Genomic DNA, 72089 nt, shown 5'->3' with positions numbered 1-72089 from the left:
ATCCAAAAACAACAGAATACTCTTTCTTCTGAAGTGCTCATGAACATTCTCCAGGATAGACCATACCTTGGGTCACAAATCAAGCCTTGGTAAATTTAAGAAAATTGAAATCACATCAAGTATCTTTTCCGACCACAACGCTATGAGACTAGATATCAATTACAGGAAAAAGACTGTAAAAAATACAAACACATGGAGGCTACACTACTAAATAACCAAGAGATCACTGAAGAAATCAAAGAGGAAATCAAAAAACACCTAGAAACAAATGACAATGAAAACATGAGCACACAAAACCTGTGGGATGCAGCAAAAGCAGTTCTAAGAGGGAAGTTTATAGCAATACAATCCTACCTCAAGAAACAAGAAACATCTCAAATAAACAACCTAACCTTACACCTAAAGCAATTAGAGAAAGAAGAACAAAAAAACCCCAAAGGTAGCAGAAGGAAAGAAATCATAATGATTAGATCAGAAATAAAGGAAAAAGAAATGAAGGAAACAATTGCAAAGATCAGTAAAACTAAAAGCTGGTTCTTTGAGAAGATAAACAAAATTGATAAACCATTAGTGAGACTCATCAAGAAAAAAACGGAGAAGACTCAAATCAACAGAATTAGAAATTAGAAATGAAAAAGGAGAAGTAACAACGGACACTGCAGAAATACAAAGGATCATGAGAGATTACTACAAGCAACTATATGCCAATAAAATGGACAACCTGGAAGAAATGGATAAATTCTTAGAAAAGCACAACCTTCAGAGACTGAACCAGGAAGAAATAGAAAATATAAACAGACCAATCACAAGCACTGAAATTGACACTGTGATTAAAAATCTTCCAACAAACAAAATCCCAGGACCAGATGGCTTCACAGGTGAATTCTATCAAACATTTAGAGAAGAGCTGACACCCATCCTTCTCAAACTCTTCCAAAATATAGCAGAGGGAGGAACACTCCCCAACTCATTCTATGAGGCCACCATCACCCTGATACCAAAACCAGACAAAGATGTCACAAAAAAAGAAAACTACAGGCCAATATCAGTGATGAACATAGATGCAAAAATCCTCAAGAAAATACTAGCAAACAGTATCCAACAGCACAATAAAAGGATAATACACCATGATCAAGTGGGGTTTATCCCAGGAATGCAAGGTTTCTTCAAAATATGCAAATCAATCAATGTGATACCCCATATTAACAGACTGAAGGATAAAAACCATATGATTATCTCAATAGATGCAGAAAAAGCTTTTGACAAAATTCAACACCCATTTATGATAAAAACTCTCCAGAAGTAGGCATAGAGAGAACTTATCTCAACATAATAAAGGCCATATATGACAAACCCACAGTCAACATGATTCTCAGTGGTGAAAACCTGAAACCATTTCCTCTAAGATCAGGAACAACACAAGGTTGTCCAGTCTCACCACTATTATTCAACAAAGTTTTAGAAGTTTTAGCCACATCAATCAGAGAAGAAAAAGAAATAAAAGGAATCCAAATAGGAAAAGAAGAAGTAAAACTGTCACTTTTTGCAGAGGACATCATCATACTATACCTTTAGAATTCTCAATTTGCTACCAGAAAACTACTAGAGCTATTCAATGAATTTGGTAGAGTAGCAGGATACAAAATTAATGTAAGGAAATCTCTTGCATTCCTATACACTAATGATGAAAAATCTGAAAGAGAAATAAGGAAAACACTCCCATTTACTATGCAACAAAACAAATAAAATACCTAGGAATAAACCTACCTAAGGAAACAAAAGACCTGTATGCAGAAAACTATAAGACACTCATGAAAGAAATTAAAGACAATACAAACAGATGGAGAGATATAGTATGTTCTTGGATTGGAAGAATCAACATTGTGAAGATGAGTATACTACCTGAAGCAATCTACAGATTCAATGCAATCCCTATCAAACTACCAATGGCATTTTTCACAGAACTAGAACAAAAAATTTCACAATTTGTATGGAAAAACAAAAGACCTTGAATAGCCAAAGCAATCTTGAGAAAGAAAAACGGAGCTGGAGGAATCAGGCTCCCTGACTTCAGACTATACTACAAAGCTACAGTAATCAAGACAGTATGGTACTGGCACAAAAACAGAAATATAGATCAATGGAACAGGATAGAAAGCCCAGAGATAAACCCATGCACATATGGTCACGTTATCTTTGATAAAGGAGGCAAGAGTATACAATGGAGAAAAGACAGCCTCTTTAATAAGTGGAGTTGGGAAAACTGGACAGCTACATGTGAAGGAATGAAATTAGAACACTCCCTAACACAATACACAGAAATAATCCCAAAATGGATTAAAGACCTGAATATAAGGCCAGACACTATAAAACTCTTAGAGGAAAACATAGGCAGAACACTCTATGACATATATCACAGCAAGATCCTTTTTGACCCACGTCCTAAAGAAATGGAAATAAAACCAAAAATAAACAAATGGGATCTAATGAAACTTAAGAGCTTTTGCACAGCAAAGGAAACCATAAACAAGATGAAAAGACAACCCTCAGAATGGGAGAAAATATTTGCAAATGAAGCAACTGACAAAGGATTAATCTCCAAAATATACAAGCAGCTCATGCAGCTGAATATCAAAAAAACAAACAACCCAATCCAAAAATGGGCAGAAGACCTAAATAGACATTTCTCCAAAGAAGATATACAGATTGCCAACAAACACATGAAAGGATGCTGAACATCACTAATCATTAGAGAAATGCAAATCAAAACTACAATGAGGTATCCCCTCACACCAGTCAGAATAACCATCATCAAAAAATCTACAAACAATAAATGCTGGAGAGGGTGTGGAGAAAAGGGAACCCTCTTGCACTGTTGGTGGGAATGTAAATTGATACAGCCACTATGGAGAACAGTATGGAGGTTCCTTAAAAAACTAAAAACAGAACTACCATATGACCCAGCAATCCCACTACTGGGCATATACCCTGAGAAAACTACAATTCAAAAAGAGACACGTACCCCAATGTTCATTGCAGCACTATTTACAATAGCCAGGATATGGAAGCCACCTATGTGTCCATTGACAGATGAATGGATAAAGAAGATGTGGCACATATATGTAATGGAATATTACTCAGCCATAAAAATAAATGAAATTGAGTTATTTGTAGTGAGGTGGATGGACCTAGAGTCTGTCATACAGAGTGAAGTAAGTCAGAAAGAGAAAAACGAATACCATATGCTAGCACATATATATGGAATCTAAAAAAAAAAAAAGGTTCTGAGGAACCTAGGGGCAGGACAGGAATAAAGACACAGATGTAGAGAATGGACTTGAGGACACGGGGAGGGGGAAGTGTAAGATGGGACAAAGTGAGAGAGTAACACTGTCATATACACACTACCAAATGTAAAATGGATAGCTGGTGGGAAGCAGCTGCATGGCACAGGGAGATCAGCTTGGTGCTTTGTGACCACCTAGAGGGGTGGGATAAGGAGGGTGGGAGGGAGATGCAAGAAGGAGGGGATATGGGGATATACTATGCATATAGCTGATTCACTTTGTTATACAGCAGAAACTAACACAACATTATAAAGCAATTATACTCCAATAAAGATGTTTAAAAAAAAAGTTCCCCTTAAAGTTCTGTAGTATAATTAAACTAAAAGCAAAATCATTTAGATTTTGTGTACTTTGTATTTTATATTTTGTATATTTTATTTTTTGAATTAATTTAATTTTATTTTATAAATTTTATTTATTTATTTACTTTTGGCTGTGTTGGATCTTCACTGTGGTGCATGGTGTTCTCATTGCGGCTTCTCTTGTTGCGGAGCACGGGCCCTAGGCATGCGGGCTTAAGTAGCTGTGGCACGTGACCTCAGTAGTTGTGGCGCATGGGCTTAGTTGCTCCGCAGCATGTGGGATCTTCCCAGATCGGGGTTCGAACCTGTGTCCCCTGCATTGGCAGGTGGATTCTTAACCACTGCGCCCCCAGGGAAGCCCTGAATTAATTTTATTTTAAATTTCCAATTGTTTTGAATAGTTTTTTGAACAGTTTTTGAATAGACTCCCATCCATTGAACACAGTTCAAAAGGCACTGAAAAGTAACTATACGTCTAACTCCTGTCCTCTGGCCACCTTTGTTCCCAGAAATAAATATCTTTATTTATTCTTAGTGTAGTCATTCAAAGACATTTTATGCACAAATATATACTCATAAATTACAACATTAAATTGTATTCAGACATTTTATGCACAAATATATACTCATAAATTACAACATTAAATTGTATTTCACATCGTTTTTTCACTTAAGACTTTATCTTGTAGACTATTTTAATGTATGTATAGAGCTACCTCATTCTTTTTAAAGCTGTATATTTCATTGTAAAGAAATACGATAATTTATTTAACTAATCCCCTATAGATACACCTCTAGTTATTTATAATCCTTTGACATTGCAAACAGTTCTCCAATAACCTTGCAAATACATTATCTTATCCATGTGACTGTATTTTAGTAAGAGAAATACCCAGATGTGCATTTGCTGGGATTAAAGATACTTGATTTTAAATTCTGATAGATCTTGACAAATTGCTCTTCACAGAGATTGTATCAAGCTTTGATGTTTGGAGAACTATGTTCCACATGCTCCTATCAGCATAGTTTTACCAAATTGTTTGATATTTGACCATACTGAAAAATTGCTTATTGGCATTTCTCTGTTTTATGAGTGCGGTTAAGCATTGCTTCGTATCTTTGAGTAATTTGTATTTCTTTTTTTGGTGATCTGTCTTTTTAAATCCTTTTTCCATGTTTCTATTGGATTGTTAGTCTTATTGATTTGCAGGTATTCTTTACATATTAAGGACATTAGACCTTTGTGATATGAGTCAAAATATTTTTCTCACATTTTTATTTTTTAACTTTTGACTTTTTAATGATATTTGCTATTTTCTTTGAAGTCTTAAAAAATATTTTGCCATACAGAAACTTCTGAGTTTTATATAGTTAAATTTATCATTTTTTTCTTTTACAGGTTGAGAATTCTGTGTATACTTAAAAATGCTGCTCACTTTAATAGTACTTAAAATAATTTTCCATGTTTATTTCTAGAAATTAAAAAAAATTTTCACTATAAATATTTAACACATATGAAATTTAAATTGGTATAGGCATAATAACAACTTTTAGATAGTTTCATACCTATAATTTTCTCTACAGTTTCCTTTATTTATTTATTTATTTATTTATTTATTTATTTATGACTGTGCCACGCAGCTTGCAGTTCGACCCCTGACCAGGGATCAAACCCAGGCCCCTGGCAGTGTACAGTTTCTTTTAATTCTTTGTTCATTTCTATATTATTTCATTTGGCTTTTTTCAGATCTTTGACCCCATATTTCTTAGTGTGTTTTCAGAAATGTCTATTCTCATTTATATTCCTTTGAAGTTAGCTTTTTTTTATGTGATTATTTTGTTTTTCCTATTTCTTGGGGTCTGCCTGTCCATGTTTTATTTTATTTTTCCTATCTAGCCATATCTTCTCTAATTTTTAGTATATATCATTTATGTTCTCATGTTGTATACAGTTTTTAAAAATTTCCTGTTGATCTGTTCAGTCAAAATTGTCATATATTCACAGCAGTGTCTAGTGTGTTTTATTCATTTGCTATTTGTTTTTCCCATTACTGTCTTCATTTTATACTCACAGTGTATTTGTATAATTCTTATGCTTGCTCATTTTTGGTTATTACTTATTTTTGAATCAGGTATATTTACTGGAGGTTCATGTGGTGGGAAGAATAAAAATTACATTCTAGGTCACAAGGAAACCATTTTAAAAAGTGGGGTAGGGGCTTCCCTGGTGGCGCAGTGGTTGAGAATCTGCCTGCCAATGCAGAGGACACGGGTTCGAGCCCTGGTCTGGGAAGATCCCACATGCCGCAGAGCAACTGGGCCTGTGAGCCACAATTACTGAGCCTGCGCATCTGGAGCCTGTGCTCTGCAACAAGAGAGGCCGCGATAGTGAGAGGCCTGCACACCGTGATGAAGAGTGGCCCCCACTTGCCGCAACTAGAGAAAGCCCTAGCACAGAAACGAAGACCCAACACAGCCAAAAATAAATAATTAAAAAATTAAAAAAAAAATTTTTTTTTAATTCCTTATAAAAAAAAAAAAAGAAGTGGGGTGTTGTGAGAATGAACAATTTCTTTTAGCCTTTACTTTTCCCAACCATGCTTGACACTGCAGAACTACTCACAATGCCAAATTTTTCTTCTTCTCTAGCCTCACAAACAGAATGTGTCCTGCAAATATGACTGGCCAGTGTGTTTCTTGAGACTTAGTGTTACTTTTGCTCCAGGAAAATTATTGTCACCTCATTGTTCCAGACAGGGGACTTCTGGTTTCACCTCTCTGTTTAGGCCAATAATTTTGGAGCTCTGTTTCTTGAGGTTCTCTCTGGGATCTGAGAACATAGGCATCCTCTTCCTGTAGTGCCCTCTTGAACCTTCTGTTTATTCGTTAGCCCTGCCTTGAATTTGTGATTTTGGGGTATAGATGGCTCCAAAATTTGGCAAGGATGAATTTGAGTTTTTGTTTCTCCAATCTCTTGTTGCTGTTGGATAGTTTTGAAGAGGAGAAAGCTAAAATAACCATCTTTAATCAGCTATTTAAATATTGGATTCAAAGATTGTGTTCTTGGCTACAAGAAACTCTTTCAAAGATACATAGTTGTGAGTGTTTAGCCTGAGGGTATTTTAAGGACATTATTCATACACTGTATTTGTCAAGGTTCTCCAGAGAAACAGAATCAAAAGATCTCGCTCTCTCTCAATGGATGGATGGATGGAAAGATAGGTAGATAGATAAATTTATTATAAGAAATTGGCTCATGTGATTATGGAAACTGAGAAGTCCCATGATCTGCTAACTACAAGCTGACAACCTAGGAGAACCAGTGGTTTAGTTCTAATCCAAGACTGAAGGCCTGAGAACCAGGACAGCTGATGGTGTTAAGTTCCAGTCTGAGTGTAGGAGAATTCTAATGGCTCAGTTCAAAGTCAGTCAAAGAGAAAAAATTCTCCCTTTCTCTGCCTTTTTGTTTTATTCAGCACTCACCAGGTGGGATGATGGCCACCCACATTGAGAATGGCAATCTGTTTCACTCAATCTACTGATTCAAATGATAAACTCATTCAGAAACACCCTCACAAACACACCTAGAGTAATGTTTAACCAAATATCTGGGCATCCTGTGGCCGTGTCAAGTTGACACATAAAATTAACCATCGCATGTGCCAACTTTTTTGTTATAACCCAAGGATTAGTATATAGGAAGCCTGCGTCAAAGATGGTCTGAAAGTCATTGCCACCAAGTCCAGCTTTCTGACACGAGAGATTTCTCCCAATAATTTATTAGACTTACACCTGCCAATACTATCCTTATGGGCCAACACAGTATCTCTATTCTTGTTCATATGACATATATACCCACTCCTTATCTTCACCCTTATCTCCTCACCTTGCAAGGGAAGAGGATCTACTATTTACAGATAACCCTTTATATTTTGTCTTAAGTTATTTTGGGGGTGAGTTAGTGTTTGGTCAACAAACCACTAATAATACCTTAAGGGTTTTGGTATTCCCAAAAAAATAGTGAAACCAGGTATACTGTTTTGACAAGACTGCCAAACCTTACTTAAAACAGTGATAATAACCATATACATAAAGGAACCAAGAAAGGTGCTTTCATAACCACAAGGCTGAAGGAATGATAGGAGTGGGTATAAGTAATTGAAGATAAATTCTTGATACTTGCGTACACTGAAGCCAGTTTAGAAATAAGCTAACAACTCTTGTCTGTTCTTTCTGTCCTGGAAGATTCTTAAGATGCGACAGTGTGATGGCAGCTTTGTCAGAAGGAGGAAAAAATGGACGACTATAGATTCCTCCCCAAGTGTCTAAAAAGAGTGCTCAGGTTTCCACCCATCAACCTGAGGAGATGAACAACTGAAATCACATTATCCCTGTATTTTCTGAAGTGAAAACTGTCAACATTACTGTCATTGACAATGTTCTGACTGAGCTGGAAGGAGAGTTTTGGCAGTTCACACTCTGTTAGCTTGTATTTCCACAGCTCTGGGGAAATGGCCTCTATACTTCAAGACCCAATACCTGGATCATCAGGGAGAAATCAGGGTCAGCGGTAGAGCCACTGATCCAGTACTTTCAAAGTTCTAGAAGAAAGACACAGCACACGATGTCACCAGATCTGGTCAAGATAAAGGAACAGATCTGATTGAGATAAAATTGTAACTCGCATTACATGCAGAGAGTATATTTTTTAACTCACATTACATGCAGAGAGTATATTTTTTACATGGACAACTGTTCAATGTTCATTTAATTGATGTCTCTTTATTAAACACGATTCCACGCACTATTCTAGATGTTGTAAATGTAACAGTGAACAAGCACATACCCTATTCTTTAGGAATTTACACTCATGTTTTGTGTAGTGTGGGGACAGGAATAGGGGAGATGATATGGACTCATAACGCACAAGGAAAAGATAAACAAATTTCAGTTTGTAATAGGGGCTAAAAGCAATAAAATAGATTTAGCACAGAGAGTGATTAGTGAGATAATGGTTCTTTAGAAAGAAAATAGGCACGTCCCCTCTGAAGAGGTGGCATTTGAACTCTGACATATGTCACTGCACATGCACTTACACACGTATGTGTATAAGCCTTTAGGGATCTTATCATAATGACTCGGCCAGTGATAAGCTCGATGTGCCAGGCAGCTGAAGCCGGCTATTTTATTTGAGGAACTGAGGGCTGAAGCAGTCATTTCTTTGATCTTACTTCTGGTTTTATGAATATTTTATATATGTACCCAGGGAAGTACTTAATGACCATCTTTTAAATATGAACATAGGGAATTTTGTGACATGTTTTTTTACATGTAGAGATGATTTTTTTTTTACATGTAGGATTTAGAGACCAAGCTTTACACCTGTACATAAAGACCTATGTTTTTTGTGTCTCTACATAATATAGAAAACATCCATAAAACTAAAAATATAGTGGACTTGAGTCTACAAAGCAGACACATGCATTGTCTCAGCAAACACTTATAGCACAAGACCTCACAGTGCCCGTGGGTAGGCATTACTATTATCTTAGTTTCACAGAGAGAAAAGCAAAGCACAGATAGATACATTAAATCTGCTCCAGAGTTGGGAGAGGAGTCATCCAAAATGTTCGACTTAAATTTGTCTTCCTTCCCACCAAACATGCTGCTTTGTGTGGGTACCACTTGAGCATACTAGGAGAAGAACTCTTCATTGAAACATATTCAGGCTTATATATAAAGAGTTATATGATATAGATATGTAGTAGTAAGGTAACAAACAAAATCTAAATTTCAGAAATGTTTTGTTTTTCATTTGGCAATAAGTTTATTTCATAGTGTGATGAGGCTTAAGCTCAGATAAACATTAGCAGAATATTGCTGAGATTTTCATTGTAAAGTTTGCAATCTAAATGAATAAACAATCTGCCTGAGTATTAATACTGAGCAAAAGATTAGTCACTAAATTGCCAACACATTAAAAATACAATCTATTTTTAATGGGAAAATCAATCAATCTATCTATCTATCTATCTATCACATTCTTTTCTTTCTCCAGGGACTCAAAATGCTTCAGGAACTTTCCCTCTGACATTCTCAAAATAATGCACGTTTAAATTGAGATTATGCATAGCACATTTGTTAAAAAATACCGACAAGGACTTAATTTGCAAAATATACAAACAGCTCATGCAACTAAATAACAACAACAACAAAACCCCAAACAACCCAGTCAAAAAATGGACAGAAGATGTACATAGACATTACTCCAAAGAAAACACACAGATGGTCAATAGACACGTGAAAAGATGCTCAACATTGCTAACTATTAGAGAAATGTAAATCAAAACTACAATGAGGTATAACCTCACACCAGTCAGAATGGCCATCACTTAAAAGTCTACAAATAAATGCTGTAGAGAGTGTGGAGAAAAGGGAGCCCTCCTACACTGTTGGTGGGAATGTAAATTGGTGCAGCCACTATGGAAAACAGTATGGAGTTTCCTTAAAAATCTAAAAATAAAGTTGCCATATGATCTAGCAATCCCACTCCTAGGAATATAACCAGAGAAAACTCTAATTCGAAAAGATACATACACCCCTATGTTCATAGCAGCATTACTGACAATAGCCAAGACACAGAAACAACCTAAGTGTCCATCGACAGAGGAATGGATAAAGAAGATGCAGTACACATATATACAATGGAATACTACTCAGCCATGAAAAAGAATGAAATAATGCCATTTGTAGCAACATGGATGGACCTAGAGATTATCATACTAAGTGCAGTAAGTCAGACAAAGACAAATATCCTATGATATCACTTATATGTGGAATCTAAAAAATGATACAAATGAAATTATATACAAAACAGAAACAGACCCACAGACATAGAAAACAAACTTATGGTTACCAAAGATGGAAAGGGGTGGGGAAGGGATAAATTAGGAGTTTGGGATTAGCAGATATAAACTACTATATATAAAGTAGATAAACAATAAGAACCAACTGTATAGCACAGGGAACTATATTCAATATCCTGTAATAAACCATAATGGAAAAGAACACACACACACAAACACACACACACACACATATATATGTGTATGCATATGTATAACTGAATCACTTTGCTGTACACCAGAAACTAACTCAACATTGTAAGTCAGCTATACTTCAATTAAAAAAAATACTCCATCTGTTGCCTCTAAGTAGGCCTGCTGCAAGGTACAGTGATGAAGTGCTCGAAGTAATTGTTTACTGCACTCAGATTTCTGGGTTAAAATTCCTTTTCCCTTGAGTAACTTTTTGTCCTCATACTTTCAGGAATTTAGTGACTGGGTGCTTCCTCTTCTCTGCCTGACTTATCAAAACATATTCTCAGGACAGACTCTGACATTCATTAATCCTAAGGTACAAATGACAGAAAACAGCTTAAAGTATTTATTCCCCGATGGACATTTATGTTTTAATAAGGACCATTTTTGGCCCTTGTTTTTACAAACTTAATCAATAGAATTTCAGATACCGTGGGTAGTTTTATAATCTACTTTTTCCTGAGGTCAGCTGCTTCTGTGCAACTGAAAACAAGACTCTGTAAAATGTCAGAGAAACTTAACTACCCTTATCTTTTAATGATGAACAAAATAAAATGTATATCTGCTAGATTTTCCACAGCATTAGCCTTCTCCTCTACCTCATGGCCATGCAAGTTCTGACATGCACAGAAGTAATTAAATGCCATGAAGCATCCTCAAATTTTCTTTATGCTCAGCCAAACTCATATCTTCTTCCACACCTCTTAGTAAGTGTGGAGCCAGAGCCTGAAGGAAGATTGCACACATTAGTCTCTTCAGAAACGATGAGCTAGCCGCCATCAAAGTAATGTTCCTACCTGCACGGGGCAATCTCCACAGTCATAGTCTATGTGGGGACTTCTCCCTGTCCATGTTATCCTAGTGAGTTTTGGTTAAAACAAACGCCAAAGGAAGCATAACAGGAGACACAGTGTTGAGCATTTCATTCTCCATATCTCACAGAACCCTCACAGTGAACCTGTGAGGTAGGTGGTGTCATACAGGAAATGGAGACACGGGGCAGGGATGCCACTTGCCCCAGATCACATAGGTAGGCAGCAGACAAAGAGACTGTGATCCAGGTGTGGCTGACTCCAAAGTCCTTTTCCTCAGCCTCTTCCTGGGTGCTGAAGAAGTGAGCATCGGCAGAAGGAGAGAATATTTTTGCCAGGTGTTTCCAAATGGGTGCTTGCTCTCACGACCCCAGATACAGCTTTCTATTTTGATTGCTTCCTTAATTTCTTAATGAAGATCTTCTTAGCATCTTGCTTATATTTTTTGGTTAGCAGTTGTCATAATACATAGTCCCTTATCATTAGACTATGAACTCACTGAGAGCAAGGACCAAAATTTTATTCCCTTTCTTCCTTCTTTCTTTCCTTTCTCTTATTTTTTCCATTCCCACTCACCTTTGTTCTTTCCTCTCATCCTTCCTTCCTTTCGTCTACTATGGAATATGAATATATGGTGGGAACAGAACTCCAGAGCCAATGGGTTTTTAGTGGTAATCTTGAACTGAAATTTCACGGTTTACACTGCACTCTTTTATCCTTTTTGTTCCTGGAAAAGGTCCCTCAATAACTTCATGATGGTTAATATGCCACCCGCTGACCTCTCTTGCCTTTGGCCTTAAATATTTTATAGATTCATACTATGATTTGATAGAATTGGGATGCTTTGCTTTTCTTGTATTTGATATGAAAGATATATGTAATTTAATGAATATTAAGGGTTAATATTGTGGAAGAAGATGGCTCAGAATATTCCTGGGGCCAAGTTACTGGGATGGTTTTGACCCTGAAGGGAGCTTTCAGGTGTTGATTTGTTGGTGATGCACACCAATGCACAGGAAGGACCTATAGGAGAAGATGAGATCACTAGACAAGTATGATGAGTTCAGACATCTCCAAGTTATTCCTCCAATTAATGGTCCCCACTGCTCATAATTGGAAAGATGTCATTATGGTGATGGGGGTAACAATATTGCAAAACAGAGGAGTTTGACCTATTAAAAACTCTGAAAGCCTATTCTTATGAGATGTATGAGAGGTGACTTGTTACCTAGTCCCATGACTCTAGTGGGAACCTTCACCACATTTTCCTGATTACCACAGGGAGGTCAAAAGCACTTGGGGTATAGATGTGATGAGAGAATGGTGTTATGGTTCCATCTGTACTTATACAGTCATTCACTTAAAGGAAGTAATAGGAATTACAATACAGGATGATCTGTAAGGATAAGTAAAGGGTTCAACATACACACATAGGATGGACACATAATTCACTTGTGTTGAGTTAAGGAAGGCTTCTGGAAGAGATGACATTTAAGCTAAGTTCCGAGGATAATGTAGGAATTCAGCAGGTGAAGGAAGAGGAATAGGGCTCAGAAAGGTGTACCAGGCTTTGAAAGGGAGTAACTGAGAGTTTAAAATAGTCCCGAGAGTCAAGTGATAACAAAGAATGAAATGAGTCCTCTGGATTTGTCAACAAATACTTTGTAATGATCTTGGGAAGGTATTCTCATTAGAAATAAGGAGGTGGAAGACATAAGACAATGGTTAAAGACTAAATGGCAGATGAAAGAGTGGAGGCGAATTTCTGAAAGTTTACTTATGAAGTGAATGATAGTGTTAAGAAGGTAATGTTTTTGAGGGAGTTAAAATTTTTTTTCAGCATACTTTCGTTTCATATATATTTTGTTTCATGTGTATTGGGAGGACGTAAAGACTGGGGGATTTGGACTATTTTGAAGAGTATCATGGAGGCAGTGGATCATGGGGGTTGGGCTGGAGAGAGATGGAAGTGCAGAGAGAGAGCAGAGATGGGAGAGAGTGAAGGGCTCCGAAGATGACAAATCTCAGTAAGGTCTAAATATCTGTGGTGAGTGACTGAGAAGCCTGGAGAGATAGAAGGGGGTGGTAGCATGTTTGAAACAGTGATTTCTGTTGTAGAACAGTCTTGAAAAGGTCCAAGGTGTGGTCCTGGGTGTTGGGGACTAAAGCAGGGCTGAATGGGTATGGTGAAGATGAAGCTCACTGGAATTGAGGAAGTCAAGGAAGAATTGCAATATTAAGTTGTTAAAAGGTGGGTTCTCCATCGGGAAACTGAAGACACACTGGGTATTGAGAGGAGTTGAGAATGGAGAGGAAGACTGTGAGGTCAAATCTTAACTAAATGTGGGAAGTGGCTATGAGTTTTGCAGATGACTTTGAAAGAAGAGAAGTGGGCGTTACAGCTGGATGACACAAAGTGCAGAAGAACAAGATTTTTAAATGAGGGTGGAAGAATAACGTTCGAGAAGTTGTCTTTCTGTGTTTGAGCTTATCTAGCACAATTTCTGGCAATTTCTGGTCACCAGCAAACGTTTGTAGAAGTGAATTAAGAAGAAGGAGTAAAAAGGTGAAAGAAACCTCAAGTGATCTGAGGAGAAGAAAGTCATAATGGAGGAAAGACCGAAATCAGTGTCAGACTAAATTAGAGAACAGATAAAAGGACAATCCATTCGTTAATAATTTCCTCCTGATTCTGGTTTATTGCCTTTTACTGCTTTTAGAAGAGAGATTAGAGAGTGCAAAGGTATTCCTTTCACATCACTGCCAAGTCTTGGAAAGAAACAGGTCTTATCAGTCTCTTATAAACCTGGGGCCTGATCTTATTAAGGACACAACAACTAACATACATAGCATCAGGCACTGATCTGAGTGCTTTATGCTTTTAACCCATTTAAAATCTCCTCAGGAATGATCTGAAGCCATTCAGTTCAGGAACTGATGTGGTAAAATCAAGGAAGATACGTTTTCCTGTGGATATGAGGGCTTCAGTTCTTTTCAACCATGACACATGGGATGTTGTTAAGTGAAACACACTCTCATGCTAAAATTTTGAAAGAAAGTTCAGAGAAGGAAAAAACTCACACTACACTTCAAGTAGCTTCTCCAAAGTGCTTGCATGGATAGCAGAGGAGGGGTGGAGTGGGGAGCTGTTTTCAATGACTTCCTGGTTACCTGTGGGTCCACCTCTTTCACGCTTACTCCAGAAAGCTGAGATGTATATGAGGAAGATGGGTGTTACTTTAGGAATGCCTTTGAACTTTGTCAGACTCATAACAAACAAATGAACTATTTACAGATGTTGGTACATTAACTCTTATTAGAAACATCATTCATAGATTTACCATATGATCCAGCAATCCCACTCCTGGGCATATATCTGGAAAAGACAAAAACTCTAATTCGAAAAGATACATGTATCCCTATGTTCGCAGCAGCACTATTTACAATAGCCAAGATATGGAAGCAACCTAAATGTCCATCAACAGAGGAATGGATAAAGAAGATGTGGTGTGTGTATATATATATATATATATATATATATATATATATATATATATAAAATGGAATATTTCTCAGCCATAGAAAGAATGAAATAATGCCATTTGCACAACAGGGATAGACCCAGAGATTATCATCCTAAGTGAAGTAAGCCAGACAAAGACAAATATCATATGATATCACTTATATGTGAAATCTAAAAAATGATACAAATGAACTTATACACAAACAGAAATAGACTCACAGACATAGAAAACAAACTTATGGTTACCAAAGTGGAAGGGTGGAAAGGGATAAATTAGGAGTTTGTGATTAACATAGACACACACTACTATATATAAACTAGATAACCAACAAGGACCTACTGTATAGCACAGGGAACTATATTCAATATCTTGTAATAATCTAAAATGGAAAAGAATCTGAAAAAGAATATACATACATATACACACACACATATGTATAGCTTAATCACTTTGTTGTACACCTGAAACTAACACAACACTGTAAAATCAACTATACTTCAATAAAAAAATTAAAAAAAAAAGAAGCATCACTCCCACATAGTCACCCCTTCTCCCCCAACCAACTGCATCTCAACCACGTGTCTGTCACATGTTGGGGTCATGTTAGGAACATCTGCCTTAGATCATCAATACACAATCCTTCTGTTTGTGCATACCTTTTCTGAACTTTTTTTTTCTTCAAAAGGATAGGAATAGAGCAGGCATATGAAAACACTCTTCTCATGTTCTTTGAGGCATTCAGCTACAGCACTCTCACTCTTGTTCTCTCTCCATAAAAATAATTAAGTATATGGCAGTTGAAGATAATAGGTGGAAAACTCCATGCAAAATTAGACCTTCTTGTGCATTTTCCTATGAAAATAAACTACTTTTCCAACTGTACCCCTGTCAGATTCCAAAACCTACCCTGTTTTCCGTGTTCTGGCTGCTTTCTCAGACATCTTTGCACTGGCCAAGAAGGTTTATTAGTCTTTTTCTTAATATCGGGTTATAATGGTGAGGTTGTAGGGGGGCCACAGGAGCTGTGGCAGGGACCAGAGGGAGGAATGGGGACTTGGGGCATTATGCCCGTAAAACGCCTGCCTTACTCTTTGCCTCTGATGGGGACTGTGTGTACAACAACAAAATATCAGAAAGAGAAATTAAGGAAGCAACCCTGTTTACCATCACATCAAAAAGCATAAAATACCTAGGAATAAACCTACCTAAGGAGTCAAAAGACCTGTACTCTGAAAACTATAAGACACTGATGAAAGAAATCGAAGATGACACAAACAGATGGAAAGATATACTGTGTTCTTGGATTGGAAGAATCAATATTGTTTAAATGACTATACCACCCCAGGCAATCTACAGATTCAATGAAATCCCTGTCAAATTATCAATGGCATATTTTGCAGATCTAGAACAAAAAATTTTTAAATTTGAATGGAAACACAAAAGACCCCAAATAGCCAAAACAATATTGAGAGAGAAAAACAGAGCTGGAGGAATCAGGCTTTCTGACTTCAGACTCTATTACAAAGCTACAGTCATCAAAACAGTATAGTACTAGCACAAAACAGAAATATAGATCAATGGAACAGGACAGAAAGCCCAGAAATAAACACACACACCTATGGTCAATAAATCTATGACAAAGGAGGCAAGAATATACAATGGAGAAAAGACAGTCTCTTCAATAAGTGGTGCTGGGAAAACTGGACATCTACGTGTAAAAGAATGAAATTAGAACATTCTCTAACACCACACACAGAAATAAACTCAAAATGGACCTAAATATAAGACAGGATACTATAACACTCCTAGAGGAAAACAGAGGCAGAACACTCTTTGACATAAATCAGAGCAATATCTTTTTAGTTCCGTCTCCTAGAATAATGGAAATAAGAACAAAAATGTTAAAATGGGACCTAACTAAACCTAAAAGCTTCTGCACAGCAAAGGAAACCATAAACAGAATAAAAAGCCAACCCACAGAATGGGAGAAAATATGTGCAAATGATGCAACCAACAAGGGATTAATACCCAAAATATATAAACAGCTCATACAGCTCAATATCAAAAAACAAACAACCCAACCAAAAAATGGGCAGAAGATCTAAATAGACATTTCTCCAAAGAAAACATACAGATAGCCAATAGACACATGAAAAGATGCTCAACACTGCCAATTATTAGAGAAATGCAAATCAAAACTACAGTGAGGTATCACCTCACATGGGTCAGAATGGCCATCATCAAAAAGTCTACAAATAATAAGCACTGGAGAGGGTGTGAGAAAAAGGAACCCTCCTATACTCTTGGTGGAATGTAAGTTGTTACAGCCACTATGGAGAACAGTATGGGGTTTCCTTAAAAAACTAAAAATGGAGGTATAATATGATCCTGCAATCCCATCCCGGGGATATATCCAGAGAAAACCATAATTCGAAAAGATACATGCACCCCAATGTTCACTGAAGCACTATTTACAATAACCAAGACATAGAAGCAACCTAAATATCCATCAACAGATGAATAGAGATGAATAGATAAATATACATACACAATGGAATATTACCCAGCCATAAAAAAAGAAATAATGCCATTTGCAGCAACATGAATGGACCTAGAGATTATCATACTAAGTGAAGTAAGCCAGACAAAGACAAATACAATATGATATCGCTTATATGTGGAATCTAAACAAAATGAGACAAATGAACTTATACACAAAACAGAAATAGACCCACAAATGTAGAAAACAAACTTATGGTTACCAAAGGGGAAGGGTGGGGGAAGGGATAAATTAGGAGTTTGGGGTTAACATATACACACTACTATATATAAAATAGATAACCAAAAAGGATCTACTGTATAGCACAGGAAACTATAATCAATATTTTGTAATAACCTATAATGGAAAAGAATCTGAAAAAAATATATGTATGAATAACTGAATCACTTTGTTGTACACCTGAAATTAACACAACATTGTAAATCAACTATACTTCAATTAAAAATTTTTTTTGATGAGAACATAAGACAATTCTATTGTCTTAGCAAATTTCATGTATATAATACAGTGTTATTAGCTATAGTCACCATGTTATACATTAGATCTCAGACCTTATTCATCTCATAACTGAAAGTTTATACTTTTTATCAAGCTCTCCCTGTTTCCCCCACCCTCCAGCCCCTGGCAACTACTTTTTCACTCAGTTTCAATGATTTTGACTTTTTTTTGAAACATTCCACATAAAAGTGATACCATGCAGTATTTATCTTTCTCTGTCTCGCTTATTTCATTTAGCATAGTGCCTTCTAGGTCCATCCATATTGTCACAAATGGCAGGATTTCTTTTCTATGGTTGGATCATATTCCATTGTATATATATCACATATTCTTTATGTATTCACCTGTTGATGAACACTTAGGTGGTTTCCATATCTTCGCTGTTGTGAATAATGCTGCAATGAACATGGGAGTGCAGATATCTCTTCCATACCATTTTCTTTGCATACATACCCAGAAGTAGGATTGCCAGATCCTTTGGTCTAACTGCACTGATAATATTAATAAGAGCCTGGATTTTCCTCACTGAGTGAAAAGCTCTGGGGGTAGGAGTGGACTGCATATGTAATTGAATCTCTGCTTCAGCAAGATTTGTAAGAGAGTTTTGCTGCAAGTTCACATTATATCCAGTTCACAGAAATGTGGTGTGAATTTGTAATGTACCTGCAGATGCCCATGAAGCAGAGGTAGATGAAGGTTGGTACTAAAATTTAGTTTTTCTCCGTTTTCACAGTGGAACTCTTGATTAAAGGACACACACACCCACAATCAGTATAAATGCATTTGACAATTTGTTTGGGCTTTATGCATAACCACTATTCTCTTTCCTGCTCTTCCTCCTTCTTTTGAAGGTGTGGGATTGTGGCAATCTATCTGAACACCTAGATTTGTGCCTGATATTGGCAAAAAGCATATCTAAGTTGTGTCTTGGCCATTACACTAAAGATAGATGTCAGATTTCTTAGCAAGCCTTTTCTCCTATTCTCAAGGAGAAATAGAAGGTTGACTGACAGTTTCATTTCTACACAACAGTGACTGTACGTCTGTTTCTTTTCACTGATCACCATAGATCATCATTTTGTCATCATTCTCTTTGTGGAATTTTGTCCCCTAACATTTGTCTATATAAAAGCATTCATTTCCTCCAATGTCTCTTTTCTTCACATTTTTAATAGCAAATTATCAAACTTCACTCAACTATTGCCCTTTCATGTACATATGGAGACCCACATCTATGCAGCATGAAGGGTAATTTAGTTTTACAGACATGTCTTGCTTATAGAATCCATCGTAGACATTTTTCATCTTTGTATCTCTATTGCCAAGATTAAACTTTATTCAACATTCTGGAAATAGATAAATAATAGAACAGTTTTTTTAAAAAATCTTCAAAATTCTTTAATGCAATATGGATTGGAAAAATTTCGAGAGGCAGAGATAAGAAGCAAGAAACCCCAACAGATAATATTTGTGACTTTTTCAGATTGACAGAACACATAATTTATATTTATAACACCACTCTCTGCCATAAAATACTAGATGCTATCATGAGATGAGCTCAAAAATGTACAAACAGAATGAAAGTTCACAAGGAAAATGCACATGTGAAAATTCATTAATGTGTTGAGAGATAGTTTAATTATGGTATATTATATTTTATTAAAGCCTGTATCTGGGGATATGGATGTGGAATTTCCTTCTTGAGTTTTCTATTTACTTCAATCACCTGAATGGAAAGCATGGGATGTAATATTTTATGTCTTTGTTCCATAGCTAGTGGATTTATTCTTCTGCTTTGCTAAGTACTAGCTCAAATAATATCATTAGAGTAATGATGTAGGGGCTGCAGTACTCAGTCTGGGATGTCCACAGTCTGGTTCAAGTGAGTCTCTTAAACATTTCTGGGTTGATGGTCAATTCTATTATCACGCATTGAGACCTGCTCTGAATAATACCTGGAACTGGAGAGGTACCAAAGTTAAATAAGATCAGATGCCTGTCATCAGGAATCCTACAATTAAACATGCAAAAGTAATACAAGTCAGCATGCAACTTAGGCTTAGTAATGGAAGTACAAAAACAGTACAGTAAAAAGACTGTGGAGGGGATAGGTGAAGATGGAGAAAGCTTTTTTTTTTTTTTGGTTTACCTGAAAAATTTGTAATAATACTTGATTTTTCTCTAATATGAAGTAATTTCATTAGCTGCTGAGAGAAATTGGGTTTACCCTATAGCTTATAATAATCATATAGATTTTTCCCTTAAAGGTGGGAAATGTTACTGATTTTGACTTGGGAGGGGAGAAATTAGGGTATGATATAGGAATCTTTAGCTAGAGGTCTTTTTGTTGGCTCAAGCACATTTTTTTTTTTCCTCTTCAGGCTTCAGGAAAAAATGATTTTAGACAGGATAACCAAAACTGGGCTGGCCGGTGTAAGGTAGGGGATTGGGAGAGTCCCTCCATCTGTGCCTCGCTGGCTACTTCTCCAACACCTGTCATGTCAGCAAGAAGCCAGGAGCTGCTTCAGAAGCACGACCAAACCCTCACATTTCCAGCAGACCAGCTTCTGTTTTTTTCACGGCACACTAATTTGGAAAATCTGACAATTATCCAAACTGCATTTTCAATATGGGCTGAGATGGAAACTGTGTATTTATCTTAACAAAACTGCAAATGCATTTCAAATTCTACCTCGTGTGGAGGCTCTTTCAATACACACCTAAACAAATAAAGGAATTGGTAGATTCGGGGTTTCCTTTTTTTCCCTTTTCTTTTCATATCTTCTACCAAGTCCTTTTCTTGTTAATTTTGTCAGCTAGTTGCTACTTAAAGCTGACTTCCACAGAGATGTGTGTATTTGCAGGTCGGCTTCATCAAACATTTATTGTTCAATACTGTGACAGCTGGTAGCAGACATACATACTCTTTCCTTGTTTGGTTTTCTGATAAAACCTGTCAAGTCCTGGTTGACTATAACTGAATTTGTCACCCTCTCAGCAAGGCTATACCTCTTCGGACTATGAAATAAAACAATAAAACAACATTTCTAACCCCTCTCTGCCACCCCCTCCCAATTCGACAAGCAAATAGGAGAAGAGTAGGTTTTCACCAGACTAACAGCAACAAAGTTCATTGTGGATGAAAAAGTCTCACGTACCTAAAAACCTAAGGATCACTTTTGTGAGAGCACTTGCTCAGGAGACGATGGAAGATGTAGAGAAGGTCACAGAACAAGAGTACTGGCCTTGTGCGCAGTTCAAACTGAGCATCTAAAATCCATCAATTCAGGAAACACATCATCTTAACCAGATGTTTGGTGCCCTGCGGGGTCTTCTCTATGGATAAACAAACTAGTTTATTGGTACGGTAAGAGCAGGTGCCCAAAGGAAAACTGATAAAACTAACTCCTATAGGATGTGCAGCTTCTAAAGATGAGCGTGTATAATGAAGTTGGAGTTTGAATTTCACTTTTAGAAGGAACTAGGAGATAAAATGTTTCAGTGGGCAAAGTCATCCTTAAGCAGCTACTAGGCAGACCTGTATGAGAATTTGTCTGCCTTATATGGAATTTGCATCATCTTCAGGCAACCAGTTAGAGTTCTCTAAGCTTATTTTGTTTCCTTTCCCCCTCCTTTCCTCCCTCCTTTCCTCCCTCCCTTCTTCCCTTCTTCCCTCCCTCCTTTCCTTTCCTTTCCTTCTTCTTAATATTTTTTCATTCTACAAAATGGAGAAACTAACAACTGCCATGTTCATCTCAAGGGATTACTCTTAATATCAAATGAGTTGATTTAGCAAAAAAAAGTTTTAAATCATAAAACCTAATCAAATGTTTTTAATTAACTATTATTATTTATGATTAGTCTAGGAAGAAAGTATTAGTAATAGAAGAATGGTTCAGAAGTGGATTTCATTTTTAACGTAAAGACTGACTGGAAGAAGGCTGAAGACAAAGTATGAAATCATTACATGAAGATGACATTGAAGGTTATAACAGCAATTACTGATTTACTATGGTAATAATATCTACTGAAAAAAAACCAACCTAAATAACTCAGGACCATAACACCATAGAAATTTATTTCTTGCTAATGTGTCTGGGTTGAAGAAGATGGCTGTGCCCTGCTCAGCGTTCAGGAATGGAGGCTGTGCTATCTTCAGTGCATAGCTCCTGTGATCACCCTGAGTATTTGCCTTCCTCTGGTAGATTGCTGAAGAGAAGGTGTGGAGAAAGACATGGAATGTTTATATGTTCTATCACTGAGAGTGATGTATCTCACTTCCACCTATATTACATCAGCCAGAACACAGACATATGCTTACACTCAACAGCAATGTGGTTCGGAAATATAGTTCAGCATCAGGCATAGGGCAAAAGGGAAATATGTGTAATGATTAGCTACCCAGTCTCTGCCCTAATTATCCATTCTTTCTCTTTCCAGATTGCATAATTTCCTTTGATACATTTTTAAGTGTACTGACTCATTTCTCTGTCATTCCAATTTTCTTTAAGCACGTTCAGTAAACATTTTATTTCAGATTTTTTTTTTCAGTTCTAAGGTTTACATTTGCTTTCTTTTTAATAGTTTCTATTTCTTTGCTTAGAATTCCTTTTTCATTTATTGTGAACATATTTTCCTTAACATCCTTGAACATAGTTACAACACTTTCTGGTCTACTGTTTAAAACCATTGCTTGTTAATTCCAATATCCAGGACATACCTGCACTGATCTTTGTTGATTGTATTTTCTCTTGAGAAGGGGCCATATTTTCTTGTTTCTTTATATATTGAGTAATTTTGGGTCATATTCTGTGCCTTGGGAATGTATGGACACTCTGGTTCCCATTATTTATCTGAAAAGTGTTGATATTTTTGTTTTAGCATACAATTAAGTTGTTTGAACTCAAACCACAGACTCTCTCTTGCAGAGAACTCAAATGTCAGTTCAGTTCTTTGATCCTTACCTGGGCTATTTTGAGTCTGTCCTGCACATGCATGATTAAGGTTTAGCTAAAGATTTGGGCAGGGCTTATACACAAATATTTGGGGTTTCATCACTCTGGCTTCTCCAGGATACCCCTTACTTTCCAATGATTATGGTTGCCTGGATCTCTATTCTCTGGTTTTTTAGGCAGAAAAAACTGCAAGTTTTATATTGGAGTTTTGGCTTCCCCACATGATGATAATTGTAGCCTTCTCCAAAGCTAAAAGCTGAAAAAATGGGAAACTCACCCTGTGCAGTTCCCTTCTTTCAAGTGTTGACTTTCTCTAGAAGCTGTATTCTTGTTCACTCTTCAGTGCATTTAGATAGTTGAATTTTATAGTTTGACCAGAGTTTATAGTTTTTATCTGGGAGAGGGGGCAGTTCAGTGTCAATCTGGGAAGAATTTAGTTGTGCTCGAAGTGGAATTTGCCACTCTTATTACTCACTGACATATTTATTATACTGAGGGCTTCATGGGTCAACATTCTGTATACTGGAAAGTATTTTACCTGATATTGACCTAAATTGTCAAAATGTGTTTACATAGTCATTTTCTTTTGGTTGCTTTCAAATGGCTCCTTTTATTCTGGCTCCTCAGTGTATTATTTGAACAACGTAATAGAAATGATTGAAAATATAAATAATACTGTATAAACTGTTTCACAGGGGTCTTTCTCACAAACTGTAATTTTCCCCACATAAAATATAAGTTTAGAGATTAGGTGAGAAAAAAAGTTGAAAACATCTGCCTTCTCTTGTAGCAAATTCCCTGTGGTTGTTGATTCAACAACCATTCTACAAATTGAAAAGAGTGTGTTTAGTGGTCCCTTAAAAGAACAGATCGGGCTTCCCTGATGGTGCAGTGGTTGAGAGTCTGCCTGCCAATACAGGGGACACGGGTTCGAGCCCTGGTCTGGGAAGATCCCACATGCCGCGGAGCAACTAGGCCCGAGAGCCACAACTACTGAGCCTGCGCGACTGGAGCCTGTGTCCGCAACAAGAGAGGCCGCGATGGTGAGAGGCCCGCGCACCGCGATGAAGAGTGGCCCCCGCTTGCCACAACTAGAGAAAGCCCTCGCACAGAAACGAAGACACAACACAGCCAAAAAATAAATAAATAATAAAAGCTTTAAAAAAAAAAAAAAAAAAGAACAGATTAAGGACATATCATTTTTCAATTTAAAAAGTTTTCTTAGCTTTATACAGAGTTTTAGAAGGCACAGCATCTTCAGGATTTGCTTTTTATTTGTACTTTTGCACAAATAAATGTTAGAAACATTTATGGTTATAATTAAGTTTGGGCAGACATTACTTTGTGAACCCCAAAGAATAATACTCATTTGTAAACCACTTTACTGAGTCAGTTAATGTTGCAGCTGGAGCAAGAGGCTCAGAATTTACAAAATAAATAAATAAATAAATAAATAAATAAATAAATAAATAATGAGTCAAACACTATTGTGTTCTTTTATACCTGTCTTATCAGGCATCAGTGGAATCATCCTTCCTGGGCTGCTTGCCTGACATGGAGACTGAATTATTTTAACAAAAGTTGATTGCAAACATTGCATATAGAGTGGTCAAGCAGGTACATTCCTTAATCCTTAAAATGCCTACCTTCCGGTTGCTTTCCCAAATTAGGTAGAAAATACATATATCAGAATCGGCTTGATCTCTGTACCAGTGATCTCGTTGGGAAAAAGGTATGCATTCCTTTTGGCCTTAGGATGCCTTTAGTTTTCTAGTCCTTTCCCTTCAAACTTTCTAGAGTTATTCCTTAAAATGTCTATTCACTTCACTTCACTGCACACTTGCTCCTCAATCCACTGCAAGCTATTTTCTTCCCTTCACATGCTCTAAGAACGGATAAATTCACCATGGCTTCTTAAATTATTTCTAACTACCATTTTGATCTTCATTACTGGCAGATCCCATACTTGCAAATTTGCCTACTTGCTAAAATTGATCTGTAACCCCAGATCATACTCGTGGCACTTTCATGGTCATAAGGAGAGTGGTGAAAAATTTGAGGCACTCAACCTGTATGTTCCTAGTTGAGGTCTTACAAGACAATGCTCTGCTTTCTTGTTTCAGTTTTCATACTGTAAACAAGTATCCTTTCCACAGTCAATTTAGTGCCATATTGTTTGCATTTCTGTGCTTCTCGTTGGTGATTTCAATGTTCAAAGTGACCCCAAAGCATAGTGCTGAAGTGCTATCTAATGTTCTAAGAGCAAGAAGGCTCTGATGTGCCTTTTGCAGAAAATGTGTCCTTTCAGGCACGAGCTATAGTGCTGTTGATCATGAATTCAATGCTATTGCATCAACAATATATATATTAAATAAGGTATCTTCAAATAGAAACACACATAAAACAAAGTTATATATTTATCGGCTGATGAAAATGTTGTGACCAGAGCAATGGTTCAGGATTCTCTAACTCAATGTTAGTGGTGACTTACTAGACTATAACTACAGTGAATAACCAGAACCAACTGTACTTCATTTTTTTCTCCTTTGCAGGTATCTCTTCCTTAATCTACCCTTCAATCTTTCATGCCTCTTGGTTGGTTTTGCAAACTTATAGTTTGAAGAACAGCCCTCATCCCCAAATCTCTCAATTCTTCATTTTCAGCTTCCCAAACTTCAAGTGCCTACAGCCAAGGATCTACTAGATTCTTATACTCAGGTGTCCCACAGACAACTCAATCTCAGATTATCCCACAAATTCATCATTGTTCTCCATCACCAACTTTTTCTTCTTCTATGTTCTCTATTGTTATCTATGCCACTCAGGTGTCTAAACTAGAAATGGAAACTTTTTCACGTTTCCTGTCTCTCTTTCACTCTAACATTGAACCAAGTCTTAACACTATTACATTCTAAGTTTTTCTCAAATTTATCATAGTTTTTCCATTTCTACAACCACTGCTGACCATTATCATTACTTATTAGGTCAAAACTGGTGAAATATTTAAAATTATACTTTAAAAATTCATTTTAATAGAACCATAAAAATTCATATTAATTATAAATATGAAATTCATATTAATAAGTCTTTTAGCATTAGACTATAGGGGCCAGGCTTTTCTTATTGTTGTTATCATTTTTAATTTAAAGCTGAGGAATGGAATCCCTTGTCATCTTTCTTGTATAAACTATATCCATAATGCATTTCGATGATTTCAATTTTCTTCAAAGATAAGTCATTATTTAACTATATTTACAAAGCATGGCCCCTGCAGGCATTTTGTTTAGATCCTTGATTTAGTTGAGTTCTGAGGATATGTTAATATTCCCTTTCCTGATCTAGATGCTGGTTACACAAGGTGTGTTCACCTTAAATTAACTTAGCTGCAAAACTTCAACTTGTACATTTTTGTGTATATATGTTTTACTTCAAGATTAAAGAAAAATACAGTTCAAAGTAATTACAGTAAGCTTAGAGGATAGATAGAACACTGTGGGTCAAAGCAGAAATCTGATAATATAGGATTTGAGGTATGAACTGAAGAAGGGGAAGGATTTGGAAAGTCAGAGAAGGAGGAAGAGGAGGTATGGTGTGAGAAAGGAGATAGAGGTGGGAGTGTATACAAGGTACAAGGGGGAGAAAATAAGGAGGCCAGTGGGCCTGGCAAAAAGAGTGCATGAGGAGGATCACTAGGAAATAAGCTTACAGAGGAAGGAAGAGCTCATATTAATGAATAACATTGAAGGATAGTTTAAACTAAGAAATAAAATCCCAAGAAAATAGAAAAAAATTGCTCTCCAGGGAATGTTTCTTATTTCCTGGACCTCACAAAACATATATAATGGAAAAGCATTATAATGAATGAGACTATATCAAATTTGCTGCAAATTTTAATTTCCCAGGTACAATTTAATTGTCCAAGGAACTGGGCATTGATGAAATCTGATGTTTAAGCTTGTGCATTTATTATTTGCTCAAGTTTTAAAAATTCTCTTGAAATAATTTTTATAACTGACATGTGTCAAGATAATTTTAAATCATACAACTGGGAAGTGAAAAATAAAAATGAAACAAAGGCAACAAACACCGCTTATTAGCTGACAATTCATCTGGGAAGTTTTGTGTTTGTGAAAATGGGGGAGGGTTACACTGGAAGTGTTTTTGCCAGCTGACTACAGCAGCACTTACTTCCATAAATACCATATAATATAATCTGTACAGTCTCCAAAGAATTTCAAGCACTCAGAAATGGCTTGCGCATTCCAAGCTTTTGTCACATGAGACAGGTGTTGTGCTATGAATGCAGCACCATTTTGGTATGAAAACTGTCACTTACTGGGAGTATATTTGTAATAAAAAGGGCTTTTCCCACATGAAAGCACATCTTTAAAGTTCCATTTCTCCCCAAGTGTAGAGGCACTGGGGGTCTCATATGTGCTCTTTACAGTTGAATTACTCTATATTGTATTTACTCAAGAAAATCCCAGTTGCTCTCCTTCCCCTTCCTTCTTCCATTCCTGATGTAATATTGCCCTTTGGCAATTGGTTCTGAAACTGAACTGGTGCCTGACTTACATGCCATAATTATCAAAATAGGTGTATCTTCAGAGGGAAAATTCAGGGACCGATCCTAAGACTAAGATTAATGAAGACTAATAAGGTGGCTAATTTTCCCTTGGTAAATACATTTTTAAATTAAAAGATATTTTCGGAGTCTGAATTATGTGGATAATTTCATACTTCAAATGACTTCCAAATAGCCATATCTGACTTTATAACTCCTTCCCCACTTCTAGGTCTGTGTCTCCAATTGCTTGCTGAACATCTCTACAAATGTTGGTTGAACACCTACCGTTTGCAGAGTGCTATGCTAGAATTTCCAGAAAAGAACACATAATAAATTATGATTCATGTCTGAAAGCATCTTACAACCTATTTTGTAGTGCTAAAACAAATGCACAGCAGAATGTAAGTGCAATATTGGAGCAGCAACCGATTATTGTTGGAGTCCAGACGATGAACCAATAAATAAATATATGATATTTCATGTGCTGAACATGCAATGGAGAAAAATGTAAGCAGAGTAGGTGGGGGAGGAAAAGTGGCGAGATTGGTGAGATTTTGATAAGGTAGTCAAGGAAGTTTCCTCTGATAAGGTTGTATCTGAGCAAGATTTGTGAGAAGTGGGAGTACACAATGTGAGAAGAGCATTTCAGGCAGAGAGAGCAGCTAGGTCAGAAACTCTGGATGAGGAGTATATATTATATATACGCTGTATACACATATAATGTATATATATATTTATTTTTAATTAATTTTTATTGGAGTATAGTTGATTTACAATGTTGTGTTAGTTTAAGGTGTACAGCAAAGTGAATCAGTTATACAAGTATATATTTTAAAAATTAACTGATACTTATATAGTACTTACTATATGTTATATATTGTCCTAAATGATTTACAAATATTGAGTCATTTAATCATTACAAAATAACCCAAGTTTTCTCAACCACAGAACTATTGATATTTTGAGCAAGACAATTCTTTTTTTGTGGGGGCTATTCTATGCATTATAGGATGTTCAGTAGCACCCCTGGGCTCTACCCACCAGATGCTAGTAGCACCTCCCAAGTTGTGGCAATCAGAAATGTCTCTAGACGTTGCCAGATGTCTTCTAGGGGCAAAATCGTCCCCCACTGAGAACCACTGATGTAACCCTATGGATAGGTTCTGTTATTTCTGATCATAGATAAAGAAACACATAAAGAAAGCAACCTGGCCAAGAGCATGCATCTAGGAAGTGGAGCTGGAATTCAAACCCAAGATAATAGTCCTGGCGATCATACCATTAACTGCCATAGGTGGTTATTTTCTGGGAACAAAAATAAATTTTGAAGTAGTTGGAGAAGGATTAGCAATGGGGGTGGGTGTGGTAGTTTGAAGATGAGGCCAGAGAGGAGCAAGGGGTGAGCTTATGTTTTAAGGACTTTGCTTTTGAAAGTTTGAGCAGAGGACTGATAAGATCTGATTTATGTCTTAAAATGACCTCTTTGCAGTTTTATGGAGAGTAGGCTATGGGTGAGCAACAACAGGAGACTAGTGGGAGATTCCTGCACCAGTCCAGAGGAGAGATGACAGTGGTATGGCGTAGTGTGGTAGAGATGGAGATAGTTGGAAATATCATTCTAGTCTGATTCTAGAAATATTTTGAAGGTAGATCTGACAGGATTTGCTGATGGAGTTATGTTCTATGACTGAAAGAGAGGAGTGAAGAAAGCTACCAAGGATTTTAGCCTGAGCTACAGAAAGAATGGACTTGCCAATTACTGAGCAGGGAAGACAGGTGAAGGCTCAGTTTCAGGTCAATGGGGCATTGGAATCATGAGTTCTTTTCAGTACATAGTAAGTTTAAGATGGTTATCAGACATTCAGATGGGAAGGTTGAGTAGATAGCTGTATATATGGGGCTGCTGTTAGAAGATAAAACCCTTGGAGTTATCAGCATATAGATGACCTTTAGATCCACAATACAGGATGATATCATCAAGGGAATTACCAAAGATTTATATGTGAAGAAGTTCAAGGACTGAGCCCGGAGACATTTCAGTGTTCACAGATCAGGAAGATGAGGAAAGGAGGAGATAAAGAAGACTATAATGGATTTCCCAATGCAGAAGGAGAACCAGGGAAAAGTGAAACAAAACAAGCCAAGTGAAGAAAGCATTTCAAGGAAAAGAGAGTGATCAATTGCTTCAAATGCTGTTGCTACATCTTATTAAGATGAGGTCAAAAGAGTGTTCATTAGATCTGACAATGTAAAGATCAATGGTGAACCTGACAAAAGCTATCTGTACAGTGGTAGGGATGAAAGACTAATCAGTGGTGTTTCAAGAAAATGGGGAAAAAGAAAGTAGGAAAGCTATATAGCTGTATATATATATACACACACACATACCTCTTTCAAAGAGTTTGGCTATAAAGAGGAGCAGAGAAATGGAGCGGTAGTTGAAAGGAAATGTTGGAGCAAGTCTATCTCTTTTGGATGATTTATAGAATGTTTCATGCTGATGAGAATGAGTCAATAGAGAGAGAAAAAATGATGTACAGAAGAGAGAGGACAGAATTGCTGGAGGGGTGATTTGAATAGGAGAGAGGAAATGGGATCAGTGCAGAATGGGGGAGGTTATATATAAAAAGGAGCAGAGACAGTTTATGTAGATGGCAGAGAAATTGGGGGCAGATGGAGGAGGATTGGTAGACATAATGGTGGGAATATGTAGAAGTTCTGTTTTTATATTTCAGAGAAATAGGAAGTAAAAACATTAACTGATTGAAGAAGGAGAAGGGGGTGACAGAAGTTTGAGGAAAGACGTGAAACTATAAAGTAATGGTCTAAAAGCTTGGGAGAGAGAATAAAATAAACTAGTAGTGTTGCTGGGCAGCAATAAAGATCCTTTTAAGGCGTATGTCATGAATTTAAAGAGAAACCCTTCAGCATAGTTGTGGGTTTATCTCCAGCCCATATTCATCCATCTGGGCATAGGTCCACAGCAGACAAAGGGAGGGGAACGAACAAGATTTTAGTTTAGCTAGAAGAGTATTGAGAAAAGGAGAGATTTAATGACAGATTTACAACCTAAGTTGGGAGTCAGAGGACATGTAGGGACATGCAGTCAGAGCAGGGGTACAATTTGAATTGTAGGTCTCTTTGTGACTGAGGAATTATTGGATTTGAGGTATAAGATGGAGCGAGCTGGGAGGTTAGGAGCTAGAAGCCAGAGGTCATGGACAAATGCAGTGTAGGGAGTAATCACTGAAGAGAACCCATGATTGGAATGACTGTCTATGTGCATACTGAAGTAACAAGGAGCTATGACAAGAACACTGGAGACAGTGGTAGCCAGCCATGTCCTAGAATGTCCAGAGGCATAAATCAAGAGGAAGAAAATGTGTTGGAAATCTGTAAGATTTTAAGCTTACAGTGCTATTGGTGGGTGTATGTAGGTACAGATTAACTATTAAAACATACAGAAAGTGACAGAAAACAAGCAAAGCAGAAAATATCAAAATGATTTGCTTAAGAACAAAATCTAAAAAATGTTAACATTTTTCTTCAGACTTTTTTTCTTTTTGTAATGAAATACAGCATTATAGGTATGGTTGAATTCCCTTGTCCTTTCCAATTCCCTTTCCTTTCCCAAGCTTCTTTCTCCCCTCCCTTCCCTGAAGGTGGCTTGCATCCAAATCTTCAGAAGTTGTCAACACATATGTAACAATAGACAGTGCTGATTAAAATAAACAAAATGTGTCATACTGCAAGGGTACTCAACATTTTCCTATTTTAATATAATTAGATTAATTTCATTAATATCAACTGCTGTGTAATAAATTTTTAATTGAATATTATGTGAGTATAGTAGTTTGTTTTTCCATCTCAATGAACATTTAGGTAGTTCTACCATTCTGTAATTACCTACAATGCTGCTATGCACTCAGTGCCCATGTTTCCTTGTGCATGTATGTAAGTGTCTATCTGGTATATACTTAGAAGTGGAATTGCTGCATTGTAAGGGATAAAATTTTCGCCATTATTAGATAATGTCAAATTGCTCTCTGAAGCAGTTTGCCCATTTATACTCTCTCTTGAAGTGCATAGATTTCCCATCTCCACATTCCATGCCGACACGTGGTACTTCCAAACCTTTAAATTTTTGTCAATCTGATGCACACAGTGGGGGAAGAGGTAATACCCAATGAGATATCTGAGAGTTTTCGATAATGGAGAAAGATACGTAAATCCTTAGATTTAGTATTCACAGTGAAGCCTAAGTGGAATTCAGGAAACAAAATCTATATATGTTAAATTTTTAGGGATAACCACTAAAAGACTAAAAAAAGATTGTAAAACTTACAACTAGTCTAGGGGAAAAACACTGTAAATGTAAACTTATTTACCTTTTCAAGGTATTCAATAACAGAACTAAAATAAATTTTTAGCAAAGCAAGATCTGAGAGGATTTACCACCAACCAACCCACATTAACAGACATTCTAAAAGATTCATTTAAAAAGAAGGAAAGTGATCTTGGAAAAAAGGTCTGATATTCAAGGAAGAAAGGACAGTAAAGGAACTGGTAAAAGTATAGGTAAATATTAACTAAGTAAAACAATAATTATATTATCTAATTTGAGGATTATAAATATGAAATGTAATTAAATATTGGACAACAGTAATAGGTAAGAAAGAATGTGGGAGATTGGCATTCAGGTATTCTAAAAGTCCTGTTTTACTCAGGAAGAGAAGTATTGATGAATAACTTTAGACATTAGGAGAATAGAAATAGGTTGAATAATATCCAGAACAATAGAGGGAAGACAGTGGAATAAAAATAATATTAATCCCAAAGAAAGAAGAAACAAAAGGAGCTTAGAAAAAAATAGGACAAATAGAAAGCAAAGATACAATAGTAGAGTAGATTTCAAATATTTTATTAATCACATTAAATGAAAATATAATAAATTATCATTTATAAATTCTTAGCTTGGATTAAAACTAGCAAAATCCAACTTTATGTTATTTATAAGAGGTACCTAAAATACAAGGACCATAAAAATTAAAAGTAGAAGGATGGAAAAAGATATACCAGACAAGTACCCCCCGCCCCCCAAAAAAAGCATTATTATAATTAAAGAGAGGTAAGTCAATTGAAATAAGGGTTGAGAGTGGAGGGCAGTTGTAACATATTCAGCCATAATTTCCCCCCAAATCCTATGAATCCATCTTTCTTTTTAAACCCCAAAATGATTTATTATGTTTCTCCATTGCTGTCATTATTATTATTATTAATGCTTACTTATATTTGCCAAAATACTTATCAATTCCTTTGTTTGTCAGGGCTTATGTATCCTGCTTTTTTCTTTTATGATTATTATCACTATTATATTACTAATATTTTTACTTTACAGAAGTACATTCTCTAATAATTTTTTGGTGAGGGTCTGTGTGTAGTAAACTGTAAATCTTTGTCCTTATCACCATTATCAAATGATGGTTTAGATGGTATAAAAGTTCAAGTTGATTTTTATTTTTTCTCAGTATTTTGCAGACATTTCACTGCTTTCTTCTATTTGACAACTCTAGTCTCTATTAATTTAGATATAACTCAAGCTTGAGTTTTGTTTTTTTGAGTTTGTCCTCATCCACTGCCCTTAAAGGATGAAAGTTTCACTGCCATTTGCTTGGGACAATGGGCACAAATTTTCTTGATTCCTTTTTATGGAAAGCTCGGCTCTTTGAGTTTCCAGGTTTTAAGCATAGTTATTAGTATCAGTTCCTTGCCTTGCAGGCTGGGAGCCATGATGTCTGCTTCCCATGAGTATTTATAATCCCAGCCCTCAGCCTCTTGGGCGTGTATCCAAGTCCATTTCCCATATGGGTCAGGCTGGCATCAATTTCTGCTTACTTTTTTGGCTTTTGGTTTTCTATTTCTGATATCTAGAGATTTAATGTATTCCTTTTGAACATATAAATTTACAACAATAGTTTTTTATGTGTGCTCCATTTTGTCTCTTTCCCTCCCCCTCAGCCAGTGATTACATGAGGTAGTCACTGCTTTCCATGTTCCTTGATACTTGGTATTTTCTTCTTTGTGGGGTACAATTATTTGTAATAGAATTATGTAAATTATCTCCCCTGTGTACTATGATATATGATATGGTGCCATGTTCATCCCTATTCTCTAGCACATTGTTTAACCCATAGAAAGCACTCAATAGATGTTTGTTGATCAAATAAATGAAACTCTTGCCATTTTTTATTTAAACAGGAGGATGTATTTGGGCTACTGTGAGCATACACTCAGACTAAAGAAAATTTGGATCCATCCTGTCTTTATATTCTCAAAGAGCAACAATGGGTTCATTCATGGTATAGAATTTAGAGAAAGGCCTTTTCTCATATTGGTTTAATCTGCTTTCCTTTTATTCTTTATAGTGAGTTGTATCATTTCTATCAGTCTACAGGTTGTAGGTTCTCTCAAAAATCTTGGCTATTTTAATTCTGTGGAGCGTAACATTGAAGAGTTAAAAAAATTCCAGTTGCCAAATGTAGATATAATTTCATAAATTAATGAATTTCACTGGAAAATTTAGCTCATCTCTGATTTAGGTGCTATAAAACATACATAAATCTGAAAATACACGCTATTTTCAGAATAATAAAAACTGAGCATTAAAATCAAATCATTTTTGTCACCTCTAAGTTCTCCCATTTAAGAGACAGTGAAAGATACCTCGTATCTATCACAGGTGACCACTAAAATCAGTTCGGATTTGAACACTGTCACTTGGTTTACGTGTATCTATTGCATTGTAGTGCCAAGTTATCAGGCCTCAGAGGTGAATCATAGCACTGATGGTCAACTTGACAACCTTGAAGATGAGTAGCATTATTTTACCCTTTTCTTCCCAGCAACATGTGTCAGGATTTTTGAGCTGCTACATGTTTCAAAATTTCCTATCCCTTGGGTAAGTGATAAAGTCCAGCATTTGGTACCTTGCAGATCCCCAAATGGCTCTTATGATTCTCCATTAGCTTTACAGTGAGCTTGTGATTAGCTAAAATATGGATTTTTTTCCCCATCACAACCACTGCTTCAAGCTATAAGAAAAAGAAATAAATATGTTGCATGATACTACATAATGATACACAGAATTTTTCTATACGATGGTTTATTGCATGTAGTAAAAGAAACAGCACTTGGACTAGGAAGTAGGAAACCCAGTTCATAGCCCTTAGCTAGATGTGTGATTGAACTTGGACAAGTCATCCAGACACTTTGGGCCTGAATGTTCTCATGCCTAAAATTTAAAATTTGGACTAAATAATTTTTATGATCCATTGATATCAAACATTCAGTTTTAAATCAATGCAATAAATTCAACACCTATTACAATAAATTAGATCATATAAAATAGTACCTGAGAATCTCTCTGTTTTGAGATGGTTAAATTGTAGCATTTACGTCTTCATATTACCCTAGATGTGGTCTTACTATAACTCTTGGTGCCTTGGGTAAATCTGTGTCTTCCTATGTTTCTAATCATCCTGTCCATAGTGACATGTGGCTCAAGGAATGTAAACATGGTATTAGTTCTCTATTTGTAACAGTGGTAGCTACCCAGAATTATAGTTTTAGTGATTAAACTGATCTCTTGAGAAACTGTTGTGAAGAAAAAAGGGGGAAGGGAAATTTAACAAGGTCACACAGGAAGTATCTGGACCCTGGGCTATTTATGTTACACAGGAAGTGTCCCTGAACTGTGCAATTGGGAATTCACCTTCCATTGGGACTTTACAGAGGAACTAAGCTTACTCACTATGGTGTTTAAAAACTACTTCCAAGTGAAATCCATAAATTTATGTTAGATAATCTGAGGTGTACTACTTATTCCCAGGTTTAACAAGAAGAGAACAAAAATTCTGAGGTTAGTATCTTGACTGGTCCCAGAACTTCACTGTAAATCCACAGCCAAGTTCAAAAGGAAGAAAACCCCACATATCAGAAATAGAGAGCCAAAAGGCAAAGGTGTAAGCAGAAAGTGATATCAGTACCATCCACTTGAGACATAAACTTCACTATGAATTCAAAAGCTTGGGGACTGAGATATAAATACTCACAATAAACAATGTTTTAATTAAATGCAGTGAATACTGCAGAAAACAATGTCAGGGATTTAGAGCACAATCCAGATATTCTCCAAAGAATACAGAGAGAAAGAAAAATGAGATTTAAAAGGTGAGGCAAAATTGTCAATTAGAGCTAGGATACTCTGTTTACTAGGAGAGGGGAAATGTTGAAGAGAAGCAATATCTTCAGATAGAACAGAAGAAAACTTTCCTAAGCTAAAGAACACATGAGTTTAAAATAAAAGGCTACACTGAGTGATAGGCAAAATTAATAACTAAGACACAGAACTAGGTGAATCTTCATGAATTTTTTTGACTGCCAATATTAAAGAAAAAATCCTATGAGTATCCAAGCAAAAGAAAGAGGTTATCAACAAGGAAAAAATATGAGATTGGCAATAGACTTCTGTGCAACTCATAATGTCAGAAAACAACATAGAAATATCTATGGAGTTTCACCATAAAAATATCTTTATAGGAGAATTCTATACCCAGTATATTTATCATTCATGTGTAAGGGCAACACAAAAGTTCTCAGATTCTGCAAAAACAAAAAAATAAGAATAAAACACAAGTAACATTCCCGAAAAAAAATTGAGAAGTTACAAGCAACTAAAAAATGAAAGACTTATGAAAACCTAAATAATGAAGAAAACATGGTCCCCTTGGGAGAGGAGGTCTGAGGCAGACATACAGCAGCCCTTTTGAACTAAGTGGGAAGACCTGATGTTCCTTCCCACCTCAAGGCTTGTATCATCTTATTCTGCTATGAAGGACTATAATAGTGAGCATTAATAAGCAAGTACTCAAATATCACACCCACTGAAAGTTAGTGAGTTCTAGCTCTTTGTGGTACCTTTATCATGATTAATCTGAACTCATTAATCTGAATATTAACTGGATAAATTGGATAGTAAAGTGTCACTGGAGTTTTGTTTTGCTAGTGATTTGGGGTTATTTGTGACCCTATGGCCCACATTACCTTTATTAATCTTGAGTTAATTATATATCATTCATAAGGGCTCAGAATAAAGTGTATTAGTTTCCCAGGTTTTTGTACTATAGCCATACAAGCTAGATGACTTAAACAACAGAAATTTATTGTCTCACAGTTCTGGAGGCTAGAAGTTCAAAATCAAGGTGCGAGCATGGTTGGTTCCTTCTTAGGGTGTGAGAAAGAATGTTCCATGTCTCTTGCCTAGCTTCTGATGGTTTGCTGGAAATCTTTCATATTCCTTGGCTTGCAGAAACCTCACCTTAATCTCTGCCTTCATCTCCAGATGACATTCTTTCTGTGTGCCAGTCTAAGTTCAAATTCCCCTTTTCATAAGGATACTAGTCATAATCGATAAGGGAGCCATCCTGCTCCATTATAACCTCATCTTAACTGTCTACGTCTGCAACAATCCTATTTCTACATAAGGTCACATTCTGAGATACTGGAAAACATAACCTCAGATAGACAGGTAGCTAAAAATTAGAATACCATGTAATATTTATGTTAATTAAGTAGAAAATATTTTATAAGTAGATTACATCTTCAGGATACTAACACCAGATAGTATTAAGAAAAATATTTCCAGATTTTGCAAATAAATATATATAACAAAATAAAACAAAGTTCTTATTTGTTAAAAATACTATGAACATAATTTATAAGTGAAAGATAAACTAGAAAAATGTTGGCAAGTCTTACACAAATTTCTCTCATTAATTAAGAAGAAAAAGATTTATGAAATATGACAGGCTACCAACAAAAATATGAATAAACACAAAAAATCCAATTTCATTCTAAATAAAGAAATCATGTGACTATCAAACTGGACAAGAACTTTTTTTTAAGTTATAATACCCTATGTTAGAGACCACTAAAATGTATATACACCTATTGTTGTGTTGGAAGAGTAAATTGGTAAAATTTTCTGGAGAACTATTTGGCTAATCTTAATTATGCTGTGAACGAAACATTTTTTTTTCAAGTAACATATCCCAACAAAAATGTTTACGGATAGGTACAAATATAAAATCAAGAGACTGTTGCAATACAGTTTATAATACTAGAGAACTGGAGACAGACTAACTTTCCCCAGATTGGAAATTGGCTAAATAAATTGTAAGAGAATCACAAAAAGAAGGATCCACAGAAGACATTAAAAATAACATGAGTTTGAGAATCTGTCATTAATGCACAAAGCAGATTCCAAAAGAACACATACATTTTTATCCATGTATTTCTGGAAGAATACAATGTGAAATAGTAAAGTAGTATAGATGTGCACATATCTTTCAATTTTGTATGGGATAAATGTATTACTTTTAGAATAAAAATTAAAGAAGTCATGGGTTACATGAAAATAATAACCTAGAGAAAATTGGGTCAATGAGAGACGTGTACTGGCCTAAAATGTTTGGGCACCGCTGAAGGAGTGTAGGATCTCACTTCAGAAGGCTCCATGTTCAAGTTTCAGCTCCATCCCTTTGGCAGTAGGTGACCTAGGGCAAATCATTTAAGATCTCTTTGCTTCATTTTCCTACTGTGAATTGGAGACTGAAAGAATATTTACCTTGCACGGTGACTGAGGATCAAAGAGGATGAACACAAAGCACTGCTCGAATAATATTCTTAACATGAGATGATTTCAGAAGGCACCAGGGAAGGAGAAACAAAGGGTTCCAAGAAAAGAGAACTTTAGAAATATTGGAAATGTGGGACATTTTTTCTTACTTATTTTGAATTCTAGAAGAAAATGAAAAAAACATGAATGATGTCTAAAAGGCTATACCTAAAAATGTAAATTGAAGATTTTAGAGGGAAAATCTGCCTGTGAGTAAGAAAATGTAGCACAGTTCTGGGAAAAGGAGATTCCTTTCCCATTAAGACTCACTGCTCAGGTGGATGGAGTGTTTACTCCCTGTGTTTAATCTTTGACAGAGCTATGCAGTGAGATATGGGGAAAAATGGAAACAACAAAGTCCACGATACAGAGATTATTGCCTGTTGTTTAAAGAAGACAAGAGGAAGGTATCAGGGAATGAAAGGACGTGATGCTATGGAATCCAGATACTATATCAGGAATCTTATTTCTCAGTTGTATGGATAACATCAGAAAGATTCAAATGAATGGGACAGAGGACTTAGGCACTCTTCCCTAGAACTTGGAAAATCATGCTAAAAAAGGCATGGGGTAGCTGCTTAGTGAAGTGGTCCATTAGTGAGGATTAACTTTGCATCCACTATACCAACTACAATTTTAGCAGAAATTGAAATCTAGGAGGCTTCATATCCAGCATTGGCATTGGAAAAAAAAAAATTCCAGGAAAAGAATTTACTTTAAAGAAGGTTTAGAGGCAAGGGGAAAAAATGAATATCAAAGTTGAAAAAGCATATGTGTATGTACCTGTGTTTTTGGTGACATTTCTGTTATCTGTGCAGTCTAACAGAATCTGATTTTCTGATTTGGCACTGTCGTTGATTATTTTGAAAACTGGTTGGCAATACAAGATCCAAAGTCTGAAAATCTTCCAAGACACAAAAGATACCACTATTCATTATGAAATATTGTACATTGTTGAGTAATAGCCACTTAAATGATCTCATATAGACATTTTCTTAAAGGCTTGACCAAATATTATGGCCTTTTTATGTTATCTGTCAACTCATAGCCCATATCAGATATCAGACTAGTTATGTCAAAAGACAACAATAATCAACCCTCAAAAGGTCATTTTACTGGTTAATCAGGCAATGCTTAGAATAAATCTGATAACTTTTACATCAGTTTGACTGATGGCCTGTTTCAGCAGCTGAAAGTTCTTATTCGACTATACACTGGTCAACTTGGTCTCATAGTTTCATCTTTTTAGCAGATTTTACACTAATGTGTTTGTCTAAATGCCTTCATTATTACTCTTGTCATCGTCTACACCACTGGGTCTAGAGTAGCCAGTCTCTCATTTTTAAGATAATTCCATGTGTGTGTGTGTGTGTGTTCTTTTTTGCATATAGAGTTTGTACTAACAATTATTCACTTCCCCAGGTATCCACTTTTGATTACCAACACTAAGAGCCACACCTCAAATTTCTCATTCACGCAATAAATCCTTATAGAGTGCTTTCTCATTCATTCATTCAACAAATACTTATCGAGTACAACAAATATATTACTGAACAATAGTAGGTCCTGTGCTAGGCTCTGGACATTTAGCTGTGAATAGAATAACCAAGACAGTTACATTTTTTTTTATCCTCTTCCTTGAGTACACTTCTTTAACAGGAACATAGACCTTTTCTAGATCCTCCCCTATCTTTCTCCCTCACTTAACTCAGTCTCTGTTCAAAAGTCACCGCTTCAAATACGCCTTCCCTGTCTATACACTCCCTTCACACCCTCCATCTTTGTGTATCCTCTTACACTGCTTTAATTTTTATTCACCTTTCTTATTATTGAAATTTTATGACATATTTATTTTCTGTCCTCTTCTAGTATAACTTAAGCTCAAGAGTACATGTTTTGTCTGGTTCAACATTAGATCTAGAAAAATGCTTGAAAAATATAGGAGATTGAAATACTTGTGGAATGAATAAATGAATGAATAAGTTACTTTTATTTATGGAACTCACGTTTTAGAGAACAGAGAAAGGCAAGTAAACAATTATTAATGGAGGATATGCTAGGGAGTAATCCAAAAGATTATTGGGGATAGTAGTTAAGGACAGATTCTCTGGAGATATGGAGTTTGAGCTTATTATTGATGAGAAGGAGCTAGTGTGTGAGCCTTCCAGAGAGAGAGAACATTAAATGCAAAAATCCCTTAGGATTTGGAAGGAGACCACTAACTAATGGAGAGAACAAGAGAAGAGGATGGGTATGGGTTGCAACTGAAATGGTAGGAAGGGGCCAGATGGTGTGGAATCCTATGGGCAAAGTTTAGGAGTTTAAATTATATATATACACACACACAAACACACACATGCACACACTTTGGAGGTATCAATTACAAGAGTTAACCACTCTGTTTAGATAATGAATTGTGGAGGAGGTGAGTCAGGAAGACCAGTAATTGCCATAGATGAGGTGAGAAATGATGGTGGCCTGCATTAGAGTGATTGCCATGGAAACGGAGAGAAGTAGACCAAGGAGGAATGTGATTTTGAAGTGGAGCCATCAAGAGTTGCTGGTAGACTGGAGATGAAGATTTGACGATTGAGGGCAATAGAGGCCACCAAAATGATGGGTTTTTGGCTTGAATCTCTTTTAGAAGACAATGTCATTTACTGATATGTAACTCATTTGGGGTCTACATTGGGTGGTAATTATGTTGGCTTATAATGCTTTCCATTTCACTTCGGGATTATTTTGCCTTTTGACAATTTAGAACTTAGATCAGTGTCCATTGTCATAGCTAATCCTCAAGAACTTGAGTCAGTTGCTGATTCAAGAATGCTGCTTTTTACATTTGGTAGTGTATATATGTCCATGTCACTTTCTCACTTCGTCCCAGCTTACCCTTTCCCCTCTCCATGTCCTCAAGTCCATTCTCTACGTCTGCGTCTTTATTCCTGTCCTGCCTCTACGTTCTTCAGAACCTTATTTTTTTTATCTATTTATTTTTTAGATTCATATATATGTGTTAGCATATGGGGATATATGTATACATATAGCTGATTCACTTTGTTATAAAGCAGAAACTAACACACCACTGTAAACCAATTATACTCCAATAAAGATGTTAAAAAAAAAAAAAGAATGATGCTTTTCTTCCTCCTGAGGCTTAATTTTAGATCAAGGTACATGCAATGTATGGAAGTGAAAATGGAAAGTATATTTTGTTAATTTTTCTTGTCTTCGGCATGTCATAATGCTCAATAGAGAATGTTGAAGCTACTGACCAAACCAATATTGGAGTGAAAGATTTGCTTTAATTTCTCACTTTCTCCCAGCCAAACATAACTATCAGTGATCTAGTTTTAGATTACATTGTCTTCCAAAAATTGGCCAATTATAGAGGGAATTGTATGATTATAATCAATAACAGAGATACAAATTTTAATTAAAATAATTATTTAAAAAGGCCCTTGAAATCCTATGGATACTAGTTTTGTAGTTGTTAAAATGAAGAAATAGTTTTTCACAAACAGTTGAGTTTTAAGGCTCTCTTTTGTTTTAGAATAAACAGGATTGTCTGGAAATGTTTGTGGCTTTTCAACAGTTTGTCTAGTAGCTGTTATAGTAGAAGAGTGTGCTTTTCGTTGCCCTCTTCATCTAAAAATAATATTATAATAAACCTCTCTTGAGACTGTGTCTTGAGATTTACAAAGGATAATTCTATTTCTCCATGTGATTGGCAATATTTATTTTCTTCATAAAAGCGTTGCTCAATAGCAAGAGGCTGTTCTAATGACAGTTTAATGATAGACCCTCCAATGACAGTTTATATTGTCAAATTATTCATTTTAACACTACCCACATCCCTTAGCTCATTTGCCATGAGTACTTAGTTATTCTTTTGGGTGGTATGTGCAAATTTTTCATCCCTTCCCTAATCTCTCTGTAAGGAAATCTTGGAGGCTAATTAGTTCATCGATCATAATTTCATTTTGGGGAGCAGTAATTCAATTCTACTCTTTCTGGTAAAGGAAGTATTTAATCATTTCTTTCTCTTGAAGTGAATTCACATATGATGCCTCCATGGCTAGATCAAATGTCATGGTATTTCCTACTTAAAAGGGCATTGTTACTGAGGCTATTGTGTTGAAGCTAAAGATAAATTGATTGTTTCAGAAACCAACTTTGATAAGTTATCTTCCTGGTAAGACTATGTCACCTGAATGATTCTGTCATTTTTGAAAATGTGCATGACATTTACAAGCCAAGTGTAAATAGGTGATCTTAGGCTATGTCTGTAAACTTGGTTATAGAACTGCTAGAACTAAAATGACTATACCTGAAACTTCTAGTTGAACCAGCCAGTGGTGGGTAGACATGAAGTGAGCAACTGACTCTGCTGCAACAGACTGCAGCTGAATTTTTAAAATCAGAAGTTAACAGTCAGAATAGGTCCTCCATTTTGAATACAAGTGTCTTCTGAATATTTTGATTAGGCTTATAAATTTCATAACTCATAGTTTTAAAGTATAAAAATAGCAACAAGTTTATATAGTATATCCACTTTTTTATTGAAATTAATAAAAAGCCTAAGGATAACTAAATTCAATCTGTGTCCTTGCATTTGCAGAAAGCATCGCCAGTATAGCTACCAGCTCAGATGACCATACTGACGACATAATGGGTAAGTTGTTTAAGATGAAGATAAACAAAATGCCCTGACAAGATACAGGAAAAGAAGAAATAGAACAGTGATGAAGATATTAATGAAGATAAGAAATGGAAAAAATGGTACTGTTTAATTGCCTCACTTCCTTCTCCTTCCTCCATCTCAACTTTGGGGTTAAAAGATTTGTACAAATTAGAATCCACTTTTCATAAAGGAAAGCTGAGTAGCCCTGGCTCAAACAAACCCACTGGAAGTGCAGGAAAGTAAAGCAAGAAGAACTGAAGGTGTCTTCCTCTTGAAAGGTTAAGTTACTCCCAGATATTTCAGGCTGAGTTGGTGGTAAGGTTGAAAATTGGAGCCAGTGTCCCCGTATTTAAGCTCTCAAGTATCCTACCCAGTAAATGCATTCATATTAAATCCTCTCAAGGAATATTGGAGAAAAGTTTTTAAACCGATTAATGGATGTAAGAAGTGGTGTAGCAAATTGTAGTAAAATAGAAGTGTATGGGTGAAATGGACATACTTTTTGTCTCCATAGGGAATGCATTCTTTAGCTTTAGTTTTATAACTCTGCACTGCTGGGCACTAAGATTTTTTGTGGGATAGAAAAATTTGTTTTCTCTCAAAGGCTGGTTCTTGCTAGAGTTGGCTGATGGGTAGAGTGAGAATTAATTTTACTGTCTCCATTCAGAGTTAATTTAGTGTGCTGCCATCAAACTGAAACAGCTGAATTAAAACCACCAGTAGCAGCAGCAGCAGCATTTAAAGCTGTCTCTTAAAGGGTGTGGGACATATCTGAGTGTAAGGGAAGAAATTAAGATGAGGGTTCAGGGCTGTTTAATCCAGGTTGAATACCTGATAGACTAATATCCTCAAAGGATAATATGATGTTCTCTTTATAAAATGTCCTTCAAACACAATACCACAAAGCCAGAGAAAGGAAGATTTCTATTTAGGAGAGGAGATTGGATTTGGATAAAATTGGAAACACATCTTTGTGCAAATTAGAGAATTTAATTCATTTTTTGAATTTTGTTAAGGAAGTTACATTTGTTACAGGCAACACTTGTAACATTTACCAAAATTAATGCTAACCAACTCTTCCTATTGCTTAAGGACAAAAATAATTCTTAATTAATATTTTCAAGACTTAAGCAAGATTTACAAGTCCAATTGAGGACTTTTCATTAAATTTGCAAAGGTACCATTATTTTGAGTCAGTAGCTTAATAGAGTCAGTAATGTGTAAATTGAATCTATGAAGATGATTTCAGATTGTAGATACTCCCTGCTTACACCAAGACACAACATTTGAGTATGCTACACAAATGATAATAATTCTCAATTTATATGATGTTAGAGCAAATTTTTTAAAACAAATAAGAAAAATTTATTTTGAAATATGTACTTTACTTAGTCTTTTCAATCAATTTACAATTTCTTGTGAACTCAAGTTAGTCATGATGTATATATCAATTGTTTTTTCCTGGCAGAATTCTTGCAACTTTTACATATTGGTTGTATTTACTAATATTAATCAATTTTTTTCAGTAAAAGTTTCATTTAGTTAGATCAGAGCTGTTGTCTCTGGTCCAAATCCAACATTTTAGTACTTCTCATAAGTCAAACTGCCATGAATGTTTCCCTACATCCTCTCTATCCATCCTTTCAGAGGGTAATATATTTTTATTTTCAACTAGAAATTCTGTTTACAGACCTGGTGAAATGTCATTGTGAGTTCCTGCTTTAAGTGCTCACCCACCGCCAATTTAAAAATAAACATAAATGATAAAACAGAGATTAAAATATGTGCTAGAAATCTTGTGGAAGAGAAATGTGGCATAAGCACATGGGGGCTAAAGTCACAGATTGTTGGGTTGTGGGATCCTACACAGACAGCGATAGCCACAGATGAAACTACTACAGGGTAGGTCAATAAACAGTGCCCTGCACATAGGGCTGGAGTTGAAAATTGAGTCCTCAGTGCAAAACCAATAAAGAAGAATGGTAAAAGCTGTGACTGCTACCCTGGGATGTAGCTTTTATTCAATGGTCAGAGGGCACAAAGTGATGATGTAATGAGGAACTGTGCCAAGGTGCCTGCTGGCCCAATGGCTGGATTTTCCATATTCCCATACAGGACAGAACTCCTAGAATGGTAGGGTAAGACTCAGCTATATACTGGGGGCTCCAGGGACTAGGTAGAGGCATCTTTAAAACTACCAGACAAGGAGGGATAAAAGAGAAGTCTTCTTCAAAATTACTCATAAAGATAAAATTTCAAAATTACTCATGAAAAAAAAAGGATTCCGTAAAAAAGATGCCAATAAATGCAACAATTAGAAGAATTCATGCCATAAAAAATCTAAATAATAAAGCAATCTGATAGTGATTTTAAAATCTGTAAGTTTAAGATTCTCAAAAAGATCAAATTAATAATAACAACCCATAAAATAGGACAAAATACACTATTCTTAACTCAGAATATGGAAATATATATTCGAAATCACAGATATTAAAAAATACAGTCATTGAAATACATCAATAGATGAAAAAAATAATAGACTTGAAATCAAAGAAAGAATTAATAGATTGCTATATAACAGTGGAGAAATCATCCAGAAAAAATTTCAGAGAGATGAAAGGATAAAAAATATAAAAGAGAATTTAAGTGAAAAGGAGGATGAAGCAAGAGGCTCCAACATACTTGTAATGGGAGTTCCAGGAAAAAGAGAATAGAGAGTGGAAGTAAAACAGTATTCCAAAAGAAAGGATGAGAGTTTTCAATTATTGAAGAAAGATAAGTCTTCAGATTAAAAGTTTATACTAAATGCTGAACTAGATTAAAAAACAATAAATCTACATGTAGATATATTATAGTAAAAATACAGACATCTAGAATACAGGTTTGATAAAAGAACTACAAAGGACAATTGTAGGTCTTCACATTAACCAGAAATCAGAGGTCAATGATTTATGTTTCTAAAAATACTGAACACTCAACTTAGAATTCTATACCCAGATAAACTATTATCAAGCGTTAAAATGGTTGAATTGTATTGTAATAATTGCTTTGTTAGATGTATTTTTCACATAACTATATGCCTTGGAGAATATTTCATATCAGTATACAGTGATTAAATCATTCTTTTTAATTCTTGCATAGTAGCCTATAGAATATATGTAGCATAAATTAACACTTCATTGATGTTTAGATTACATCCTGTTTTTTTTGCTGTCATTAATAATGCTGTAAAGAACACCTTTTACATGTTTTTCCCCCCATGTATGTGAAAATTAGGGAATATCAAGGAATTATAGGGAAGAGGGCATGCAATATTTAAATAGATACTTGTCAAATTGGCTTTGAAGGAACGGAACCAATATATACTCTCATCAGTGGCAGAGGGAATACTTCTGTCCCTATACCCTAATCAACATTTGATATCACTAACCATTTTACTTTTTACCAGTTAAACTATTATGTTAGTTGTTGCACAGTTATTACAATTAGTATAATATAATGCTTTTTAACTCTTAAACGGTAGTTAAGTATCATGATTTAAAAAAATGATGTTTAACTGTTTTATTTGCAACTTACTGACTCCTGATGAGATTAAACATATTTTCATGTATTTCTAAGCTATGTGTACTTTTGTCCTGTGAATTGTATGCTCATGTTATTGTTCATATTTATACTAATTTTTCTGTTGATTATTGATTTTTAGGTTTTAAAAATTTGTATTCTTTAAGTTCTTTGTCTGTTAAATGTGTGTATTACAAATGTTTTTTCCAGTCTGCCACTGGATTTTAATTTTGATAATTTTTTTTTTGTAGTCTCATTGCCCCAGGAATACCAACTGATCTCAACTTTTAGTTAGTGACAATATTTATAATACTGAAAGAGTATCTGATATAAAACAATCTTTTGAAATGATGGTAGCTATTTGTATCACCAATGCTAGAAGAATATACACTATTTGAAAAGCACATACTAGAAACAATATTACAAAAAGCTGGTTTATATGACTGGCATCAAATGTTTCTTGGAAATGCTCAGTGTAACTGACTTCATTTTATCATACACATATTTGAAAATAAAATATTCTATTTTTTTAAACACCTTTATTGGAGTATAATTGCTTCACAATGGTGTGTTAGTTTCTGCTGTATCACAAAGTGAATCAGCTATACGTATACACAGGGAGGGTGGGAGGGAGATGAAAATAAAATATTCTATTTTTCAAATATAAATGTCACTGCATTTATCAGTTTAGACTTGGTCTTTCATTGCAGGAACAACCTTTATTCATTCACATTATAAGGTATATATTTTTAAATGAAATTAGCCATAGGATGAACTGCATAAATTGATTTTAAATTCAAATTAGCTATTGTTTGAAACTTTTGGATTTCAAAAAAGAAACTTAATTGAGAACAGCTTAGACCAAAATGGGACTATACTGGCTCACATAGTAAATGTGCAAGAGGGCAAGGTTGTTTAACCCTGGGTATAGGGACTTAAATTCTCTCAAAAGTATTTATCTCTTTTCTCATCTCTGTTTCTACACATGTCCAAACTTTATTTTGCCAGTCTAGACTTTTTCACATCAGTGGAATCATAGCTGCCAATAAATTTGAGGCTTATATCTTCTAGCCTACCTATAACCATAGAAGGACTGAAACTCATTATCTTCAACATGAGGTTCCCAGTTCCAATCTCTGTGGCCAGTGATGTTGAGGTTGTTAAAATAATGTCAGCCCAGAATGCCTGCAATAGGGGAATTAGTGTGTCCCAGAAGACGAGGTACATTTCTGAAAGGAATTTTGACACAGATAAAACAACTGGTGTCCACCACCATGATCATTATAAAGCTGGAGATACAAATTCATGGGGAAAAAAAAACCCTCAAAAGATTCTATTTTAAAAATTATAGGGGAATGAATTAAGAAAGTGACTATTCCTATTCAAGATGTGAATTATGAGTTGAACAGAAATAAGTTACCTCCTAGTTACTGCCCTTCTAGCTGTTCACAGTTCTTTTTTTTTTTTTTCATTATCTATATTCCTCCCTCTTCAGCAATTCTTATTTCTTTCAAGATCTCATTCTTTTTTTTTTTTTTTTTAAGTATTTATTTATTTATTTATGGCTGTGTTGGGTCTTCGTTTCTGTGCGAGGGCTTTCTCTAGTTGCGGCAAGCGGGGGCCACTCTTCATCGCGGTGCGCGGGCCTCTCACTATTGTGGCCTCTCTTGTTGCGGAGCACAGGCTCCAGACGCGCAGGCTCAGTAGTTGTGGCTCACGGGCCCAGTTGCTCCGCGGCATGTGAGATCCTCCCAGACCAGGGCTTGAACCCGTGTCCCCTGCATTAGCAGGCGGATTCTCAACCACTGCGCCACCAGGGAAGCCCAAGATCTCATTCTATTATTGATTTAAATCACGTTTAACTTTACCCATTTACATTTCCACCAACAGTATTGACTTTCTACTGCTCCACATCCTCACCGCACCAAAATCTGATACCGTTAAGTCTTTTAAATCTTTGCCAAACTGCAGTGCCTATAAAGTGACGTCTCATCAATTTTCATTTCCATGACTACTTCTGAGGTTGTACCTCTTTCCATAGACTGATAGCCATTCCTGTTTCTTAGTCCATGAATTGTCTATTCACGTCCTTTTAGCCACTTTTCTAATAGGGATTCTTTTACTTATTACATTTTAGGAGTTCTCTATAGATTCTAGAAATTAATTATTTGCCAGCTGCTGGTGCGGCAAACATCTATTCCCAGGTGGTGGATTTTTTTAAAAACTTTAAAAAATGGTGTGTTTTGATGAATAACAGTTTTTAAATTTAACGTAGTTGAATGTATCAATATTTTCCTACTATGGCTTGTATTTTTATATGTCTTATTCAAGGACTCTTTTCCTGGCTTGATACATAAAAATTTTCGTATATTGTTTTTCTAAAAGGTTTAAAGTTTTGCTATTCACATTTTTCTCTTATCCATTTCCCATTAATTTTAATATAAGGAATGAGGTATAGATTCAATTCCATGTTATGATATTAGATACCCAACTACCCCAGGACCGATTATCAAGAGTCTTTCCTTTCCCACTAATCTTCCATGCCACGTGTTTTTCTACTTCAAGAATGTCTTTGTTGTTCTTCTCCATTTGTTTTTACATATAAACTTTTAAGTAGGTTTGTCAAATTCTTTTTGGAATTTTAAGGCAAATTTCACTGAATTCATAAATCATTGTGGGGAATGCTGACCTATCTACAGTAGTGAATCTTACTATTTACAAACAAGGTATATCACTACTGTCATTTAGATTCTCTTTAATGTATTCATTATAATTTTATTATTTTCGCCTCAAAGTCCTTAAACATATTTATAAGATTTATTTCTCTCTTTAGTATTTTTATTGCTATTGCAAATGGTATCTCTTTAAAGATTAGCTTCCCTACATATTTATTACTTGAAAATGAAATGCTTTTGCTATTTGTATACTGATTTCATATTTAAGAATCTTGCTAAACTCTCTTATTAACTAATAAACATAATTTGTCTTAGATTATTTTCTATTTTCAATGTAACTGAACAGGAATAACACTTTATTTTTCTTGACTTAGTTTTCTGACTAAAATATCCATTTATTTGTCTTTTTCCTCTAAAATATTGTATCTTGAGCCCCTCTAAAATTTACCTTATTTTTATTTTATTTTATTTTATTTATTTATTTTTTTAATTAATTAATTAATTTATTAATTTTTGGCTGCATTGGGTCTTCGTTGCTGCACGCGAGCTTCTCATTGTGGTGGCTTCTCTTGTTGTGGAGCACGGGCTCTAAAGCGCAGGCTCAGTAGTTGTGGCTCACGGGCCCAGCTGTTCCGTGGCATGTGGGATCTTCCTGGACCAGGGCTTGAACCCATGTCCCCTGCCTTGGCAGGCGGATTCCCAACCACTGCACCACCAGGGAAGCCCTATTTTATTTTTAAAAATTTATTTATTTAATTAATTTATTTTTTTTGCTGCGTTGGGTCTTTGTTGCTGCGCATGGGCTTTCTCTAGTTGTGGTGAGCGGGGGCTACTCTTCCTTGCGGTGTGCCGGCTTCTCACTGCGGTGGCTTCTCTTGTGGAGCAGGGGCTCTAGGTGTGTAGGCTTTAGTAGTTGCAGCATGTGGGCTCAGTAGTTGCAGCATGTGGGCCCTAGAGCACAGGGGCTGCAGTCTTTGTGGCACGTGGGTTCAGTAGTTGTGGCACATGGGCTCAGTAGTTGTGGCTCGTGGGCTCTAGAACGCAGGCTCAGTAGTTGTGGTGCACGGGCTTAGTTGCTCTGCGGCATGTGGGATCTTCCTGGACCAGAGCTCGAACTCGTGTCCCCTGCATTGGCAGGTGGAGTCTTAACCACTGCACCACCAGGGAAGCCCTAAAATTTACCTTTTTAAAACAGCATTTTCAAAGGGTATTTTGTAACTCAGCATAAGAGTATAGCAGAATATATTGATCTATTTTCCTGTTGTGAATATCTGTTGTTATTATCATTTGTATTTATTTTTTTACTAGTATAAAAAAAGTTGGGATTTTTTTGTACACAAATCATTGTCCAAATTTCTCAACAATTTCTCATGATACAACTTAAGAGTAAAATTATAGTACCAAAGAATAGTGTCATTTTAAGAGTCTCAATATGTACTTCCAAACAGCTCTTCGGAAAGGTCATCACAGTTTACTGACAACCAGCAATGCATGAAAACATCTGTCTCACCACATCCTTGTCAGTATATGGGATTATCCTTTATTTTCTTTGGCTAATTTGATAGACAAAAATGGTACCTCATTTTTTTTTTTTAATTAATTAATTAATTTATTTATTTTTGGCTGCGTTGGGTCTTCGTTTCTGTGCGAGGGCTTCCTCCAGTTGCGGCAAGCGGGGGCCACTCTTCATTGCGGTGCGTGGGCCTCTCACTGTCGCGGCCTCTCCCGTTGAGGAGCACAGGCTCCAGACGCGCAGGCTCAGTAGTTGTGGCTCACGGGCCTAGCTGCTCCGCGGCATGTGGGATCTTCCCGGACCGGGGCACGAACCCGTGTCCCCTGCATTGGCAGGTGGACTCTCAACCACTGCGCCACCAGGGAAGCCCCCAGTACCTCATTTTAATTTGCATTTATTTGATTACTAGTGAAGTTGATTATTTTCATATAGAATTTTTCAAACTTCTGGTGTTTTCTGGCTTTTGACTTTAGCATGGTCTCATCAATATGTAAGTGTGTCTCATCAATATGGTAAGTTGATAGTAGATATTAACTCTTTAAAATCTAGTATTCATATTTGTATTATATTAGATTTTTACTTATGATCTCTTTTTTTATGACTCAGTGAAGGTTGTTATTCTTGTGTTATTAAATATATCAGTATTTCCTTGATCAATACCTTTCATTGTCTGTATGAATTATTAGAAAGTTTGCTCATTTTTTCCTTTGGGTATTTATAAAATGTAGTGCAACCTGGTTGCATTATAAATTGACATATCATCAGCTTGTACTAACTCAACGCTATAAATTTCTCCTTTAAAAATGAAAATTCTAGATCTTGGATTATGTCATTTTTAATTTGTATCCATAGAGCTTGGCATGGTTCCTGGTGCGTAATAGCTATTAAAGAAATACTTGTTGAATTGAATTTCAAGTTGAAGTGTTTCAACTTGAAATTTTCCTATGATCTTATTTTTATTTTTATTTTTTAAAATAAATTTATTTATCTATTTATTTATTTATTTTTGGCTGCGTTGGGTCTTTGTTGTTGTGCGCCGGCTTTCTCTAGTTGCGCGAGCAGGGGCTACTCTTCGTTGCGGTGCACGGGCTTCTCATTGCAGTGGCTTCTCTTGCTGCAGAGCACGGGCTCTAGCTGCATGGGCTTCGGTAGTTGTGGCTCGTGAGATGTAGAGTGAAGGCTCAGTAGTTGGGGCTCACGGGCTTAGTTGCTCTGCGGCATGTGGGATCTTCCCGGACCAGGGCTTGAACCCGTGTCCCCTGCATTGGCAGGCAGATTCTTAACCACTGTGCCACCAGGGAAGCCCCTGATCTTAGTTTTAAATAAAAATAGAATAAAGCATGTCCTGGTTTATTAATTTAGTAACTTCCAAGTATTGTAGAAAGATAATACTTGTGATCTCTAGCTATTTTTTTTGATAATTCTAAACTCTTCATGGGTTTAACCTACCCTATTAACCCTCAAACAGCCCACTGATCATCAGTGCCCATTAAGTAGGGCTTGAGGGCATGGTCTGTGCTCATAGAATAGTAATTTTCTCTTTGTGTGAAGTGACATTTCTACGTTAGGCACAGAAGCTCTAATTTTCACTCTGATTTTGACCTCTGATCTCCATGCTCTAACAAAGAGAGAACTACTTGACTGAGTGAGTTAACTGATATAGTCAGACTCTTAAGATCATCACTTCTGGCAGGCAAATTTTATTCATATTTTAAAACTTAGCTCAAATATTATACCTCCTTACTTCAGCTCTCTTTCTCCCACCGAATTAGATGCTTCCTCATCTGTGCTCCCATAACTCTTTTCACATTATAATAGCCAATAAAAGTGAACATTTGTTGAATGTATACCATACACTTCCTCATACTTACTGTATAAGACAGATACCTTTGGGGTGGTGTGCTGAATTGGGCGATTGGGATTGACATGTATACACTGATGTGTATAAAACTGATGACTGATAAAATTTTAAAAATAAATAAATAAAATAAATTAAAAAAAACAAAGGCAGATACCTTTATCACCTGCAGTGTTTCAGAAGAGAATACAGGCTTAACAAAGCTAACTTGCTCACATTTACACTGCTGATAAGTATCTACAAGGATCTGAAACAGGTTATTTGACCCCCCAAACTAAGGCTGTTAACTACCTCTTAAATCACTGCTCCAGTAAATTCCCCTTAAGGACTAGAATAACAACCTCTGGAATTTTGTATTTCTAGTACCAGATTCAGTTCCTGGAACTTAATAAGCATTCAACAACAACTTAGTAAACTGGAAAATGGAATACAATTCTTGGAAGGCCCCCTAATAGGGCCTGTTTGGCTGTGTATTTGCTCAGTTTCTGTGATCCATCGCCCTGAAGTGGTTTGGATGTTTGAACCCTGTCCAAACTAACCACATGTGTACATAGAACCTGTACTTAATCAGAGACCATTTCACCCAATGTGACCAGAGGTTAATATTAATATCTTAAAAGATATTCTCCTGACAGACGCTGCTGGCAAGAGCAGACTAATGGATTCACTCTAAGTCATTAAAGACATACCAACAAATTGTGAGTCATATGATCCAGATAATGTGTGTGTCAGGGTGTCTTCAGTTTCAGTCTACCTTACGTTTCTTGTTCTCCATTTTTACTGCTGCATAAGAGTCTCTGACAGGCAAACCGAATTAATGTATCATCTTCTCACCGATGAACAGGTATAACCAGAAGACAGCATTTCCTACCCTTGCTCTTCTTTCAGGGGCAAGATTAACACACGTATACAATAAAACTATTGAGCTATTTTAATACTTTTCCTGTCATGCATTCAGGCCCTTCTAAAGTTGTCATCAGCCTCTGTTTCATTTAATTCTCTGGCCTTCAGGGTAATGTAAGAAAATTGAAGAGATTGGGAGCTATCTCTTTCCTGTTCAGTGCATTTGTGTTGCCCTAAATTGGCACCAACCTTCAATCTCACGGTCAGGGCTCTCCAGGGTCCTCCCACTGATGCGACAGCATGATAAATGGTGCACAGCCTCCGGCAGGACAGGCAATTCTTCCCTTCTTGACTCCTGCACTAGGAAAGAGGCCATATCTCGCCATCTCCTTGCACTGGGTGGCCGCTCCCTTACGCTTATGTTCCTCAAGTTAATTAAAGGATCCACGTTCCCCGATTAATTATTTTATGTCCACTGACAAAAATGACTTCGACACATAGCAAATGAGGATAAAGGAAACCTCCCATCCAGCAAACAGCATTTTAACATTATATTTTTTCTTTTTCACTTGTTCTACTAGTGGAAAATTATCTCATTTGAGGGGAGAGGCAATTCCACCGAGTGAAAATGCAAAGATCCCAACAAGCCCTTTGACCCTAGTTGAAGAATTTGCAGTTTACAACCTTTTTGTCTGTATATATATGACAGAAAAAAAAAAAAACAAAAACCCACAGCGACACTCATACTTACATAAGCAGAGAGGGAAGAGAGAAATAATTACACACAGAGAAATAGTCGTTTTAAAATAAAAGCATATCATTTGCACAAGGTCAGCTCGTGAATTCATATTTATATACATATGTGCTTAATTACAAAGAAAACTTTCTAAATGATTGAGCATGGATACAAGGAGTAAATGATTTGACCTTGCTCAGAGTCATTTATTATTTTTCTGTAAGAGCTGAAGTTCTGGGGTTTTGAAGAAACATGGCAGGCATATCCTCAAAAAGGTTTTGATTTTTTTTTTTTAGGAACATCTATCGTAGAGACAGCAGTACTAATAAAAAGCTGAGTGCTGCAATTTCCTCTGACACCATATATTTTAACCGTTTAAATGAAAAAGGCCAGAATCTTTCAGTAAATGAACTGCTTCATTTCAGTAAATGAACGGAAAACCAGTTTTCTGTCCTTCAACCATTTCTTATCCCCATGGACTAAGCCTGGAGCATCTCTGTGATGCTCTGACCATTCCTCACCTGCCCTTCTGCCCCAGTGCCCCCCACAGTAACCCACTGGGGAGTATGTGAACAGCACATGCCATCACTCCCACTCCTCACCCACCCAGCATGCTGCATCACAAAGTTCTGGCTGCCAAAGAGAAGGAAGCTGTAGAAACCACTCATCAGGATACCTTGGGTGGCAACATCCCAAGGTGACGGCCAGTACCTGTGTGTATCCTATTTAAACGTGGTCTTTAAACGTGGTCTGTGTATCCTATTTAAACGTGGTTTGATCATGTTATCTTTTAGCAAAAAATTCTTCCATGATTCTCTCCAATAACCAAAGAATAATAACTAATTCTCCAACAATGAAAGAAAATGCTTTAATACGGCATTTGAGACGCTCTATAATGTCTCCTTTCCTGATCTTACAAACCTGTTCTATGCTCTTCCCTCTCTCCTGGAACCATATGCTTTAGCTACACAGGAACCTAACTTGACTTTTTTGGTTTATCCACCCCAACGCCCCCCGCCCCACCAAGATTTTCCCTCCATTCTCACTGATGCTTCTTTATTTACAAATCCGATATTTTGTTCTTCCTGGACTTTTGGCATTAATTTTGATTTTTAAACATATTGCACTAGGGCTTCGATGGTGGCACAGTGGTTAAGAATCCGCCTGCCAATGCAGGGAACACGGGTTCGAGCCCTGGGCCGGGAAGATCCCACACGCCACGGAGCAGCTAAGCCTGTGCACCACAGCTACTGAGCCTGCGCTCTAGAGCCCGCGAGTCACAACTACTGAAGGCCACATGCCACAACTACTGAAGCCTGCGGGCCTAGAGCTCCACAACAAGAGAAGCCACCGCAATGAGAAGCCCGCGCACCACAACGAAGAGTAACCCCTGCTCGCCGCAACTAGAGAAAGCCCACGTGCAGCAATAAAGACCCAAAACAGCCAAAAAAAAAAAAAAAAAAGAAAGCACTAAAATATTACTTATCTTGATTACTGAGCTTTTTGGCAGCCCCCTTACATGTTGGGCCTGAGGCACGGGCCTCCCTCCTCTCACCCTAGCCTGGGCTCTGCCCCTAACATGAAGCTCCAAATTACCTTTCCAGGTTTGAATTTTATTTCTCACTCTTTTATCTTTCCAGTTAACTTTAATAACGATTTCCTGGCATTTGTAACAGGATGACGTTTCTTTCTCAATGGGCTTGATTTTCAGGACATGTGCTAGGTACCCAATTGCCAAGTTAGTGAATCAGTAGAGCCCCTAATGATTCTAGAACAAAGACAGAGAGTCAGCAGAGAGAGGGCGGAGCCGTGAGAGCGGTACCAGCCGGGCAGCCTGCATAGCCATGTGCCTGTCTTGCGGATCAGGCCTGCAGTGCCGACGCTGTCTGGGCTGAAGCGTCTGGTCGGTATGAATTCTACCCCCCACCCCTACCCCAGAGGGCTGCCTGCTGGGCAAAGAAATACCAGCCGCAAAAGGGTGCAGGATGGGCCATTGGTGGAGTCATGAGAGACACGAGGAAGAGGTCCCTCTGAAGCTGCAAACCCACTTCGGTGGGCCGTGCAGTGGGCGGTCTGCGTGGGCCCTTCCAAGTGTGAGTAAGTGAGCCTTGGAGTTGATCCAGACATTGGACACCTGGTACAGAGTGACAGGCTCAGGAAGAGGCAGGAGAGAGCTTCCCCTCGTCTGCCGGGGCCTGGGAGACACCTGTGCAGCCTGCCCTCGATGGAGGAGGAGGGCAGGACATGAATCGAGTGTGAGATTTAGGTTTTTTTTTTTTTTTTTTTTTTTAAAGTTTTACTTGATTTTATTTATTTATTTATTTTTATTTTTGGCTGTGTTGGGTCTTCGGTTCGTGCGAGGGCTTTCTCCAGTTGCGGCAAGCGGGGGCCACTCTTCATCGCGGTGCGGGGACCGCTCTTCATCGCGGTGCGCGGGCCTTTCTCTATCGCGGCCCCTCCCGTCGCGGGGCACAGGCTCCAGACGCGCAGGCTCAGCAATTGTGGCTCACGGGCCCAGCTGCTCCGTGGCATGTGGGATCTTCCCAGACCAGGGCTCGAACCCGTGTCCCCTGCATTAGCAGGCAGATTCTCAACCACTGCGCCACCAGGGAAGCCCGAGATTTAGGTTTTAAGAAGAAGACTGAATCCTGAAGAACCAGCATAAGATTATTCTAATACCCCAAAGAGATGAAAAAATCTATGGAACTGAACTGAGTTTTCATTAAGAGAACAGATGACCCAGCAGGGGAGGGGGTGTGAGGGAGCAGAACTGGATATTAGTTATTGGGGAAAATAAGACCGTTTCAGAGTAGAGGCGCTCAACGACTGAGTCACACGCATCCTCATTAGAAGGTGAAAATGGAGATTTGCTCATCTCTCTATTGGAAATTGCACTCGAGCCGTGCACTGTGATGAAAGGCAGGTACGGTGGATTAGAACACGCCCTGCACACACAGCAGAAAGAGCTCAGCTGGAGCTCTTTCCCTTCCTCATGGGAGTTCAATGACCTATACCATATTTATCTTTCTCTTCCCTCGCTGCTGGCCTTGATCTTCTATTTTAATTTTAATTTTCAGTAGTCCTGATGTCTAATTATTTACCCATTTCTTTTTTATTGTAAGGTAAAAAAGGAAGAATACTGTAAAGGTATTGTAAGATGTCGAAAGATAATTTTCTCTAAATTATTGCAAATCCTTTATAAAATGGAGCAGGTCATGTACACCACAAGCCAAGAACAATAGCAACAACAAAGACAAAATTCGGTCCTTGTGGCTTTGTACAAGTCTCCTAATTCTTTGCACTCCAGTTTTCTCTGCTATTAAAGACGGGTGATAATTGTATATGAAGTTCACAGGTTGTGAAGAGGGCTAAGTAAGATGAAGGGAAAAGTTTTAAAAAACTGTCAAATACTATTCAAACATAACATATTATTATTCTTATAATAAGTATTTGTTGAGTCATATTGCACAGGGATCAAGAGACAGAGTGAAAAAGAACAGAAATCATGTGATATCGCCATGGTGTAGGCACAGTGGTAAACATTAACACTGGAGAAATCATTTGCACTTAATGTTCTGGAATGCAAATCGCAGCCAATACTACCAAAGACACTTGGAGTGGGCAGAGATCTTTGTGGTTATCTGGCCAAGTTTTCAAACTGCATCTTGCAGAGCCTGGTTTCAAGAAGTGTTACCTTAGGGGCTGGTAAAGTGGGAAGGGTGAGGCCAATTGCTCTGGATCCTGACCCCAGCGCTACTGCCTACTGCAGCCTTAATTAGTGTTAATTACTGGGGAGGAGTCCTGGTAAGATTTCATTTGAAATAATGTTCAGCCACTGTTCTTTATACCAAGGTTCAGAGGGTGCTGAGATTTGCCCATGACCATGAACTTAACCACGGGAAGATCAGACCTTGAGCCAGTTCTCCTGCCCATGGACCACTCTTCACATCATACACCACTTTCCAAAGGCTCAGATCTGGAGCTCCTGGCTTTAAAGCAACCTTTGGCCAGGCAAGCTAGGTGCTGGACTGTTCCCCCATGCACTTCGGCAAAAACAGTACACTTTAAGAGGAAGCAGATTATCTTTTTAAGTTAAATAGGACATGGTACAGAAGACAAGTATTTGGAGCAGCACCTGGTGGGAGCACTGCCTTAGGAACGTGGGTTCACAAGTAAAATTACATCAATTTCTTACACACAAGGGATTTTCCTGGGACTCCAGTTCTAGATGGCTGCCACTCACAACCAAGACAAATTAGATTTGCCAAAATTAATAGAATGTAACATGAATTATTTGATTCAGTCACATTAGCTGCCAAATATTTCTTTAGGGTCTTGGGTTAACACAGAAGTAGAGAGGCTTGTAGGGAGAGGACGATGCATAAGAAAAAAATGACCAAGAAGTGGCCCTTGTTCATGAGAGGAGTAAAAGGCCTTCAAGAGTTATGTCCAGGAAGTACTCTTACTTATTGTTAAAGATAAACCCACTCAACTTGCCATATGAGTCAGATCCCTTCTCTGATCTGCATTCATAATGATCTTCCAGTTAAGGCAAGTCTGATACTGTGATTATCAAACCTAAAACTTCAATGGGTTCTTCCCCTTCCCTTTTAGAGATAACATCAAAATATAGCAGTCAGGTTACAAAGCTCCAAGATTGGGCACCAGGTTACCTTCATGGGATCACCTTGTGCTCAACCTTTGCTCTGACCTTTTGGTACCAAATGAACTCCATTTTTAGAGCTCAAAGCATGCCATGCTCTCACGCGTTAGGCTTCCTCACACACTGATTCTTTGGCTTGGAAATTTTCGCTCTTGATTGTGCAATTCCTACTCTTTTTTCACATCTCAGACAATCATCACTTCCTTGAAGAAGCCTTCTCTGACCTCTAGTTCAGGTTATGACTTTTGAATTGTCCCCATCACTCTTTGCACATCTGCTCTCATGACAGGAATATTTTATTGTGGAAACTTAGGTGACTGGGAAATGAATTGATATTTATAACCATGGACACATTTCTAAGTGGCTGGGTCTTATTCAAATGTGGAGTGTCTGGATGGGTTTGGATAATCAAAATTGGGGCTGGAGCTGAGCTAGATTTAGGGCCTAGGATGATTTGATCTGTTCTGCATTTATTAAAAAAAAAAAAGAGAGAGGTTTTTGTTTTGCTCTTTTCTTCTGACAAATACTGAGCACTTACTATGTGCCAGGCCTGGTCTAAATGTCTTGCACGTACTGACTCACTATTTTCACAGTAGCACTCATGAAGATATCATTTTTATCCCTATTTTATAATGTGGAAACAATATCTTTCCTAAGGTTTCACATGTAATACATGATGTAGCTGGAATATGTTCTTGAGAGAGAAGGGGCACAGGAGAGAGAAGTGGCCATGGAGACAGGCAGAGAGAAAGTGATACTTGAAAACCACACAACGTGGGGGAGGGGAGAGCCAAGAAGAAGATGTTGAGATGCCAAGGGACTATATTTTAAGCAGTATGATTTCTAACTTTTTAACTTTTTATTTATCCTTCAACAATTTTTAATGAGCTTCTACTATGTGCTAGGCACTGTTCTCGAATCTGTTTTCAAAGGTGGGGGCAGGGAGCCTTGCTTATACTGATAATTAGACAGAAACCTGGAGAAAGCAAGGGAACAAGTCACACATATATCTGGGGAGGAGAGAGCCAGTCAGAGCGAAAGGAAGATGCAAAGATCCTGAGGGGGGAGTGTGCTTGTTGTTTCTGGGGAACCTTCTAGAAGCCATTGTGTCTGGAGCAGAGTGGCAAGTGTAAGAATGCTGGAGATGAGGTCAGAAGGAAGTGAGAGTTGTGAACAGGTTAAGTCTCTGTAGGCTTTTATGCTGAGTGAGAGGGGAAAGTGTTTGGAGGGTTTTGAGAAGACTGGGACTTGATCTAATTCATATTCTAAAAGAATCACTCTGGGTGCTGTGTGAAGAATACTCTGGAGGTGAGCGGGAGATCAGTTAGAGAGGCTGTTGCAATAATCCAAACGAGAGACACAGAGGTGGTGAGAAGTGGTCAGATTCCAAATATATTTGGAAGATGCACTTGTCAGGTTTACTGTGATGTATTTCTCTATTTCTCAAAACTTCCATTAAGTCTCGCTCACTCACTAAAGCAGTGCTATAAATGGTGTGTGTGTGTGTGTGTGTGTGTGTGTGTGTGTAAACTAAAGAAGAGGTCTGAGTCTCTGGTCTAGTGAAAATGTGATACCAACAGGGAAAACTTTCCTAAACTCAACTACTTCAGCAGAAGGAAATGCTCAGAACCAGACATAGAATAAAAACATCAATTCCTTGGGAATTCTCACACTCCTGGGGAGGATACTGGAGTTTCCAAAATATAGGAATGGGATTCAGTAAATTCTTAAATGACCTCAGCCAAAATCTACTTTTGTTTCCACCTAGCCCACTGGACTGAGATTCATGAGGGCTGGGATTGGGTTGTGCTTCTATTATTTGTCATCATGTAGACAGGAGTGGCTCGCCCATAGTAGATGCTCAATAAATATTCCCTGAAGAAAGAAAATGAATAGCTTCCATTTCCAAGGCAGACTAATGTTCCACAGTCCCTGTTCATGCTAGAAGTCCAGAGTTTTAGCTGGAACTAAAACTTAAAAACCTTGCTTCTTCCTTGAGAAGTATTCAGGTGAGTATTTTTTCAATCATCATCAGCAGCAGCAAATACTTCCTTTGTCTACATTTTGTGAGAGGCATCTATGGGGAAAAGGTATGCCAACAGAGGGACAGAAAGTTAATGGTAGTGAGGAGAACCGTAGACCATGCCGCAGCAAGACGTGGTGGGGGGAGTTCCTAGTTCTTCCACAAATACACTGGGTGTATTTGAGCAAGGGTTTTATTCTCCAAGTCGAAGCACTAAAGGGTAGTTGGTTATAAAAATTAGGGCTGTGAGAACACGAAGACCTTATGAATTAAGTGAGATCATGTTTATGAATAGGCCTTTTAAAAACTTTAAAGCACAGTGCATATGTGTATTATAATTGAGCTAACAACATCTTTGGTGAAGATCTAGCGACCAATAGAATGCATTTGATGGTGCTAGATGCTAGCATAAAGAATAAACGCCTTGAGAGAGGCATAAAAGCGCTCTTTTTTCTGTCCTGGGCAGCCTGATTGTATTGGTCCTCGTCATCATGTTCCTTTGTTCTTCAGTATGTGAGAGCTATAGGTAGGTGTCCAGCAGGACAAGAGAATCCACTGTTCACTCTGAGTTTTCCATTTGCTCCCTCCTGGACTTAAGGCATACTATGGAATTACTGTAAGCCAATGAGTCCCCATCTGCAAATGAGGGATAAAATTTGCCAACTGTCTCCTAACCTCCCTGGGAATAAGTGGGGTTTAATAAGATAATGAACATTATTCTCTCCATATGCACTCCACACCGTTAGCTCCCTTGGTCTTCCAAAGGCTCTACGTAGGCAGAAATGCAGATTCTCTAAAATCAAATTGAGACGGTCAGAAGGCAAGCCGCAGAGACTCATGCCAACGACTATTCATCACAAGTTAATATTAATATCCATTAGTTAATGTTTTCTATTAGCGGTTGTACACTTAATCAGGAACAGTATGTCACTAGGCAGTGCCAGCTGTAGGTGGATAATTGGGAGGTAGGTGGCTTGCTTTCAGTGGCCACCACATCACCTCTGCTTGTCCTTTCAAAACTCCCCATCCGTTCTGTTGCTTCTTTCTCTGGTCATCGAATCTAATAAAGGAATCCACATAAATGTATTGGGAAGGCACAGCAATATTTTCAGAGCATAAAGAGGAGATGCAGTTTGAAAGAGGACTGCAGGAAGAGAATAATGTTTAGAATAACTAAAATCAAACAGCAGTGAATAATGATAATGAAAGGAATAACTGTAACAATATCAACTCTCGCTCATTTAGTGCCAAAGGTATAAAGCGTTGTGAAGGATAAAGACTCTCAGAAATGGTCCATGATTTCAAAAGCTGACATTTTCCTTGGGTTGACCAGGAATAAGTCTACAAAAGTAAAACGACAACACTACAAATAGCAACAGAAACTTCAAACCATAGCAGGAGTTTTCACAAGGGTAAGTACAGACTCCCAGCTTAGATTAGCTGAGTTTGAATAATGGTTCTGCTATCTATCAGCCTTAATATCTTAGCCAAGTTATTTAGCCTCTGCGTGCCATAGTTTCCTCATCTGTGAAGTGAAGGGAACAGTAATTCCTATCACATAGGGCTGCTGTGAGGACTTTATGAAACACTACATTATTATGAAATCATACTGCCTCTGGCACATACTAATGATAAATTATGATGCATTATTAATTGCAAAGCCTACTGTGGCGTATGAAGGCACTTCAGAAGAGGGAGACAAAACCAAGGAGAAGGGGGAATCTAAGCTGGGTGTAACCCAAGAAAGACCCTTAGAAAGGTGTAGAACATTCTAGACGGGACCTTGGGGTATGATGTGAGTAGGGGGATAGAGGTGCAGATATAACACCCAGAAACCAAACCAAAAGAGACTTGAACCCTCGGTGTTTTTGGAAGATGAAGTTGGCAGTGCTCTGTGGAGGACCAGAATGAGGACAGATTGGTGGCAGCAAGTGAAGTTAGGAGAGAAATTTTAGGCCTCAATGAGAAAGAAGTTTTAGGTCCCAAGGAACCCTTTAAATCTGCGTATGCATAAAGAGGGTCCTTTCTGTAGGTTTCCTTCCCATCCTAAGAGCTAAATGTGAAGGGAAATGCTAATGTCCTCTCCAGAATGCAGAGCTAATGGGGTGCAGAGTTATCGGGAGAAGTACTTAGTGGAAGTGCTGGAAGAATTTCTAAGCGAGAAGTTGCATAGCTGGTGCACATGCTGATGACAGTAAAAGTGGGATGTGCGTGACTTAAAATCAGAAACGTCCTTCGTGAGCCACGGAGCATCTTCCTTCACGATAAGTTGTACATTTGCAGCTTGTCAGGACTTGCCCACTCTCTTCTGAATATTCAGCCATCAACCTTTAGTGTGGAATTAGTAGCACTTTAATTTCCTGATAACACCTAAATTAAGGTAAGAGTTCTAAATACTTTATTAATAATGTACATGCTAATTAATAGAAAACACTTTTCCAGCATGTATTATTAAAGGATGTGTTCCAGCATGCCTTGTTATGTTTTCCAATTTCCTTGCTCAGAAAACTGGTTGCTTTTTCCACATCTTACCTGAATCTCCCCTTGGTCAACTCTGTACAACATATGGGAGGCGAACTCTCTCCACTCTGGATTGGAGAAGAAAGCCTCTCTCAGCCCTCTGTCTTGCTCTCTTTTGCAATGATTTCTCATTAAAATAAGTTCTATCAGAGATATGCTTGAAGTTGGATACTTTGGGCCTAAAATTTTTTTCTCTCAATGACTTCTTCTTTATACTTTTAGATTGTGGCTCTAGTCCTCAAATATAAGGAGGAAAATTGGAACTCTCAGTCTCAGATTTGAATGTTTTTCCTTTTATCAATAGGATGCCTACTGCTTCTGTTTTCCCAAATGGAAAGTCTTAGAGTTCAACCTTCCTGATGTAGCTTTTAAAAAAAAAATGTGGAATTAGCTCCAGTTCTAACTAGTGGGAAGAAAACTGAGGAAGTAGGTGACCTTGAGAGAGCCACTGGAATGGCTTAAAAGCATGGGCTATGTGTCCAGTCAGTGGAGTTTAAACTCAGATCTTGACACTTCCTCAGTGTGGGGCAGGGACCACAGTACTCAGCCTCTGTCTCTTCATTTTCTCATCCGGAAAATGGGCACGGCCGTGCCTGTTCGCAGGATTATCTTGAGGATTGAAAGAGTCGCTATGTGTGCAGAAAGTACATCAAAGCTTAGCGCAAAGTAAAGACTCCACAGATCCTATCAACAATTACTTCTTAGGCACACCTTTTCCTACCTCCATCCCCAGCTCAGAGGACTCACGTCCCGATGCTCGCATTGAGACCAGGTAGGAGCTCCTGACCATTTTTCCAATTAACTTTCCACTTAATACATGTCAAATGTCTGGGTGGACATGCCAGGCTATCTGAACTGGTGGTAAGGGGCTCAGCTTTTTCAGAGAGTTGGGCAAGAACTGAGCAAAGAGAAGACCCCCCCATGCTTTCTGTCCACAAAGTCGAGAGATGAGAGACCACACTGTACCACCTTCTGTCTTATTAATAGGCAACCTAGCTTGCAAAATTAATGACCCCAATATATGGAAAGTCTGTACCATCACAGACTCCACAGATCTGGATTGGTCCACTAAGGTGTGACTCCCTGATGCCTTCCCCTTCCCTATCCCATATCCAGATACTCAGCAGATTCCAACCCTAGTAAACAGCTAGTTCCCCTCGTCCAGTGAAGTGTGGGGTGCTTAAGAGATATTATATTTGCTACGTATCATTATTTTTTCTTTAATAATTAGCAGAGGCCTTCTTCTCTTTCTTTTTCTTTTTCTTTTTTTTCCCAGAAGAATGTTTTGAATTCCAAGGCCAAGGCTTGGCAGTAGCTCCCTGGTATCGTGGGACTGAAGATGGATTTCTCTCAGGGGACCTGAGGAGGCCATCGGTGCAATTTATTTCCGGCTCGGTGCTCAGTAATGGATGTGACCTTGTGTCTCACAGGGCTATCCTAGCACCGGGGCCCTGGATGTGAAGAGTTAAAACATTCCACTCCTCTGTGCAGAGATGTAGATACCTTGACATTCAGAGGCACAGTTCCCAACCTAATCCTTTCTAAATCAGATTAGCCCATCCCATCGCTGACACTTCACTGACGAGTGCATTCCTCAAAGAGAGTCTTATCTGAGATGCAGAGCACTCGCTGCAGTTTTATAGTATCAGAGTAGTAATTCATGCCCTGAGTAATAAAGAAACTCATTAAATGTAGAAGCTTGGCTCTTGCTTTGCACTTAGACCTCCCAGCAGTTTAACTTATGCATAATGAGTCTAAATACTTTAAGGGATAATATAAAAATTATCCACTGTTCTTTCATATCTAAAATTGTGCATTTGTTTCCCTTCACTACATGGTTAACATAACTAGGAAACAATATATTACCCTAATTACATGTTATTTATTAGAAAGGAAGCAAATAAGTCATTTGGAGACAAATCCCTGTACTTATTCATGGAACTGCTTTAGATGACAAAGATAGAGTAAAGCCAGCAGTCTTTCATTATATTTATTACACACTCTTTGTACTAATGAACAATACAGGCTTCAATGAAATAATGGTCTCAGCTCCAAGTTGTACGGAATGCTATATGGGCCATATTTATCAAGAGCAAGTCAGGGCTTTGCTTGGCCTTTGTGTCTTTGCTTTCCATTGAAGGAAGAGTGTGGAAGACAAACAAAAGTAGCTTGGGGAATTTTAATAAATACAATGGAAACTAGTTAGCAGATTTTTTTTTTTTTTTAAAGTCTTCCTGCAACCTTCAGCAGCAGTTCACTCATGAAAGAAAACAATCACTTATTATCCCATGCGAGTCCTGAATAGGGTCATTCCTTACCTCTTGGAAACAGGAATATATACACACAAATACATATACCTAACATTTTGAAATTTTGATGAAAAAGTTTCTAAGATTTCACTAAGACACTTTAAACATTTATTTGCTAATCCCATAAACTGGGGCAAAACAAGCTAAGACAATTCTTTGTTTTAGAGTGGAAAACAAAAATGTATTTTAGAAAATCTAACCTGAAAGACCATGGGGATGTTCTTTTATCTCAAGTTTCAAAAACAATACAAACAAGTGAGACAGATTTTTCTCTACACGTCCTATATTTTTATCATGGCCCCTGCCACCTCCTGGGAAGAAGAAAGTCTTCAGCATGAAGGCAAGGGGTAAACCATTTTGTACACATGTGTTTTTAAGCAAGCCGTCCAAAATTGGACGTGTGTTAGCTGCAAGAGGTGAAACATTTTTAGTTCCATTTTTTTGGAATAATTGAGCCAATATGTTAGCATTTAGAAATGTTGCCTCATGGATAGCACCAGAACTGTATTTGAGGATTAAACCACAGATAACAAAGGAGCGCAGGAAAATCTAGGAGGGAAGGAAGCCAAGAAAGTCAGCTGGGACCATGACTTCTTTTGAATTAGCAGTCATCCTTCAGTTGCTTTTTATTCAAACATTTGTCTAGTTCCTCTTCAGAGCTGTTTGGTGCACTCTCTCCTGAACAGGAATATACAGTAGGATTTCCCATCCCAGATCAGACCATTGGTGCATGTAGCTGGTATGCTACCATTGGCAACCTTCCAGTAATGAGGCATCAGCAAGGCAAACCAACAACAAAGCATGTTGCCAATTATGTCAGGCCGTGAATTCCGCTTGAGGGTGGTGTAGGCAGAGTGGGGAGGGAAGGAAGCAAGGGGAGGGCGGGTGGAATGAACAGTTTAGGGCTAAGGCAGAAAATTCTGCTGCTGAAGAACTGGTTTTACCCATTCTTCCTCTAAATCCCCTCTAAGCTTTTCACAGAGACCAAATAAAGTTAGTTTGTTAAATGTATATTTTGGAAAACCTGTCTCTGAGTTGTGAGCAGTGAGAGGGAGCAAACCCAGGTTAGCTCCGTAAATCCTGTTAGAAGGGTAAATCCTGCTAAATCTTTCCCATGTCTTTCCTCTCTGGTCTCTGGGTGACATGTTTTGGAGTCTTGTGAAATGAGCTACGTGTAATTCAGGTGAACATACCACCTAGCCCGCTTGGAAGTCCTGTTCACACCTGTTGTCCCGGAGCAATTGTTAATAGCAACAGCCCTTTATTCTCAAAAGTGTCCTAGTTTGGACAATAAATCATACGGTCATCCTAGCTATATAATCTAGAACTCAGCTTCAGGAAACTGAGCACACAAGGGAACTTCCTAATTATGTTTCAGGCTCCTAGAAATACCCATTTCTACTCTGTAACTGTTATGAAGTGTTTTAAATAAATCTCGCAAGTCTGATCTGTTCTGATGAACTACTTTTGTGGAGGTGGTGGGGGAGGAATTCTAAGAATGCAACTTTCTAAGACATTAGGAACCTGCTACCTTTCAGAGTAACTAGGCTAGAACCAGAAGATCCCTGTGTGATGTACTTGCAGAAATAATTTGATCTTGGATGCTTTCCCTTTGCTTTATTATCTTTTTAACTTTTGAGCGATGTCAAAGATACACTCAACACTACAGGTCCAGGGACTTCCCTGGTGGCGCAGTGGTTAAGAGCCCGCCTGCCAATGCAGGGGACATGGGTTCGATTCCCTGGTCCAGGAAGATCCCACATGCCGCGGAGCAACTAAGCTCATGAGCTACAACTACTGATCCCACATGCCACAACTACTGAAGCCCGTGCGCTGCAACTACTGAGCCCATGCGCCACAAATACTGAAGCCCGTGTGCCTACAGCCTGTGCTCTGCAACAAAAGAAGTCACCGCAGTGAGAAGCCCCCGCACGTCAACGAAGAGTAGCTCCTGCTCGCCGTAATGAGAGAAAGCCCACGCGCAGCAACAAAGACCCAATGCAGCAAAATAATAATAATAATAATAAAAAATAAAAATTAAAAAAAATATATTACAGGTCCATGACAGAGCAAATGGATGCCACTTCTACTGTGTCCTTTGTGTGTCCTAGAGGTACATCCAAAGTGTGTTGGTCTTGACAGCTAGTATAGAGCACGGGATCCATCAGGGCAGAAAATCCCAGAGTTCTGGGCTTGCTCAAGAGCTCTATTTACTTTAAGATTGGTGTGAAGGTGAGAAGTTAGAGGGAAATGCACACGGGGCTATATATACTCTTTCTAACACCCATATTCTAGGCGAATGCTTTCTTCTTGAACTAAAATTAGGTTACCTGATTCTTTATGAGTTTCACTGCATGTTCTGCCATCAAGCCTAGTTGGGATTTCAAAGCTATAAAATTATCACATAAGAGAAACTCTAATTTTTGGCCTATGGAAAATAATTTCTGGTAGATTTTAATTGGGATAAATTCATCAGTCAGAGTTAGGGCAGAAGTCTCATGACCAAATGCCTATGAGGGTCAAACAGATAATATAAAAAAAGAGAAGAAGCTCAAGTTATATACATGGCCCTCTTGGTCTGACTTATTTTCTGCTTTCAATTCTCTATTTAACAAAAATATGAATATAGTAAGACATTTATTTATAGGTTAGGTCTATTTTTAGAAAAGACAACTCATAGTAAGTGGAAGTTAAATGGGATCCCTGTTTCAGGATGAAGAGAGGATATGGTGGGGATTGTGGAGAAATGGAGACTCGATGACCCATCTAAAGGGGAGAGCCACACTCAACTTCAGCCACCTGTTAACCTGTGGAGAAGGGGTCCCTTGTGATGAAACTTCTAAATTTTCCCAAGAGAAACAGAAGTCTGTATTTCCATGTGAATAACCTGCATACCACTGGGACTGGAGTTGTTTTCTCCACTCCTCAGGGTCTCTTCAGGACAACCGTTCACTCTCACTCCCCTCCAAATGTATTCCTTTGAAGCATAAGCCAGAGGGACTATCTTATTCATGCCTCTGTTATCCCCCTGGTCACTGCTTTCATTCACTGAAGAAAGACATTGGCTCATGGCCATCATACTCACGCAGCATTTTGGGAAGTCAAATACTGATGTAGATGGCCCATCCAACATCCTTGTCCTCAGTTCCTTGGACTACTCAAGTTACATATTTCTTCCACTCCACCACAGTCACCTACTTCCCCAGCCATTGTCTATTGCCTTGTCAGTGCCACTCCCTTCAATTTCAAACAACTCATTCTCTGGCTACCACTTTCTCTTTTCCAGTTGATTCCCTCTAATAATCAGATTCCAGGTTATCAGGGCTACCAATCCATTGACACAGGTCCTTACTAAGCTTGGATATAATGATCCATTATCATAATCACTCTGTTGCATACAACCGCATCTCCCTAACCTATTCACTACATCATACTCCCCTGATTTAAAAAAAATCAACCCTAGAAAAATCCAATTTTATACCTATTCTGCACCTGAACCAAGCAGCTGAATGTAGCTGAAGAAAAACACACAGTCATGAAGAATGGTCTCACTTGAAATTCATGACTTTAAACCTTAAGTGTTCTTTGTGTTTTAATTACTCTGTCAGTTCAGCCCCCACTATCCCAGAAAACCAGTTTGCATCTTCTCCTTTCTCCTCAAACCTTCAACTCCTCCATCTCCTTCTTCAGTCTCAGATATTGATCTTGATTTTTATTTTACTGGGTAAGTATAATCAATAAGAAGGAGCTTCCGCATTCTCCACCAAAAATCTATCAACTCCTTTGCATCTGTACCTCTGCACTATTTGTTTTCCTCTTACAAGGGACAAGCTGTAATTGCTCCATCCTAATATTCTGGATTCTGTCCCCTCTCACCCATTTGAGGACAGCCTCATACAATCTGACCCCTTCATTCTGCTATCTCATTCTTTACTGGATCACTCCTCTGAACATATAAATGTGCTGTAATATCCCTCACCTTACTTACCTCTCTCTTCTTTGTCCCAGTATACCCTTACAGTGACTGACCTATTTCTCTGCTCCTTCCACAAGACAAGCTTCTAAAAATGTTGTCCATGCTGCCTGATTCCATTTTCTTACCTCCCATTCCATTTGAACACAATTCAAACAGATTTTTTTCAAGATATATTTATGAGACAAACCTAGTGCTATGACCTACAGTTGGAGGGCATGAGATACCGCACCTTTGTAGTACTTTGTAAATCCTATATTGCTAATCCCATTTGAGTTTATCATTACCCCATGAGGTGAACAGGGGAAGAGTTCATCTTTCCTTTATGCAAATGAGAAGAATGAGATTTGGGAAATGGAGTCATTGCTTCAGATTAACATACACGGTGAGTGGTGGCTGCAGTGCCAGGAATCAGAACTCTCTAATGCCTTCAGAAAGATGAAATAAAGAAAGCATGGATGGGTCATTGTAATTGAAATTCATAATGTCTAAATATTTTAAGCTGCAAAGGCCTTTGAAATTTATTTATTTCAGTGAAATACTAGTGAGGCTAAATAAGATAGTTATTTAGCAGTAGAACCTGGGCTCAGGCTTCCTGACTGCTGGCTGATGCTCTGTCCCAGACACCATGCCTCAGACTTGAAAATTCACCTTCACGAGCAGCAAACAGTGAGTGAGCAGCTGCACACGAAGAGAACAACTGTTGAGAATACCTGCGGCAGCTCCAGCAGCCATACAGCAACAATGGCAATAAGCAAAAGCTAATGTTCTCACAGTGAGGTCCAAGGACCTCTTGATCAGACTCTTACCTACCTGTATTTAATAAACATGCTGACTCCTGGGCCACACCCCATTTGTGCAGTATCAGGTTCTCAGGACATGAGGCCCAGGAATTCACATTTTAAACAACTACATCATATATGATTCTTCTACACTGTTAATCTTGAGGACCGTTGTACGAACAAGAGTGGACAAACCTATTCTGGACAAATTTCAATATGTAATTTCATGTTTAAAAGAAAATGGTCATGTGCTTTGACTTTTCATTAATGAAACAAACAAAAAAGGTAAAAAAATCAAGCACTCTCTCCCCAATAAGCTCTTAGAGTCCCATTCACTTTTGTTTGTTTGTTTGTTTTTGTTTTTTGCAGTTGAACATGGCCTTGGTGTTAGGTACTGTAGGGGTACACAATTCAAAGCAAGCCTATGCAGCTAGGGGATGAGGAGCACAAGTCATCGGTCAGGGAAAGGACTCACATTATGGAAATACTAGGGATTAAGGCGATTCATTTGCCCTTGCCTTTCAGCAAAGGTCATGCCTTTAGGTCAGGGTGAGAACCTCAGTGGAGCAATCATCAGGCTTGCCTGGTGATGAATGGGCTGGAGCTGAGGCCATGCAGGGATTCATCACTGCAAGTGATTTATATATGTGGACACATATAGAGGCTGCGGGCTCTAGAAATATTATGAGTGCTGGATGCCTTAACATGCCAGCAAACCTAGTGATGCAGGGATACTGCTGAGATGATAGTGCTGGAATATTCAACCCTCTTGTTCCTAGCTGCGTCTCCTTCTGGCTAAACTTTAAACTTAGAAAGTACCCTTGCACAGGTCCACATCATAGACTGGTTTCATAATTTAAGCTTGGATGTAACTTTGATGTAGGAAAAATATTTAGGGCCATGAAATTTTTCTTATATACCAAAACACTGGTGAAATGAGAGCTATATCTTTTGTAAGGTAAAAGGAAAAACATTTACCAATAACTAGCAGAATATTCAAACAAATGTCATTCTCATATTTCTTGCCACTCGGGGAAAATAAATACCTAAGGGCTGAATTATCCTATTGTTTCCTGCGCATGAGTAACAGTTCCCTAGCTAGGTTGTTAAAATCTTGAGGGTTTTATTTCTTTTAAGACTTTTATATTGCTTAGTTCAGAATCAAGTATATCAAGGAACCAAATAATTACTTGATGAATAATTAATTGGCAAAACTAATTGGTTGTTTAAGTTATTACTTTATTTTCATTATTTAGATGATGTGATCATAACATAAAAGACAAGAAAACCACGTCTAGACAAGGTCAAGTTAAAGAGATTCAGTTCAACCCAAATCCATTCCAGCAAGCACTACTTGGATGCCTAGGTTATTACGGGCTGTTCCTTTCCTTCTGCCTACATATGCTTTCACCCCCATCTCCCCACAGGTCATGGAGAAGCAGCCCAGGAACTCAGGAGAGAAATATAGATGCCTGTACTTTTCTACAGCATTTTCTAAATAGGCTGATGTGTCTCTTTGCAACTCATGCATGGCTTTTGCCAGGGTCAT

Source organism: Balaenoptera acutorostrata, chromosome 6 (assembly GCF_949987535.1).
Source record: "Balaenoptera acutorostrata chromosome 6, mBalAcu1.1, whole genome shotgun sequence".
Lineage (NCBI taxonomy): Eukaryota > Metazoa > Chordata > Mammalia > Artiodactyla > Balaenopteridae > Balaenoptera > Balaenoptera acutorostrata.
The sequence above is the reverse complement of the archived record's forward strand: the minus strand, read 5'-3'. Positions refer to the sequence as shown.